Below are 72,089 nucleotides of genomic sequence, written 5' to 3'. Positions count from 1 at the left end.
TCACATAATTACTACATCAGAAATTTGTTTTCTAAATATTTTGCTAACTTTATTTCCCTATTTGATTTCCTTTGTAAGCCTGTATTTTTATACATTTAAAAACATTATTCTAAGAAGAAAATCCAAGGCTGTACTCCCCCACCAACCCACACACATTAAGCTATGCAATATAGAGAAATACCAGACACCTGACATCCACAGAAGATATTCCAAAGCTATTGTAATTATCTAAGTTTATAAATGCCGCTGAGTACAGCAGGTAGGAATCTCAGTACACAAACTCCAGTGAGCAAGAAGTTTAACTATTTTTCCATAACGTAATTCCTCCTAAGAGCCTCTTTCCATCATGAAACCCAGGATCAGTCAATTCAGGGTGCACCCCTCCTTTCGAGAGTGGTATCTGTGTTCCTGGGGGAGGGGTAGCGTAGCACCCAGGCTTTGTGGAACAGGCTTACCTGCTCCGTTTTCCTCTCCTCTGATACCCTCAGCCCCACCTGATCCCAGCCCCTCGGGCCCCAAGGGGCTGCTGGGTGGGCTTGTTCTTGGCCCGGGGCTTCTTTGATGTTGTCTCTATCTGATTGCTGAGCCCTGCCAGGTGTGTGGGGAATGTCCTGCTCTTCTCAAGCCACGCATAGAAGCCCTGCCCTTTTCTGTCCTGGGTCCATCTTCCTACAAGTACCATGTAGCTATTTCTTCTCGGGGGTCTCATCCTTTCCCGGAGCAAAACCAGAAGCAGGGCACAGCTCCTCTCTTCTCTTAGATCTCCCAAACCAAGCTGGATTTTTGTCAGCCACTCGTAGAATTTCATCCACCTGGGCATAGGTTGGCAGGGTGGGGTCGAAGGGGAAGAAAGATTAAAGGGCCATTTTTTTTTTTTCAGATATATCCTTGAGTCTAAGCTTCCCTACTTCACTCTCTTCCTCACCTGCTCTTAATTGGAGCAACTTTCTAGTCTGGAAGGCTAGGAAGCTTTGCTCCTAACTTCTCTATGCCCCCTCAGATCCTACAATCTGAAATGCAAACACACAGTTTTAAAAACTCAAAAGCCTTTGCTGTGTCTCCTCCTTCCTGAGGCAATCTCTCAGCTTGGTGGCCCAATTTAGGGAAGAGTCAAGGGATTCACAGGAAATACCAGTGAAAACACAGCAGGCAGTTCCAAATATTTTCCCACCACAAAAATATACAAATCTGCATCTCAAATACATGAACTACAGTGGAAAAAATTAACGTATCCATTCTCACCGTCAATGCGAAATTCTGTTAGCGAGCAGGAACTAACAACGACGTGATGAGACGTGGGTGCTGGGTGCTTGGACAGGCTCACTGATTGGCTAAATGACTTACTTCTGTGCAACGTGCTCTCAAGTTACGGGGGAGTCAAAATGGCGACTCCATAAAACAAAACTTGTTCCCTGTCATCCGGTACTAGGTGCTCTCTAAGCCTCAGGTTGTACGAGTTCGTCTCCCCTATAATGCTCTGGGTAAACATCCATCTTAACTCAGGGAAAATTATACAGAGTAAGGCGCTTAAGACTGAGCAGTGAGTAGGAAGGTTTTCCTGCCAAGCAGAGTCTAGGCTCTGTGGGGATGAGGGAGGGGAAAAGGAGTGGGTCTTCTACAGAAAAAGACAACAAACCTCCTCTGTCAGTGGCAGGAAAGCAGAGTCCCTGTGGTGCTGACTAGCTGCTTCCACCCCGGCTGTGGGCTGGGTCCACACTGGACTGGCTGCAGATGGGCAGCATCTGTCTCAGGAGTAGCGTCCAGCTGCCCCTGCTGCAGACCTGAGGGGCCAGGTTGGGGTTATGGCTCCCAGTCAGGCCTGTATTTCCAGTGGGCTAAGTGGCCAGGTCAGGGATGACACAGCTTACCACGTGACTATCTGGTAATCTTTTCCCCTCATGTGGCTGAGCTTGTAGAGGGCAGAAACCATGGCCTTTCAGCCTGCGCAGGGACCAGCCCACAGGAAATGCCCTGCAGTACTCGCTCCCCAGGGTTTGCTGAGCCCGCCCTTTGTGTGAGTTTCTGGGCTTACATTTGAAACGCCCTATCCTATTTCACCCTCACAAAGAGCCTCTGAGGTACAGACAGCAGCACCTCAGAGAAAACAAGCTTGTCACCTTGGGTCACACACCTGGTAAGCGACAGGGCCAAGGTCTGAATTGGGAGTGGCTGATCTCCAAGGCCTGGCCCCTAAAACATCTACAACACTGAAGAGACAGCTGGAGAAGCATTCTACAACATCCCCGTGCGTCAGGAGATGCTGTAAACGCAGGACCCTTTGGGGCCTTCCCGGGACAGACCCCTCCCCCACATCCTCTGCTTTAGCTCCTCTCTGAAGTACCTAGATAACGGAATCTGATACACATTTCCTGAGTTGTAACAGTGACCTCCGTGCATTGTTGCTTGGGGGTATCGACCACTGCAGCTTCTGAGGGAGAAATTTGGCCCAACTCAGTTAACTTAGTTTTACACAAACCGCACTCCCAGTGACTCAGTGTATACATGCCAGTGGATTTTTCTCCCAGGTCTACAAAAGGACTCATTTGGTGTTTTCATAGAAATACTGTCTCTAGTGGCAGGAATTTGGAGGTACCCATCACTGGGAGAGGGAAGGAGGAAAAGGTGCTAAGTCCACAGTCATTACGAGGAGGAGGAAAAACACTTTCCATGTAAACCTTGAAGTTTTGCAGTAACCGGAGTACATTTGGAAGATATAGGTCTGCAGTTTTAATGCGAGGCCCCGTGTGGAATTTATACAGTAAACTGCTCCTGGGGTACTGCTTTAAATGCTTCACAAATCAGTAGTCTGAACAGATGGAGGCTGGGTGGGTAAGTAGTAAGAGATCAAACTTTGGGATCTGATAAGCCTTGTCTTACAGTGCAGCCTCAGTCTGGTGCCTGCTGCCCAATAGCTACTCAATTACACCTGTGGGACAGATAAATGAATATGACACTTCTTTTAAAAACAGTTTTGAGGGCTTCCCTGGTGGCGCAGTGGTTAAGAATCCGCCTGCCAATGCAGGGGACACGGGTTCAAGCCCTGGTCTGGGAAGATCCCACATGTCACGGAGCAACGAAGCCTGTGCGCTGCGACTACTGAGCGGGCGCTCTAGAGCCCGTGAGCCACAACTACTGAGCCCACGCACCACAACTACTGAAGCCCGTGCGCCTAGAGCCCTTGCTCTGCAACAAGAGAAGCCACCGCAATGAGAAGCCCGCACACCACAACAAAGAGTAGCCCCTGCTCGCTGCAACTAGAGAAAGCCTACACGAAGCAATGAAGACCCAACGCAGCCATAAATAAATAAATGTTTAAAAAAAAAAAACAGTTTTGAATGAAAAGGGCATGATGCAATATGGCTGGTTATACCTCTGCTGTCTCTCTCTCTGTCTCTCTCTGTCTCTCTCTCATGCACACATACACACATGCACAGAAGCCAGAGCCGTCAAGAGAAGCAAAGTCTGGAAGTAAACAGAGGAAACATACGAAAACATTGACAGTGATTATATACATTATGTGGTGGGTCTGTGGGTGTATTTAAACTATATTTTTCTTTCTAATTTTCTGTATCTTCTAATACATAATATAGATATATATTTCTGTTATTTCTAATCTTCTGTCTTTTCATGTAATTTTCTTTAACATAAACGTTTTTTAAATCAAAAGAAGTCATGTACAAAGGGAAGAAAGGAATGCTTTTGATGGCTAATATATATATGACACATGGTTTTATATATTATACATAAATATAATGGTTATATAATATAGATATAGATAATCTCCTCAAAAGGCCTGCTTTTGGATCTGCAAAGAAAGACTGGGAGCATAGTCTAAGGTGGAGTTGAAAGCTGAAATTGTCCTACATAAGTAAACAATAAGATGTGTGGGTCTGCACCTGCATCTGGTGGAGAGAGACAAAGAAGAGAAGGGGAGGGTGGGGGAGGGGTGGGGGAGGGGTGGGGGAGGGGTGGGGAGGGGAGGGGAGGGGAGGGGAGGGGTGGGGGAGGGGTGGGGGAGGGGAGGGGTGGGGGAGGGGTGGGGGAGGGGAGGGGAGGGCCTGAATAAAGTGGCAGAGGCAGACCCAAGAAAATAAAATGACACTGAAAAATTTCTCATGATGGGGATTTTAGAAATCATTGAGAAAAGCAATGTTTGGGTTTCCATGTTAACTGCTAGTAACAGAGCATCTCCTGTGGGCCAGGCCACGTGCTTGGGGTGGGGCTCTGAAAATGAGAGAGACAAGACCTCTGTTTTTGTGCCTTTCATGTTCTAGAGAGGGGGCTAATCACAATAGCTAGTGTTTATATAGCACTTAATATGTGCCCAGCACCATGCTCAGTACTTTACACGTATTAACTCCTTCAATCCTCACAGCAATTCTCTGAGTTCCTTATTTTACTGATGCAAAACTTTTTTGAAAACAAAGTTACATAACTTGCATAAGACCCCTTAGCCAGCACATGATGGGGTTGGGATTAGAACTCATGCAGGCTGCCCCTAAGATTTGCAAATAAAGGCAATGACAGGTTATAGTGAATTGTAGGAAAGGCGTATGCAGAGGATTTGGGTGAGTAACTGGGAAGAATCCACTTTTGACAGATTGGTCCTGGAAGGCCTTAGGTGGTAATATTTAAATTGAAATCTAAATGAAGAATAGGAGACATTTCTAAATTGAGAAGAATTTTTCTTCATTATCCCCATACACGACAAGTTGGCCATACACAACAGCCTCGACAGTAATGGGGCTCTGAGGTTATGGCCAAAAGATCCTCCATAAAAAAGGGTGAGTAAAGTTGCTAGGGATAGAGAGAACACTGACCAGGACTAGACACCAGGCATGCTCGCTTTCCTCAAAAGCATTCTAGGGGAAAGTAATTTTCAAACCAGGAGACCAGGGATGGTATTCACAAGGACAAAATAGACAAGGGCAAACCAGGCAGTGGACACTCAATTACACAGTAGAGACAGGAGCTGAAAGAAAAAGGAAGAAGTTGCAATTCCTCCCTCCCCACCCACCGTCCTCAAAGTATCTTTTGCATTATATCTTCAGGTCAGTTTCCTAAGAGGCATTATTACAAACTGGCACAGTATAAAGTAGTACAGAATTAACCAGGTTTTGCTGTGTTCCAAATCCATGCTCACAGTATACAATTCACTTTTAGAAAGCAAGAAAATAGGCCTGTTTTTAACAGAGAAGCATGAATAGTAACACTGGCCATTCATGAATAGTTGTTGCTAAGTGGAAAATGATTCTAACACATTTTATTATTCATAAGGAATCAGGACTAAATAGCTGGTGAGATGAAGCTTCGGCTATTCAAATGAGATCCATTCCAAACTATTGCCTTGGACCTTGTGACTGCGAAAAAGGCTTTTGGTGGATTTGATGTGTTTGCAGATGCATTTCCCTTACCACCATCCACGCTGCTTCTGAATGAGTCCCTAAACTTGGTGAGTCATGCCTGGTGAAATCTTCTGCTGTGCTTTGCTGCTAGGGAGAAGATGCTCTTAGAGACCTCTGTCCTGCAGCCTACAGTCTCCTTCTCTTTCATGCCTCTCCTCTCCCCCTTCTTTATTCCTTCCCTTTGAGCATTCATAGCTCTTTGATGGCTTGAATTAGATTATACCAATGTGGCTATATGCTTTCAATTAAAATATTTTCTCGAATCTTTGCAATGATTCACTTGTATTCGCTATCTCTTGCGGCATTACAAATTACCCTGAGGCAGAGAGGCTTAAAATAACAAATATTTATTATCTCAGACTTTCTTTGGCCTTGGGGTCAGGAGTTCGGGGGGTGGCTTGGCTGAGCGGTTCTGGCTCAGGGTCTTTCATGAGGTTGCAGTCAAGATGTTGCCAGGGGCTTCAGTCATCTGAAGGCTTGACTGTGGCTGAAGGATCTACGTGCCACATGGCTCACTCATGTGGCCGGTGGGTAAAAACCTCAGTTCCTCACTGACTGACAGGAGACTTCAGTTCTTCATCACAGGGGCCTCTCCATGGAGCTGCCTGAGTGTCCTCATGAGGAATCCAAGAGAATGTATGGCAGAAGCTACAATGTCTTTTAGGACCTAGCCTCAGAAGTCATACAGCATTTCCACAATATCTCAGTGGTTACACAAGTCACCCCACTTCAACATGGGAGGGACTACCAAAGGCATGTAGAATCATGGAGAACATCTTGGAGACCAACTACCACACCAGGGAAGAGTATGTTATTAGTCTCTGACTTAAAGATACAGAAGCATAGAGAAACCCAACTGTCCGCCTGAAATGAAAAGCAGATAGCACACTCATTTCTATATAGTGGTATAATTCATTCAGTCTTACTTATCTGTGGATGAATTATCCACTTTGAAAATCATCAGGGTGGTTCTCAAGATTATTATGGTTAATAGTGTATTTATTTATAATGCCATTTATTGTGTTCTTACCATGTCTCAGACCTTGGCTAGGACTTTACCTACATTTTATCTTCACAATAATCCTATGAAGTTGGTATTATTAGCCCTACTTTACAGGTAAAGAAACAGACCTAGAAAGAGTCTCCAGCTTACAAATGATCTTAGACATCATGGAGTGTAAACACTTCATAGAAGGAACCTGCAGCCTGGAGAGTTTAATAGACTCTTCTGAAGCCCACAGTGAACCAGTGGCTGTGTTGAGACCAAAGCCCTGGCCTCCAGAGTCTGGACAAAGCTTTCTTTCAACTACATGGGGCAGCTTTCTTGTGATCTTTTCTCTTAAACAAAAGGTCAGAACTCCCACAAGACATTTAGCCTCTGTGAGCCTGTTAAAATGGGCATAACAATCAAACTTATCTCATAGAGGGTTGTAAAGATTACATAAGCAAAGGAAGGTAAAGTACCAAGTGCAGTGCTTGACACACACAAGGACTGATCCTATGGTAGCTGCTACTATTGTTGTTGTTGTTTGTTTTAGTCTATTTGGGCTGCTATAACAAAATACCACAGACTGGGTGGCTCATAAACAACAGAAATTTATTTCTCACAGTTCTGGAGGCTAGAAGTCTGAGGGTGCTGGCATGGTCTGGTTTGGGCCCTCTTCAGGTTGCAGACTTCTTACTGTGTCCTCACATGGTGAAAGGGGTGAACTCTTTTATAAGGTCACTAATCCCTTTCATGAGGGTTCCACCCTCATGCCCTAAGCACCTCCCAAAGGTCCCACATCCTAATACCATCACACTGGGCATTAGGATTTCAGCACATGAATTTTGAGGGAACACAAACATTCAGACCATAGCAATGTAACTAATTTATGAACAGGAAAACTAAACCAAGCTGTCACTGAGCACCTGGATGGTAGGAATCATGCCTTAAACTCAGCATTGTGCTGAACTCCCTATTGCCCTCCTTAATCAAATCAATCCAATGAGCTGGACTCATGGACTAGCCAGCCTCTTCTTTACTCCAATCTTTTAACCAAAAAGATTGCTTAAAAGATCTTTTAACCAAAAGATCCAATCTTTTAACCAAGGTGATGTGTGTATGCCCCTGGTTATATTTAAGATGATTCCAGAAGGAACACATTTTTATATTTTAATAGTTATGTACTTATTTTTAGTAAGTATTAGAAAAATATAACTAAGATAAAATCACTGATTTAATGGATAATCTTGCTTAGGACGAAGCTAAAATAGGTTGATTTAAAAGAATCTTAAGCTAATAATAGCAATGGCAGCATGCAATCAATTACAAGGAGAACTGTGAAGATGGAATGCAAATCAGTTTGGGGGAGCCCTAATTTAATATACCTTGAAGATTACAGGGGCTTGACAGTTCAGAATAGCTTTGCTTATTATTATTACCCTTTTTATTTTACCAGTATATTCTCTTCTGAGATAGCTCAGCCTGTCTCCTTTACACGAAACAATCCATGCCCCTCTTCGCACTCTAACTCTGGCTTAGAGATCCTTTTCCACTCTCTTTACTTGGGTAACTCCTGCCCATGCTTTAAATTTTGGATCACACAAGGCTTCATCTGAGAAAAAGTAATCTCTGTAATCTTTCCTCCAGCCTCGAAAAGCATCCTCTTTACACCTCTGTTCCTGTACTTAGCACTTTGTATGGGAATTAAAGGATTGTGTGTCTCTCTCCCCTACTTTTCTGGGGCTCCTCAAGGGCAGGGACCATGCCTTATTCATCTTTGCAACCCCAGCACTGACCACAGTGGTTGGCATAAAGAAGGCACTCAATTGTTTACCTGAAATAAGATCTTACTATAGGCTGCATAAGAAATTAAACCAATGTTTCTTCTTGTTGGACCCTTAAAATCGGCTGCCTGTCCAATCGATGGGGGCAGGCATGAAGAACTTTGTAGCTATTCTGTTTTACTTAAGAAGGCCATCACTATTAAATATTTCTTAGCTTGTCAAATGTGGGAAAGGAAAAAGGGAATATATTAAAGAAAGAGTAGCATGTCTTCAGGCTCTGAAATGTGGAAACTTCTTTTGGTTGGAACTGGTAACCTGGTTTGAACTTGTAACTTTTAATGGGGACAAAACCCTGGAAAAAAATATCTCCTGTATGCAAATGACTCCATCTGTGATCCTGTTAAACATTCGTTAGTTCAGTAGAACCTTGCCAAACTGCCACATTGTCTCTTCTTCATGACAATTAACATTTGACAATTAACTGAGAAATGGGGAAATAAACATAGACTGTGGACTCATTTTAAATAAAGTGAATATTAAATAAAACACAAACCTGCGAGTTCATTAAGGTCCTGAAGAACTTGCCAGGAATTGCTATTCCCTCCAGTGTGATGAATCACTAGACTATGAACTTTCCATCAGGACAGGGGGAAAAAAAGTACAGAGAAAGTGAAGAAATGTGCGTTCTAGCGCTAATTTTGCTTTGGGGTTGGGCTTTGGACAAGACAGCAAATTTCCTGAGATTTTAGTTTCTTCCTCTATAAATTAGGTTTTTGGACTAGGCTCTCCAAGAATCTTTCCAGATCAAATAAACTACCTTTAATTCATTCATCCACTTAATAAATATGTATTGAGTATCTACTGTGTGCTAGGCACTGTGTTAGGTCTTTATAGGTAATCGTTAACAAGATTAAATCTTTGTTCCATTGGAACTTTTAATCTGGTGGCAGAGGTAAGCATCACACAAATGATTATGCAAATAATGATTCAAGTGTGCTTACACTAAGTGTGATGAGGAAGGGCAGGGTAGTGTGAATATATCTACTTGGAAGGCATTAGAATAGTCCCAGAGATCAGGGAAGGCTTCCCAGAGGAAGTGATATATATATATATATATATATATTTTTTTTTTTTTTTTTTTTTTTTTTTTTTTTGCGGTACGCGGGCCTCTCACTGCTGTGGCCTCTCCCACTGCAGAGCATAGGCTCCGGACGCACAGGCTCAGTGGCCATGGCTCACGGGCCCAGCCGCTTCACGGCACGTGGGATCCTCCCGGACCGGGGCACGAACCCGCGTCCCCTGCATTGGCAGGGGGACCCCCCAACCACTGTGCCACCAGGGAAGCCCCGGAAGTGATATTTGATAGCTGGTATCTGAAAGATGAGTAGGAGTGGCCCAGGGGAAGAACTGTAGAAAGGCTGATCCAAGTACAGGAAAGAAGCCCAGTGTTTGAGAACTAAGAGTAACCAACGAGGGGCTGGGCAGTCACGTGAGCTGAGGTTAGAGAGGCCGGCTGCAGCCAGTCAAGCGGAACATCATAGGCCACGGAGAGGTCAGCCTCCTTCAGTGGCAAAGGGAAGCCATCCATAGGAGCAATCTAATTGGAGGTAAAAGATTCACAGTAATTCTTTTTTTTTTTTTTTTTTTTTCCCGGTACACGGGCCTCTCACTGTTGTGGCCTCTCCCGTTGCGGAGCACAGGCTCCGGACGCGCAGGCTCAGCGGCCATGGCTCACGGGCCCAGCCGCTCCACGGCACGTGGGATCCTCCCGGACCGGGGCTCAAACCCGTGTCCCCTGCATCGGCAGGCGGACTCTCAACCACTGCGCCACCAGGGAAGCCCAATTCACAGTAATTCTGATTAAGGGAACTTTCTTTTCTCTATCCTTACCTCCAAATTGTGACAGGCCCTAGTTGGCAAGGTCTTAACTTGGATCCTTCTGGATTAACAATTACAAAAGCAATATTATCATCTGAGGCTTCTCTAGGGTTCTTGACTAATTCCACATGGGCCCGTGAACGTCTCACACCTTGCAAAAGTTTTTTGCACATTATTGTGATATTTCAGCAAAGAACGTGCTGCCGGAACCTTTTGCAAACTTCACGAATGTGGTTACAACTCCAATGCTCTCAGGCAGTATCATCTTTTATAAGAAGAGCAGTAGACAATGATTTGAAGGAAGTCAGCACGTAGCCTACGATTTGGACTCCATATAGCCCAACTTCCCTATTTCTCTCCTTTTCTTTGTAAAGGATTAATAGATACCATTTAGAATTTGAGGTGAATTTAAATTGTGTGCTCCTTCTTCCAGGGGTATGGCATTCTAGATTTAACTCCTATTGTAGACTGAAAGGCTTCATATTCTAAGAGTCTCAGAAAGCAGTCAATAGGTGGGGAAGAAATTGTGGATGTTTTGGGGGGTGGAAGGTTGGGTTGGGTTGAGAATCTTTTCAAGTATGCTTGTATATACTTTGACCATGTGTCACACTAACCATGAAGGATGTAGGAGCCACTTGGATAATGGCTATGGCTATGATTCCCTAACAACAATCTAGGCATTTTTTCTTCTCTTCGACTCTAAACGAAAATATTATGTTATTTTTTTCTGTGTTAAAAAAATGCAATCCTTCCACAGTACACTGAAAAATGCTATGTACTGTTGGTGTCCTTGATGACTGGCCATAATAAGCCAAAGCAATTTTTGGACCTGAACTTTTCTCTGGGAGTGATTAGGGGTTCACAATCAACATTACTTGTCACTACACTGTTACTTTAACCATCTGATTTATAGCCAACTAAACAGCTCACATAAAAGAGGCTGGGAGAAAAATAGGCAATAGGAAGTCTAGGCCCCTTATTTCATAGAAGAGTCGTGGAGTTACAGAACTGGGTTACTAACTGATACTGCAGCAAAAAGTCCAGTGTGTCTGCTTCACCATGGAGGTCACCCAGTTAGTGATCAGTCAGGAAGCTCTGCTGGAGATGATGGTAGTGAAAAGCTGCATATTCAGGTAAACCAGTGAGAGTAGAGGTAACAGAATCACCAAATTCTGCTGTCTGGGGCCATATTGAAATAGTCTTTAAGAATTAGCAGTATAAGGAAGAGATGGTATAGTATAGTATAGTGTTAGTACATAGATTTTGGATTCTGGCTTGACCACATCATTGCTGCCTGGCCCTGCATTACCTGTCTATGCTTGAGTTCCCTTACCTGTCAAATAGGGATAATAACACTAGGGCTGTGGTGAGCTGTGCCAGGACATGGGCGAGGTGAGTGAGGCACTCGCCTTGGGCAAAATGGAATGGGGGGCCCACAAAACTCAGTAATAGAGATAAATGATATTTTAATGTGATACTTTCTTAAAAATCCAAATTTAAAAAAATTCAAATGTCAAAAATGCACGATGAACAAACTAGCAAAAGGGCTGTTTTGTGATTAAATACTCTGATCTTTTTGTCTTTCTGAGGTTTTAACAAAAGGTACAGTCACACATTCAGCCTTTTCTCTGTACCGCTGTTTGGGCAGCTGTTTCTGACTTTTAGTATCTTTTGCCATTTAGAGTGTCTGAGAGTTTTCAAAATCATCCAGTCTTGATATTGACTTACAATTTACTCACTGTATTTTGTTTTCCTTCTCCCACGAGAATTTAATCTCTGTGAAGGCATGGATTTTCTAAAAATGTTTATGTTGAAGTAATTTTAGATTCATAGAAAAGCTGCTAAGCTAGGATAGAGAATTCACATATACCCTTTACCCAACTTCCCCTAATCTTAACATCTTATGCAAAACCGTGGTACATTTATCAAAGCTAGGAAACTAACATCAGCATAATACTATTAACTAAACTACAGACTTTATTTAGATTTCCCGTTTTTCCATTAATGTCCTTTTTCTGTTTCAGAATCCACATTGCACTTAGTCATAATGGTTCTTAATCTCCCCCAGTTTGTGACAGTTTCTCTGTCTTTCCTTGTTTCTCATGACCTTAATAGGTTTGAAGGATACTGATAAGATATTTTGTAGAATGTCCCTCAATTGGGGTTTATCAGATATTTTCTCATGATTAAACTGAAGTTATGAATTTTGTGGAAGAATACCAGAGTTAATGAAAGCACTTTAAAAATTGTATTTTGATCATTAATGTTTCCTCAGCATCTAGAACAGCACCTGGCACACAGAGACAATAAAATATCTGTCAAATATTTGAGGTGGAATTTACTTGCATCTACCTGATGATGTGGCTAAATACAGACATACAAAGTTTTTCTAAAGAAAATATTTGTAAAATACTGATGGCTTCTAAAGAAAGTTAACTCCCCTGAGAAATCCACTTATCTCCCAAGGCAAGGTGGGAAATCCTGTTTCTAATCAGCTCTAGGTCATTGACTGGCAGAAAACAAACAGGTGACCCAAAAATGTAAGAAAGCCAGCTTTAAGTGCAAGGTACGACATTTGAAAAATACTAGTTTCTTTCCTAAATCATGTAATGTCTTAACCAAGAACTTGTAGAAAGGAGGCAGTTGGGTCCTGTTTTTGCTCTGTATCACTAGCATCCAGCATCTTACTTATAAAGTGGGTGCTTTATAAACATTTGCTTAAACCCAGTCTACATGATCAACAAACTATATAAGGAGATGCCTACTGGCCCTTGGTAGCTGCTCCTCCAAATGACAGAGCACCAATTTCACAAATTAATTTTGACTCAGACAAATATGCATTCAAATTCTAGCTCTAGTATATGGCAAATCTCGGGGGCTCTCTGAGCTCCATTTTCTTCTTGTAGAAAAATGAAAAAAGCCTTTTCACCTTTGTTGTCAAGCACTAAACAAAGTGACTTTTTTAAAGTGCCTAATGGGAGTCCTGACATGTAAGAGTCCTTCTTATCTTTCCTCCTGTATCTTGTCAGCATCTCACCTGCTCTGCTGGTGGCGACCGGAGGCTTCTATCACAATAGATCACTGCTCCTCAAAAGGCAGACACTGCTGATGGACAGAGCAGTAAAATATACTTGTTAATTTGCCACTTAGAAGCTGCATGATCTTGGATAGGTTATTAACCAAACTGTGCCTTCATTTTTTTTATTGTATGATTAAGATACCAGTAACTACCTCAAAGGGTCAGGATGAGGATTAAGTAGGAACATGTACCTAAAGTGCTTGGGACTCTGCCTGAAACATATAATAAATACTACTTGTTATAATGGGTTGTTGCATTTGGTGCACAGGGCAGGTGATGGTAAGACATATGTGAGGGAGAAGAGGGAAAATAAAACCTGATTTATTATGAAGGAAATAAAATGCAATGAATATATATATCATCAGAGAAATTTTGCCTGACTCAATAGCTAACCCTAAACCTTCCATGATTTTACCTAAATAGTTAAGGAATAGAGGGAGGGAAGAGGACCAGTGCTCAATTATTATAGCATTTCCAAAGGTTTAGAACATGGCTGTTATCCACACCTTTCCTGTAAAGGGCCACCAAGTAAATATTTCAGGCTTTATGGATCACATGCAGTGTCTGTCCATGTTCTTCTGCTTTTGTTTTATTTTGTCTTTTACAATTCTTTAAAAAATGTAAAAACCATTCTTTGGTCCAATGGCCCAAGATTTGCTGACCCGTGGTAAAATCAGTTACTATATTTTAGAGAAATTTGAAGAAAGATGTGACGAATAGCTGAAGTTAAAGGTGAGAGCATAACATATTTGCTGATAAGTGAGAGAGAGAATTGCGGAATGGGTGGTTAGACTCATCAAAACCACAGAAAAGTGGAAAACCCAGAGTCTAAATCCAAGACCCGGTGAAACCTTTCCACACATAGATGTCTTGGGACTTATTTATCATGAAAGCAGTAGGAAATTTGTTTGGCCAAAGCTGCTTATGACTATTGGAAGATAATTCCCTGTGGGCCTCTTGGGTTTCTGCACATCTTGCAAGCAAGGCCCTCACTGCCCCTTTGTTCCAGGCTGTCTTTTGAAGGATATTTGTATAGTGGACAGCCTTGTAAGACAGAGATAGTGTCTCCCTCAAGAGCAAAGAACATGCATGATTACCTCATATTATAAAAGATCTGGCTTCCCTAAACTCAAGGTTCTTCTCCTGTAACACACCCCGCTGCATGAGCAGGTATCCCTGACCCTCTTCTTGATGCGAACAAAGGCCATGAGTAAAAAACTGTCCTTCATCTCTTACCCGGCAGTCTCAAGTCACCTGTCAACATCCATGAAACTCTGGCAGGTTTACTTCTTAGCTTGCACATAGGGAAACATTTCAGAGTTTTTACAGTTTTTGACAGTGACAGAAATGGAATGCAAATGAGGAACAACAAACTAATCAAAGGAATCATTAGGTAAAAGTTACCCTTAAAAAAAGCATTTAACAAAATCTTAAAATGGTGTGATACACTGAAATGGGAAAGAAGGTGGAAAGAGATGGTAAACAGTGACTTAGTCTGTTTGGGTGATGTGGGGGAATGTGGCACATCTACCCTGGCTGTCTCTACTGAAATTCTACCATTCTTCAAAGTGTTTGCAAATACCACACTACCTGGAAGTGACCTCTTCGTCAAAGACCGGAAATGTACACTATCTCCATTAATACTAGTGATTTCACAGGCATAGTGTCTTATCTGAAATGACAAATCCACAGCTTCTAGCAGTGTGCTCAATAAATGTGTATGTTTCACTTATTTAGCTATGTATTATGGTTATTTTTGCAGTCTTATGTAGATTGTATGCTCAATGATAGCAATAATCCTTTTTTATTTGTCTTTGCATCCAAATTAGGTGCTTGTTATGGGCGGAATCGTATCCCCTTCAAATCCGTGTGTTGAAGCCCTAACTCCCAGTACCTCAGAATGTGACTGTATTTGAAGATAGGATTTTTAAAGCATGAATTATGAGGTCATTTGGGTGGGCCCCAATCCAATAAAACTGGTGTCCCTATAAAAAGAAGAAAAGTAGACACAGATAGGTACAGAGGGGAGACCACATGAAGACACAAGGAGAGGATGGCTGTCTACAAGCCAAGGAGAGAGGCCTCAGAAGAAACCAACCCTGCCAACACCTTTATCTCAGGCTTCTAGCCTCCAGACTGAGAGAAAATAAGCAAATAAAAAAGTAAATATCTAGCGTTTAAGCCAAAGTCTGTGGTACTTTGTTACGGCAGCTCCAGGAAATTAATATAGTGCTCAATTCTTAGTTTCTAAACAAATGAACTTCTTAAGGAAGCCATCCCTGCTTCTGGGTTAGCTATCTCTCCGATTGCCATAACAGCTTGTACTAACTTCTATCAGATCACTCACCTACCACATGGCATTGTAGTTATCTCTTTATTATTTATATTATTACAGATATTATATATCATTTATTACATCTGGTGCAAGTGACAGAAAATGTGATTCAAACAAGATGAAGCAAAGTGGAAATCTGCTGACACTTCAGTAGATCTAGCTTCAGGCATATTTTGATTCAAGGGCTCAAATGACATCATCAGGGCCCAATCTCTTTCTATCTCTTAACTCTGCTTTCTTCCACACTAGCTTCATTCTCAGAGTTCACGTGATGGAAAGGTGGCTGCCAACAGATTCAGGCTTACATACTCCCAGGTTCAAGACCAGGATAAAAGGAGATAAAGCTTGTTTCTCAATAGTCCCAGCAAAATTCCCCAGTTTGCATCTCTTTGGATCAGGTGATATGCTTGTCCCTGAACCAATCAGTGTCGGGGGGGGGGGGGGGGCGGATGCAGTGCTCAGGCCAGGAGGGAGTCAGATGCCCCACCAGGAAGTCAGAGGTGGAGTCAGATACCTGATACCCATGGGTGGAGGGAGGGAAGAGAGGTGCTCCCAGGGGAAGACTGAGATCCAAGCGAAGGGAGGATGGGTGTTGGGCAAGCAACTTGCTTGTTGCTCCTATATGACTGTTAAACTCTCAAGGACTAGATACCCCAGTATCTCTCTAGCTTCTGGACCCAGCAAGGTTCCCTGCATATAATGATAGGCACCAGTAAGTGTGTGTTAAATAAATGAATGCAGCAGATGTGGAGCCATCAGGTAAGGGAAATTTCCATTCCTGCTGCAACCAGGACAGAGTGCCTGGGAGTCCCACTCATCTTCACATGTAGAAAACAGCCTGCAGCCTCACAGCCCGAACCTGGCCTGGTGGAGGAAATGGCCCTCTTCTCTTCCCCAACAGAGCAGCCTAGTGAGATTGTGCATGCTGGCTTTGTGGTCAGATTCTCTTTGGACACAGAGGGGTGGGTGAAAATTAAGACAGAAACAAATGCGGAAGGCGTGGGGACAGGATTCTACCCTGTTTCCGTTCTTCACTTCAGCCAGCAAGTGGGAAACGCATCCGATAGGTTACAGAACCACCTAGTGGTCAAAGAGCATCGACACCAGTAGTGTAGACCTCAGATGGTGTGTGTTGCAGCGTAATGACCAGGATCCAGGCCTGGGGGTGGTGGTGAACTCTGTGGTCACTGAAGGGTCTCCTGAGTACCCTCCATGGCTTCCACTTTTCTCCTACTTTTGGGAATGCCACTGAGAGCAGAAATTTGGGATAAAATGAGCCAGCTATATCGGCTTTTCATTTCTACTTTTGTCCCGGAGGTATTTGGGAAAGGAAAGGTGTCACAATGACCAGGAAGACTGCAAAGCTGAGTGAAAATAGCAGTGCAGCACTCTCTCCTCATGCCTGGTAATCTGTGGGCGCAGAGGTCACACGAGGGACTTTCCATTTCTACCTCATATACTTTCGTACTACTTGCTTTATAACATCTACTGCTTCTGTAATAATCATCATAAAAGAGGACATATTTAAACATAAAGAAATGGATGTCATTTCATCAGGGAGGTTCTCCCTGACGTTCTAAGAGCAGAGTGTGGTCTACCCGCATTAATCTGTTTACAAATCTTCCGAACATGTTTTTCAGAAATACAGCTGGCGTTATGGGCACTGACAGTGGCTTCGGCACTAACTGGGGCTAACTTGTTCAACTGGGAAGTTGACGCATGGGCTTCGTTACCCTTGAGCACTCCAGTCTTCCCCAGAGTGTCTTGCTTCCGGCAGTATGAGGCTCTAAGCGCCTGCCCTCATCCCCTGCAGTGTCTGGGAGAAGTAAGGCTGGCAGATAAAGGCGAGATGGTCTTCCATTTTGCTAATGGACATGCAGCCATGATTCTAAATGCAGCTGGGTGGCTTATGATGCTCTACATGAAGATTCCTAAAGGTTTTAGCTCATAAAATATATAGAACAGACTTACTGATAGTTAAATCCATGATATTTAGAAAAATATTATCCAAGTTATATTTGGGAAGGTTAACTTGAGGACAAGTGGATTGGACAGGAAGAGACACTGGCTTCCAAGATACCAAGTAGGAGAGCGTTGTAAGGGGATAATTGCTATGATTATTGCCATGGCAGTTTCTCTCCTAACATCAAATCCTCAGTGTGCCTATTATAGTGCCTGGCAAGGCATAGGTGACTAATAACCACTGGTTGAGTAAATGCTTGTGTAAACCTGCATGATCAGTTACAGAATTGTAGTGAAAGGGGGCAGAGGAGAGGCATGAAAGAATGCAGAAGACTTATCTAGTACATAGATGTAAGAAGCTGGGGAGAGAGGAGATCAAATAATGACCGCAGTTTTGATCATTACTAGAACTGCTGTGAAAGAGAGAGGGATAGGTGAGGCAGAGACTGAGAGAGAGACAGAAAGAATTGTGGACTGTGGAGAGGCTGCCTATCAGAGCAGAGGGGAGAGGAAGGAAGATGAGTTCCATTCATTGTGCATATGTTCAGTTTGAGTTGACAACGGGACATCTTAAAGAAATGTCCAGGGCTTCCCTGGTGGTGCAATGGTTGGGAGTCCGCCTGCCGATGCAGGGGACACAGGCTTGTGCCCCGGTCCGGGAGGATCCCACGTGCTGCGGAGCGGCTGGGCCCGTGAGCCATGGCCGCTGAGCCTGCGCGTCCGGAGCCTGTACTCCGCAATGGGAGAGGCCACAGCAGTGAGAGGCCCGCGTACCGCAAAAAAAAAAAAAGAAATGTCCAGCAGGCAGCTGATGATAGGGATTTGAGCATGGGTGAGAGGTTAGTGTTTGGGATAAAGATCTGGGTAAGTCTAACATGGAGGCAAGAGCTGACTCTGTAAGAGCAAATGAACTGCCTTGGAGGGCAGGATGTAAAGATAGAAAATCAAGGGCCCAGATTTGAGTTCTGAGGAATGTTCCCTCTTTCAAAAAGTGTTGGGAATATTGAAGAAACTTGCAGATGATAAGCTTCTCCAATTGCCAATTGAATCCTTATTTACTAAAGGCCTGGTGAAATTACTTGACATTTTAAATGTAGACTACAGAGAGAGTCATTCAGAGTCGGATATGAAGCAGAAAATCCTTCTGAGACATACAGAGGGAAGAAACGATTTCCATTTCTCAGTTGTTCTCTGTTTTAAAATTCTCGAAAGCAACAAAAATCAAGATACTTCAGTTAAAAACTTTGAGCTAAAGTTTTCTCTCGTTCTAGCTCATTTGAGTGTACTTTTCCCCCTTCTATTTTTGCTTTGTCTCCACTTTGTAAAGAGGTTGTTTAAACCTGTGCATCAAATTCTCACCAAGCAACCCAGCCACTGAGGGAAAACCAAAAAGCAAGTACAGTGCATTTATAAGAGCTTTGCTAGGAATCAATGAGAGGGGAAACCAAAGGATGCTGTCCAGATCAGTGACCCCTGCACACTGGGAAAAGTTAATTGGCAAACAGCACAGGAACATAATGGGAGGACCAAGAGTGGCTCAGGCAACCTTTTTAGGATGAAAGGAGTATACCTTTGGCAGTGACCATTTTTCACTTCCTAGCTTCCCAGAGGCCTTCTTCTTATACATTAACAGAAACAGTACCTTTCCCGATATAATCAAACATGTAGCAACAAGAGAGAGACGGGATGGGGGAGCAGCTGAGGACAATCTTTGCCTTGGGTAATGCTGAGGCAACAAATAGCTTGTTGGAGGAAATGTTGAAATAAATATATGTTCTTTTACTGATGCCAGAGGGAACGGTTTCTCTATCAAGGATGCGTGTTTGTGTGTGTGCAGGCATGTGTGCGTTATGTGTGTTACCAGCATCGATTTGGGTGTGTAAATGGAAACACGTGATTATCCCATGGTGCTGCAAGAATGACGGAAACAATACACTTTTTAAATAAGCAGATATCGCATGGAGGCAGGACCCAGATGCTTCCTTTCTGAAGGAAACTCCCAACAATACACTGAAATCCACTATCAACAATGAAAACACATTGACAGAAGAGCCTAGAGATTCTCAAATCAAATTCTTTAAGGTTTATAACACTAGATTCAGCTTATTAAACTACTGAAAAGGGGAGAAATTAAAAAATAATCATTTTAATTATCGTGTTTGTATCAAGTTTAGCCAACTGCTACATTAATATCACTTAGCTTGTTCTACTGTAATTAATCCAATAAGTGTACAAGGCAAACAAATTAGAATTATTTATAGCACTGAAGCTAAGTGGAAATGAGATATTGCCCAAGTGCTATTACAATAAATATGGGTTGTTTCACACTCCTTCAAATTATGCTTTAGGACTTTCAACCATTCATGTTATTCTTCAACTGTATAAACCTCCACGACAAAAAGAAAATTCCAATAGTGAACCTCATCAAACTTATGTTCAGATGTGCATATCGAGTTGAGTAACCAGGCACTTGTTTTATTTGAGCCAAATTAAATATATCTCATTAAGGAAATGTTAACTAGTATGCAAACACTGAATGCATTTTTGAAAAAACAGTCTCTGTAATGAGGTACAAACATTATGTGACTTTGTGAATCTGTGCCACAGAGAAAAAACCATGGTCAAGATTCATATCATTTAAATGTCATAGATTCTCCCCAGGTCCAGTTAATAGTGAATTATATGTAAATGAAAGGAAATACAGATATGGCACAAAAGGAGAAAATCTGTATTAGAGATGACTGGTTTTTTTTTTTTTAAGTAATAACCCCTCACTCAGAAAAAAAAAAAAAAAAGAAAATTGTATGCAAGACCACTGTTCAGGCATAATACAAGCAAATTAGGTCCCAAGTAATTCCATTCACAAGTATAAGAAAAAAATTGTCCAAGTCCCCTCCTCATATTTCTGCATTACTGTTGCTGAGACTACTACTGACCATGGTAAAATATACTACCTACTACCTACTGCCTGCTTTCAGTTTACAAGGCACCAGATTAAGTCCTTAGCATTCTTTTGCCCAGTTATTCCACAGAGCTTCATGAGCAGATGCTGTAGTTATCCCTGTCCTGCAGATGAGAAGACCAAGGCCGAGAGGGGACATTTCCACAAGATTCTCAGATTACAAAGCCTGAGCTCTTAACCAATATATTTTCCCCTGACAAATAGGTTTTCAAATGTGGAGAAGAGTTTGTGAGGGTTTTTGGATACAGCTGAACTAGCCTACTCTTTGAATTAGTGTGAACAAGGCCCTACCCCTGCTTCAGTCGATCTGGCCTGGGCTCTGGTTTTCCCCCCGCCCACAGGATAACCAGCTCCTGAGCATACATCTACGTTTGTTCTCTAAAAAGTAGCGCCCTGCATGTGCATACCCCTTTGAACTCTGTAAAGCCATTTCACATAAACGGTCTCTTTTGATCTGCCAGTGAAGTGAGAAGAGAAACCATTTTTTAATCCCCATTTTAAAGGCAGTATAAAACAACTTTATTCAAAGTCATATCATGGGTTAGGAGCGGAGCCAGAGGTCGAATCTGATTTTTTGCCCTTCCCGCAAGTAGCTTCCTCTCCTGCTTGGCCCTCCATGTGAGGGAACATATATATGTAACTGCATATACAACCTAACTGCCAAGCCCAGAGGAATCCTCCAGGAGTCTGCTAAACAAAGTAACACGTAGTAGGGACAGAGCTTCATGTTCTCATATAATCTAGAATTTAGAACTAGAGGCAGACATCTCTAGCTCATTTCAGACCAAACCAAAAGTCACTAATCCAAACCTCAGAGAGAGAGCTCAGCTTCTGATTTGTTGCCAAAAAAAAGCCCTTTGGGAGAAGAGGCAAAACTTTAATTTAGTTATCAGTTCATACAATGCTGTGTATGTGATATATTTTTTCTAGTTTGTCCGTAGGATTGAATATTAATTATAAGGCAGCATGGATCTTTTTCAAATGTCACCATGTTTTCAAGTTTTCCTAACTACTCTCTAAGTCAAATCAGGACTATGCTCACTATTAGCTGTATAACAATTGGGCAAATACTTTGAAATTTTAAAATAATCTAAAACAGTGACAATAATAACACCTGCCTCATTGAATTGTTGTAATCTTTAAATGAGATATGCATGTGAAACATCTGGTGTGGTACTTGGCAAGTACATTTTATGCATGTGACAAGTACATTTTAGTTGTTGATTTCACTATGCAAAGCATTTTAAAATGCATCTTTGAAGCCAAATACACAAAGAGTAATTATGCTTTTGTCAAGTTGTTTTATCTTGAAGTTAATAAGACTTATCGCCTAATCAAATGCATCATTTAACTGACAATTTATATCATTGATTAATTTGCATGTTAATGAAGGATGTGAGGTGACCGCGACAGAGCTTACCAAGTCTCTCCCCTCCATGAGTTTACTTCGTCTTTCTCTTTACTCTTCAAGTTTGCTTTGATCGTTAGAATTTCACTGGCTTGTGAGCTCCTTGAAGGCAGAGGTAGGTGTTTTCATCTGCATTCTCTCACAGAATCCACCACATGGTTGCCACGCAGTAAACAACACTTGATGAACATTGATTTGATGCCGGGAAACTAAAAAATTCATCCATTAACAGAATTTATGTTTGCTTTGAGATTCCCACTGTGTTTGGTCAACAAGAGTACCCTGAGTTCTCTGGGATCTTAATTCTACTCTTGGGCAGGCACGGCTCTCTTCTATTCTGAGCAGCTCTTATAGCACACACAAAAAAGGGGAGGGAGACAAAAAGAGAAAAAATAAGGAAAGAAAAATGAAAGGGGGCTAGAAATTTATGTTATGTGCAGTGGTTAAGAATCCGCCTGCTAATGCAGGGGACACGGGTTCAAGCCCTGGTCCGGGAAGATCCCACATGCCGCGAAGCAACTAAGCCCATGTGCCACAATTACTGAGCCTGCGCTCTAGAGCCCGCAAGCCACAACTACTGAGCCCGGATGCCACAACTACTGTAGCCCACGTGCCTAGAGCCCGTGCTCTGCAACAACAGAAGCCACCGCAATGAGAACCCTGCGCACCGCAACGAAGAGTAGCCCACACACGCCGCAACTAGAGAAAGCCCACGTGCAGCAACAAAGACCCAATGCAGTCAAAAATAAATAAAATAAATACATTTATTTAATAAAAAGAAAAATGAAAGGGAAATAAGGAGAGAGCAAATAGGGGAGGAGAGGAAAAAAATGAATTAATGAATTTTACTTTTTACCTTTCCCCAAATACCCTTCTGTATTATATGATCTTTCCTTTTTAATCTCAATTTATCTTTTTTTAAAATTTAGGTATAGTTTATGTACAACACTGTGTTGTCTATTTATCTTTTATAATGAAAAAGAAAAATGTATACAGCTGTTAATTTCTATATTAAAATATTTCAATCAAAATGGTAACATAAATTGAGACCTGATTTGCTAATTACAGCTATTATCCATGTTTTGGAGGTTCCTGGAAGTTTTGAAGTTGCAGAGTAGACGGGAAGGAACATGATTTTGAAATTAGACAGACACAGCCCTACAGCAAAGTGTATCTCTTGTCCAAGTTACTCAACCTCTTTGCACTTCTATTTCTTCATCTTTAAAATTAATATGTAAATTACTTAATATTAATATAAATTCTTTATTAATATTAATACTTAATATTAATCCCCCTCTCAAAATTATATGAGGGTCAAGAGTACAAGCTCTGGAGTTAGGCTCAAATGATGGCTCCAACATTTGCTAACAGGGTAACCCGATATGAACTTCATTTTCCTTATAAATATAATACCGGTATTAATAATATCTACCTCATCAGGTTGTGAGGAGGAATAAATGAGATAATCAGGAATTCTACTCTGCACATTAGTAGACTTGCATAATCAAAATATATACTCAATTATTTTTATAATTTTGTTAATACAAATATTGTGGAATTTTATTTTCCCTCTTGGTGTGTATGTACATACCTATTTGTGTGTGTGTGTATATATATATATATACACACACATACATATATGTGTATATATATATATACACACATACATATATACGTATATATATATACACATACATATATATGTGTGTGTGTATATATACACACACACACACACACATATATGTAATATCCTTGATTTTGCCTGCCTCTTGGCTCACAAAGCCTAAATATCTATTATCCAGCACTTCACAGAAAAAGTAGTTTACTGACCTCTGGCTTAGAAGATAAGAAGTCATACCATCCCAAGGTACTGCTTCCACTAAGTCATATATTTTCTATTAATGAAGCCGATTCCATGTGGGTAAGAGCAGGGAGACATGAGGCTAGAGGAAGGAGGGAAATGTAGACAAATTTTAAAGAGAGATTCTTTTCTTTGTTGGGAAAAAAAGGAGGTTCTTTTTTCCCTTCCATTCTTTTTAAGTCTAAGTGAGAAGAATGCCTTATGGTTAGCTTACCAGTACCCTTCCTGGACACCTATTAAATAAACGGTGATGGAACAACTGGTGATGCATATGGAAAAAAAAAATCGGATCCCGACTTCATATACCAGGTGGATAAAAAAAAAAAATGTTTTAATGTGAAAAGCAAAACTTTAAAATCCTTAAAATATTGAGGATGCTGTTTTGGCTTTGGGATAAGACAGACACAAACCGTCAAGAAGATGTGGCACTTAAGCCTTATGTAGTCCTAGGAAGTCCCTTGCACACACGTATACAAGGAGACACACGCAGGATCGTTCACAGACTATTTGTAAAAGCAGGAAACCGGACACAAACTTAATGTCATCAGTAGAAAAAGGGATCAATACATTGTGATATGTTAATGGACTACTGCATGCTAGTAAACAGAGCCTCACAAAGTATTCACACAGGTGAATCTCGCAAACTTATGAGTGAAATAAGCAAGTTGAAGAATAAGTCAGTATTATGTCATTTATATAAAAGTCAAAAACATGCTGAACAATACTACATTGTTTTAGAATAGGCACACATGTAGTAAAAATACAAAGGAATGCTGAGAATGATAAGCCTAAAATTCAGAATATTAGTAACTTCTGCTGGGAAGACATGGGCTACCATTAGAATATACACAGTGTATTTCAACTATACTTAATGTTTTTACATTTCAACCTAGAAGTACAGTACATAGGTATTTATTATATTATACCTTTAAGTCTTACTACATATATCATGCATCTTATAGCTTATTGCATTACAGTAAGTATAAAAATCAAATTATTAAGAAAGAAGCCCTAAAACACCCTTTCCTCCATAGGCATTACCTTTTTAGAGAGCCATGCTGGTTTTTCCTGTATTTCCTACGTTGCTGAAATGGACATAATTGCTTTCCTCAAGAGTATCACAGCTTATATTTTGTCCAAGACATATTACTTATTGAACTAAGGAAATGGCCACTGGACTTTTTGAGAAAAGTCATGTAATACCCCGGGAGGCCAGTAATAATACAGATAAAAGTCCTTGGTACCTTGAATTAGGTTATTTTTATAAGATTGAGAGGATCCCTGATGAACCAGAAAAAAAAAGGAACTACTCTAATGTTAGAATATCAAACGTGCCTGCTTAATAATATTTTCCAATGCACTTAGATTAGAAGGACAAAATATTTAAAAGCCAAGATTACATTAAGAGTTATTGGGGCAAAATCATATTTTCTTTCTAAGGTATAGTTAAAAATTCCAAGCAATTCAAGAGGTCTGGAAAAGAGCATCTAGTTATCAATTCTCTCAGTTAAATGAAATATTTGTGCCAGGTGACAAATGTGTGTGTGTGCTATGCTTATTTTTTAACAAAGAAATCACTCCATATATACTTTCACATAGCCTGATAAAACTAGAATATATATAGGCAACACTTTCATATATATATGTATACACATATATAGATGACTATATATATTCTTCTGAAATATAATTGAGATTTTATTACTTCAAAAACTACATGTATATTTATATATTTTATATATTAATACATAACATTATATATAATATATACAATATAAATTAAGTGTTGTGTGTAAAAGTTATATATATGTTTCAGAATTGAAATGTGTCAAGAATCTAATATAACTTTATTTTATAGAGAGAAAACTAAAGCTCAAAAATGACAATCAAGGTTTCATCAAATTATTAGCAAGGCTAATGCTATGTATTTTTCATTCTTAGTTCTCAGTTCAAAATTGTGCAAGAAACATGTCATTCTTAGCCACACAAAAAGTAGTAAATGTGGGTCACTGTTATTTACTTGTCATCAGATACATGAAACATGAACGTCCCGATCCGGGCTACACAATGAAAGAAAGATGTGAAGAATCTGGAAGGGATCTAGAGAAGAGTGCAAGGGCAATCAGAACATCAGTTGAGAGAAAAGCATTAAGGCAGAGAAAACTCAGCTTGTAAGGAGGAAGCCAAAGAAGGATTTTGCTCACAGTAGGCACTTAATGGCTTGGGACTGCATTCAGTGGGGAAAGCTCATTGAACAAGGGTGGGAAACATTCCCCCAGTTATTGAACCAGAAAAACCTCAAAGCAAGGGCCTATTCCTCCCCACATCCCTTGCAAAAAGATATCCAAAATATTTTCCCCATCACTTAGAGATGAAATATTCAGTTCATTTATTTTGTTAAAGAACTGAGAATAGGCAACATAAAACTTTGATATGCACAAAATGCTAAATACATCTCATTTCCATTTCTATATTAGAGTCAGTTAAAGTTTGAATAAACATAAACTGAAGACTGGGTGAGATGACAAAAGGATAGAGGCAGAGTGGTAAGGATAGAAGCTATACCCTGGGCAGTAGCTATATTGTTCCTCTTTAAAATGCTGATAAAACTGTCTACTTTCTATAGCTTTTTAATTGTCTGGATTCACAGGTTCTGCTCTGAATCAGAATATTATAATTGCCAATGTGGACAAAATAATTTTTGGAGCAGTACCAGCAGCCAGAGCATGCTCAGCCCGGGGAAGAAAGGAAATGAAGCCCATTAGAATGGTCTCTCTTCCACGGATACTCTCTTCCAGATCTTGATCAGGGACCACAGCTCCCCAGCTCTAGTCTCAAAGGATGGTGACCTGATCCCATCTCCCATGAAGAGACAATAAGAAGACCCAAGCTCTAATTGCAGCATGAGCAATTTAAATCAGTGGCTAGAAAAATTCCCTAACCTTAAGGCTGAAATGGATTTCTGAGAGGTTTTGCAAACTATTGAATATCACCAGAATTACCTTGTGTTACAAGGTAACACAAGGTAATTTAAAAACTGCTTTAGAATTGAGTTTCATTATAAAATTGATTTAAAGAATTAACATACCTTTCCACTGTTTACCTTTTTTGGTACTCACTTTTTTTTTTTTTTTGCTTTTATTATTTTGGTTTACTGATATATATATATTTAACATCCTTATTGCAGTATAATTACTTTACAATGGTGCGTTAGTTTCTGCTTTAGAACAAAGTGAATCAGCCATACATATACATTGATCCCCACATACCCTCCCTCTTGCATCTCCCTCCCTCCCACCCTCCCTATCTCACCCCTCTAGGTGGTCACAAAGCACCGAGCTGATCTCCCTGTGCCATGCGGCTGCTTCCCACTAGCTATCTATCTTACATGTGGTAGTACTCACTGCTTTTTACACCATGTAAGAAGGCTTTATTTTGATACACTAAAAATTTCATATTGATGTCTATATGACATAGTATAAGTATTAAAACAAATTCCCTAGCACAAACTCTCCAACCTTTCCCCTGCTGATTCTCTTAAGGCTCCAGACTCCCCTCTATCAACTTCAGTTCAGTCTTGACTTTCATACTCTCAATTCCCATTCTGCCTCTAGCTGGGTCCTGGTTAAGACAGAGGTTCCGTGGTTTGTTCATAAATGATTATCTCTTATTTTTGTGATATAATAAAATAAAAAACAGGAAATCAGTGTGACTCAGGTCAAATATTAAATTCTCAGCTCGGTGCTTTGTGACCGCCTGGAGGGGAGGGATAGGGAGGGTGGGAGGGAGGGAGATGCAAGAGGGAAGAGATATGGCAACATATGTATATGTATAACTGATTCACTTTGTTATAAAGCAGAAACTAACACACCATTGTAAAGCAATTATACTCTAATAAAAATGTAAAAAATAAATAAATAAATTCTAATTTTGGTTCAAAGTAGATGATCAAAGATAGCCACATTTAAATGCCATTCACCTCATTGGAGATGCAGTTCAATCTTTTATTAAACCATAGAAATGACTGAATCTTTTACAGAAAAAGCCAAAGCCATGTTATCCCACTAGGAAGACTGTGACCTAGACCAGTATCAGAATAGAATATGATCTGAAGAGATGATAAAAATTGAGTCTGGTTAAGCATGACCTTGTGACAGACATAAACATCCAAGGAGTATCTGAACTGGCATTTAAGCTAGGGTATGTTGGTCAATATGAATGCTCATGTAGTGATTAAAATGTAACACATTTAAACAGGACAGAAACAGTGTTTTTTAAAAAGTGCATTATTACAGGCATGGAACATTATAAATAGAATGCCAAAGCAAACAAATACCCTCAAACACAAAGACAAAAAAAAAAAGCAGAAGGAATGCATTTTAAATCATTTTATTAAGAAATTCAACACTTAAAGCTCAAAAAAAATTTATGTAACTGATTTCTGCAGATATCTGAATTGGAGATGTTGATTTCAGGCTTCTTTTTAACTGCTGCTGTGATAAAATTTAATTCTTGAGAATTTAAATAGGAACACATTAGGTAACAAGGCCTAATTTGAGCCACTGTCAGATCATACTATACATTTGCTCTTATCTCAAGGGATGAATATTGAAAAAATTTAAAGCACAGCAGAGTTAAATGTTCAAGGATGTCCTGAAATGACTAAATTTTATAGGCATACAGACCCACTCAAGGTGAAATTTTAAATGGGTACATTTCAAACATTTTTTTTTAAAGCTATATAAAAACACTGACCTAAAAATGCTGTTGGAATGACTCTTCTAAATAGGCAAGGAAAAAAAAGCATCTCACTTTGAATGAAGTCTTCCATTCTAATGCAGAAATAATTTGAGGTGTGGGTATGACATCATACTTTTAGCAGTATTCATATTCCACTGCTTAAGAGCAGAATAAAAATGTTGAGATAATTGAGAACCAAAGAGCCATGCCTGTACAAACGACTTGCATGTTCCAACAAATCACAGAAAACTATATTCACATTAAACAAAACTGTTAGGGAATAAAATTATTGAAATTCTCAGAATTTAAACTCTGAGTTTAAATAATGATCAACCTCAGCACTGTTAGAAGCAAATGTGACACTCCAATGATGAAAGATGCCAATATAAATGCAACACTACTTACAATTTTTAAAAGAAGGTACAAAGATCCCAATTGTTCAACAGTAGGGAACTGGTGAAGTAAATTTAACCACTCAAATAATGATATTCAGCTATTAAAAAGAATGAAATTTCAATGTTCAACATACATAATGATGCCTATAATAGATTGCTTAAAAAAAAGAAGTTGACTTTGAAAACAATATGCAAAGTGAAAGATGCCAGAAGCAAAAGGCCACATTCTATGCTTCTCCTTGTATGAAATGTCCAGAATAAGCAAATCCAGAGATGGAAAACAGATAGCAGTTGCCAGGGTCTGGGAGGTGGGGAATTGAGAGGTATAGGGTTTCTTCTAGGGGTGATGGAAATATTCTGAAATTAGATAGTAATGACACTTGTACAACATTGTGAATATACTAAAGCAACTGAACTGTACACTTTATAAATTTGTTAAAATAAATTTTATGTTTTATGAATTTTAATTCTAAAACAAGGCACATGTATGTGTGTATTCGTATGTATAGGAGCCACTGGGGGAAAGGGGGAGGGGAAGAGGGAACCTGTGTGCATGGTCTGATAAAATGCACACCAATCTATTTGAAGGGACTTATGTGGGGAGGGAAATCTGAGGCGAGGGCAGTTTTACTTCATTTTGTTTTCTCTGGGCAAAAGTACTATATTGTTTTTCCCTCTATTAAAGTCCATCCTAAAACTCTTCTCTTGAACTCTAAAAATACAGATGTTCCAGCAGTTTGCTCTTTCTCCCATTCTCTCCCCATGCTTTAAAAGAATTTATTGACATAATTTACATATCATGAAATCTACGCATTTTAAGTGTACACTTTAATGATTTTAATAAATGTACAGTTGCACGACCATCAGCACTCAAGAAGTTCCATCCTGCCCATTTGCAGTGAATCCCCACTTCACCTCCAGGCAATTACTGATTTATCTCTAGAGATTTGTCTTTCCCAGAAATTCATATAAATGGAATCATATGATATGTGGTCTTTCACAACTGGCTTTTTTACTTAGCATCTTTTCAAGGGTCATCCACGTTGAAACACCTTATCAATAATACATTCCTATTTACTGCTGAAGAGAAATATTACTTTTTACTATAATGATATGTAATCATAAAAGGAAATAAAAACATTCCCATTTTGAAAATTAAAATATATAAAATAGGCCTTTTATATTTTTTAACATCTTTATTGGAGTATAATTGCTTTACAGTGGTGTGTTAGTTTCTGCGGTATAACAAAATGAGTCAGCTATACATATGCATATATCCCCATATCTCCTCCCTCTTGCATCTGCCTCCCACCCTCCCTATCCCACCCCTCTAGGTGGACACAAAGCACCGAGCTGATCTCCCTGTGCTATGTGGCTGCTTCCCACTAGCTATCTATTTTACATTTGGTAGTGTATGTATGTCCATGCCACTCTCTCACTTCATCCCAGCTTACCCTTCCCCCTCCCTGTGTCAAGTCCATTCTCTATGTCTGCATCTTCATTCCTGTCCTGCCCCTAGGTTCTTCAAAACCATTTTTTTTTTTTTAGATTCCATATATATGTGTTAGTATACGGTATTTGCTTTTCTTTTTCTTACTTCACTCTGTATAACAGACTCTAGGTCCATCCACCTCACTACAAATAACTCAATTTTGTTTCTTTTTATGACTGAGTAATATTCCATTGTATATATGTGCCACATCTTCTTTATCCATTCATCTGTCGATGGACACTTAGGTTGCTTCCAGGTGCTAGCTATTGTAAATAGAGCTGCAATGAACATTGTGGTATATGACTCTTTTTGAATTATGGTTTTCTCAGGGTATATGCCCAGTAGTGGGATTGCTGGGTCGTATGGTAGTTCTATTTTTAGTTTTTTAAGGAACCTCCATATTGTTCTCCATACTGGCTGTATCAATTTACATTCCCACCAACAGTGCAAGAGGGTTCCCTTTTCTCCACACCCTCTCCAGCATTTATTGTTTGTAGATTTTTTGATGATGGCCATTCTGACCGGTGTGAGGTGATACCTCATTGTAGTTTTGATTTGCATTTCTCTAATGATTAGTGGTATTGAGCATCCTTTCATGTGTTTGTTGGCAATCTGTATATCTTCTTTGGAGAAATGTCTATTTAGGTCTTCTGCCCAGTTTTGGAGTGGGTTGTTTGTTTTTTTGATACTGAGCTGCATGAGCTGCTTGTAAATTTTGGAGATTAATCCTTTGTCAGTTGCTTCATTTGCAAATATTTTCTCCCATTCTGAGGGTTGTCTTTGGTCTTGTTTATGGTTTCCTTTGCTGTGCAAAGGCTTTTAAGTTTCATTAGGTCCCATTTGTTTATTTTGTTTTTATTTCCATTTCTCTAGGAGGTGGGTCAAAAAGGATCTTGCTGTGATTTATGTCACAGAGTGTTCTGCCTATGTTTTCCTCTAAGAGTTTTGTAGTGTCTGGCCTTACATTTAGGTCTTAAAAATACGGAACGCTTCACGAATTTGTGTGTCATCCTTGTGCAGGGGCCACGGTAATCTCTGTATCGCTCCAATTTTAGTATATGTGCTGCCGAAGCAAGCACTAAAATAATAGGGCTTTTAGGATCATTGACTGCCTAGAGAAAAGACGCTACCAAGTCCTATAATATCAAAAATCACAAAACTGAAACCTACAAGCAAATGTGTCATTAAATTTTACAGAGACATTCATTTGAACTGTAATTACCTGGGGAAAAAAATGAAATAACCATGTTGTTTTCTCTATTTTTAAGAGAATCAGAGTAGGCCAACTAGGTATAAATTTACAAGCATCTTAAATGTTTATGAGTACTTCCTTTGTTTTCTCATATTTAAAATTTCTTTTGTGCTGCAAGTGTTGAAAAGCGATTATAACGCCTTAATACGTAATTCATCACCCTACAAGCTATCACCATATTTAGTGGTAGTTTCAGAAAAAAAAAAAAATTATATATGCACGGTAAGCCTAATAAAACTCATGAAAAATGTAATATCCGATTTTTAGAACCTAATGTGCTCAAGGAAGTATTTGTGCTTTTAAATTAGGAGAACTCTGTATTTAATTAGTCCTCATTTGCGTACGTAATCTTTTTAATTTATTTGCACAAACACAGGACATTGTGCTCCATCAGCAGGTAATGTTCTTTATTAACTAGACTAGGAACTTCATGCACAGGAAGAAATATTCCTATCTGTGATGCAAAAGTCAGAACTACACACTGTCTTGACTTCGTTCTTCAGGTTTTATGGTCACCATTCCAAGATAATAGAATAGAATAATATAAAACACTTGACTAGGTAATCTGCCAATCTCTAGAAATCAGTAATTTAATATTTAATGTTTGTTTTTACGTACTGCCCAGTTACAAACTGGGTATTTATTCATGAACAAAGTAACTTATTGAAATTCAAGTACTACTAATAATGCACTAAAATTCAAACTTCAATAATTTGGATGGTGGCAGAAGTAGAACTGATTAAAAGTCAGTGATTTCTTCATTGGTGGTGTCAACTAATAACAGCCTAGATTGTGGAGAAAGTGGTGAGGACAGGCTTTAAGATGTTTGAAAGTCAACACTGTATGCTTGACAAGCTAATGACAGATCATACTTATCTACTCATTAAAGCACATGAACCAATTTTTCCTTAGGGCATTTCCAATAGACCCTGATAATCTTGTTCTTGCCACTCCTTCCCCCAAATCCTAAATACATCCTAAAAAGAAAACAAGAAACTCTCATTAACTACTGTGACTAAAAAAGTACTTGTGTTTTTGCCTACTTCTAAATGCTTCATTCTTAAAGTTACTTTGAAAACAAGCATATTATTAAGATACAAATACATTGCTTGAGGAATAACTTAAGCTTTCATTTCCAAATAAATTGAGATTTACAAATAATTGAGTTCATTTGGTGATTTGGAATTTGACACTACAGGATGAATCAGTGGATACTTTGCGAGGACAGATTTCACTTGGGGCTACTGTTTGGGTAGGAAGCTTGCTCTAGCTAAAGTCTTGAAGGAAGGCCCAGTGCTGTTCTTTGGTAAGTACTCTTCATGTGATGATCTACGCCAAGTTACGTTTTTTTGGAAAACTTTTGGCACAACTTTACAACAGGCTAAGCACTGTGTCATATATAATTTTTTCTCCCACACGGCAGGTTAAGCAAATTGTTCAAGTCATTACATTAGATATGCTCTATATGACAACAGGCAGATCTCCAAATATCATCTTGATTTCCCATAATTCTTCATGACTGGGTCTGAGTATCCTATAACATTACAGAGATAACTGTCCTCACTTAGTTTTGGAATATATTTGAGTTGAGCAATGCCTATTATAGTTGCAAAATGTCATATGCATAGTACTTAGATCCCACCCCAAGTCAAATCATTAGATACATTTTAAAAAATTCTCTTTGATTGGATGACCAGTATGTAAGGACAGTGTTTAAAGATTTACAGAATTTTTCATTATCTGCATAACTTTATCTGGCAAAAGAATGCCTATTTCTATAAGCTTTCTTATACAGCTCTTGAAAACACCCATTGGTAAACGTATTACAGCAAAGTTGTAAAATATACGTTTATACTATATGTAAAATCAACTGCATGTCTTTGGCATACATGCTTGCATAAACACACTCGCTTGAGTGAGTGAACCTGAAAAATCCACTCACAAAGAGTTTTACTCAGAGACAGTCACTGGGTTAAGCTTTTAGTGATGCTGAGAGCATATCCAGTACTTAAAGGTACATCCATGGTTTGGGTATAAAATGGACCTAAAAGCAAACCATATGCTCTTCCTGGTACTTAGCTGAAGCAGCAGAAAGCTATTCCGATGCTAGAGAAAAACATTACCACATCGTATTTCTGAGACACAGTTATGTCCGTTTTTAAAGTATGCACAAATATGGCTACATATACTGTATTTTTGATGAGAGAGTTTTATAAAAGGGAAATTTTGGTCACGCATGACTCTTCATGTAAACAAGCAAACTTGAGAACTCTTATATCAAAAGCAATTCCACTGTATACCTATTCTGACAGAATATAAAATAGTTTTGCAACTAATCATTTTGGGGTTAAATAAAAGACAACTAACAACAAAAATCTCTACATTATTGATTTAAACTAAAAATTATTTTGTTGGGGGTGGAGGCAAAAAAATAAGAAAACAGTTTGATCCATTTGGGGAATTTAGCTGAAGATTAATGGTCTTAAGTCTAACTAACCGAGGGAGATTTTAATTCCCAAAGCATTATCTACCCTTTTCATTAGGAAGAACTGGATATTAACAGAAGGCACCCATTACATTTACCTTAGGAAGAACTGTTTACACTTATAAAATGAATTGAAAAAGGCAAAAAAGATACTATCCAAGGATTATAATAAAAAATATTCTAAAACAATTTGGTAAGTTTAAAAACCCAGCCAATAGCTAATTACTAGTGAGTACGTTCCTCCAGAAGATTAAATATTAATGAAGGAAAACAAATTTATGTAATTCCAGAGATCAGAAATCATGATCTTCTTGTAAGAAGTATGTTTTATTATTTTAACCTTTTATGGTTGAACACTAGCTCTAAAAAAGAACCATGAATATGTCAGCGTGGCATTTCTTTTTATTTAGTCTGAAAGCCTCCTCTTAAAAAAAAAAAAAAAAGAGCAACATTTTCCCTCCCAGTATGGCATCTTTCTCATAACTGAGCTTTGTCCAAAATCAGAATCTGGCTCCAGAAAAAGCCAATCATCAAGATATGGTATTTTCTTACAGACTTTCTGACAAGAGAACATGACAATATTAACCAAATAAATTCAACACAAGGAAATAATGTAACTCAAAGCAAACTACTTTTTGTTTAATCTCATTTTTTGATTCTATACTAGATGACCACTATTCTTAAAGCTTAAAATAAATTGGGAATACAAGTCAAAACCAGACCCTAGTTAAAGAAAATGGAACACCGAGAACAGTGGGTTAGCAAAAGTAAACTCAACAACACACTTTAAATCAACTGGGAAAATTTTAATTAATAAGCATCAAATGTACTTTACATTGAAACTGCAATACTGAAACTGTGACATTTTAAATATTCTTCGCAAAAAAGGTTAGTGATTTTCTTTTTCCTGGGAAACATGGAGATCAAATTATGAGCATTAATGCAGAGTCTAGGTCACTGTGGTTTAGTTAATGCTAGTATCTGAAGAGATGTTCACATTTCACATCTACAATAAGGTAGACTGTGAACTACTTGTATCGCTGAATTTAGCTAAAATTCCATGAGATAATTTAGAGGACTGTCAAACTTTTGAAGTGCAAACTCATAAAACTTTACATTGGGATCACTTTTTTGCTTCAACTGCACCTGACTTGAGAATACAGGTAATTTTTATTTCCTAACTCCTTGGAAAATATTTCTCCAATAAGTCTTAGTTCCCACAGTTGATAAAAATCCATCAAAAACATTATGTTAGCAAGGAGAAGAGCTGTTTTTCTAAGGCTGCAGGAACACGAAAGAAATAGCACTTCTTATTTGTATTAGCACAAACATTTAAACCTAGTCATACTGCAGGTAAATCCAATATAGTATTCAAAAGTTCTATAAAAATGAACAAAAGATACGTATTTACTTCCATTGCTCCAAGAGTCAAACATCAGATCTGCACGAGAGTTGTACTGTAGCACTTTGCTGGTCCAACTTAAGAGTTCAAAGTCCTTTTTGCTATTTGGCCCAATGATGTCCACATCCGAGATAAATTCAGTTCAAAAAACAGAAATTAGGGCAAAGATTCCGTATAGCAAAGCACAAGGATATGCTACTAGAAGTTGCTGTCCTTCCATGGCTAATGCAGAAATAAAAATTTTGGAAGCAGAAAAACTACACCATCCAATAATTCCAGCAGTGAGAATGATTCCTACCATTCCTCTGTAGCCGACAAGGAAAAACAGGGCGAGGGGAGAGAAACAGTAGATGAGATTAGTTACATAAGTTTTAAAAAAGCACTTAAAAATCCACATGTAGATATCCGCAGAAATAATCAAGATGTTTTTCAAATACTGAAATGTACCTCACAGTGAATTCCATTATTTCATGTGATAAAAAGCTCATCTGTAACACATCTTGCTCCTTAATCAAGCACAATTTCTCAGCCTTGGCAGCACTGACATTTGGGGTGGATGCGCTTTTGCTGTGGGGGTGTATCTGTCCATCGTTAGGAAGTTACGCAGCATCCTGGCCTCCAGCCATAAAATACCAGGAGCATCCATGCCTCCCACAGTTTTTCACAACTGAAATTGTCTCCAGACATTGCCAAGTGTCCCCCGGTTGCAAAACTAACTCCGGTGGGAAAACGCTGTTTCAGTAGAAAATACTGTGTGTAAAATTTGAATGTAAATGTATCGATCTTAACAAATGAGAAGAGTGAAGCAGGGACACTGTGAGGCCATCATCCTGCCAAATCTCTACTACCAAATAGGTGATATATACTCTTCTCCTAAACTTTCATTTTCAAAGTGTAACAAAGCTCAATCTTTGGTCGTCCAGCACTAGCCACAAAGAGGAGCTTGAACTGTTGAGAGAGCATCTGTGCACTGGCCATGAGAAGTAATTTTATTAGCTGTACTTATACCTTTATTTTTAATTTTATTTTTAAGTTTTTTTTATTTTTTTCGGTACGCAGGCCTCCCACCATTGTGGCCTCTCCCACTGCGGAGCACAGGCTCCAGACGCGCAGGCTCAGCGGCCATGGCTCACGGGCCCAGCCGCTCCGCGGCATGTGAGATCTTCCTGGACTGGGGCACGAGCCCGCGTCCCCTGCGTCGGCAGGCGGACTCCCAACCACGGCACCACCAGGGAAGCCCTACCTTTATTTTTAACCTTACCTAAAATATTATTTTAAAATAACACATATTTAAAGCTGTGTACATCTGAGAACACGGTAGGCTTGTAACAGCCTCTTCCATAAAAAGAATGCTCCATTTTTAGTTAAAAAGCTGCTAAAGAGAGAATATGTGTTTATTATTCATCCACTTAGCATATGCCCGGTATCTTTTTTTTTTTTTTTTTTTGTGGTACACAGGCCTCTCACTGTTTGTGGCCTCTCCCTTTGCGGAGCACAGGCTCCGGATGCACAGGCTCAGCGGCCATGGCTCACAGGCCCAGCCGCTCCGCAGCATGTGGCATCTTCCCGGACTGGGGCACGAACCCGTGTCCCCTGCATCGGCAGGCGGACTCTCAACCACTGCGCCACCAGGGAAGCCCTGCCCGATATCTTTAAGAAGTCAGATATGGTATAAAAAATATCAAAGAGAGGGTAAGTATAATTCTAAACAACTTGACCTTTTCCATGCAGTATTTAAGTTAACAATCACCACTGTTCAATTTGTTTATGGACACTGCTAAGTACACAAAAAACTAAATTCTTTATCATAGGTAAAAGAGATGGTATAAAAGATTTTTAAACTTATTCTCACTTCCATTATTCATCACTGAGAAATATAAAACACAGTCCTCACATATAAGAGGCACTATCTAATATGTTGTTGAATCAGTGATTTATCTCAAACTGATGGTGAGGTAAATCCTATTACACAGAATTAGTCAATCAACCCCCAAAATAAAAACCAGCACTTACTGCAAAGAAAATATCACTGCAAAGCTGGAAAGCAGGATCATGGGAAGAAGACAATATCCAAGGACACTTGCCACACAACCGAAGGAAACACCAGTCATACTCATTAAGTTTAATAAACAAAACATTCCTAGGCATCCAATTGCACTGATCCCATATACATAGCCAAACTGGATTTTGCCAGCCTATGGGTAAAGAAAAGATTACAGGTTAAGGGCAAAATAGTTATTTTTGGCTTCTTTCACCTGCAATGGCACTCACAGATGATATACAACTTGTGAGCATTAAAATCCACAAAGGTACCTATTCTTTATACGGAGAAGTAAAACAGTGAGCAGACTGGCTTTTATATCCTTCTTAAGAAGTTTAAAATATCCACCTCCCAACACACAGATATTGTTTTTCATTTTCTAGTTACCATTTGAGCTTGGCATAGAATTCAACAAAGATATAAAATCATGGTATGATCACCTAAAGTAGTAGATTTCTAAAAATAAATCTGGCTGATTTTAAGCAAATAAACTACAGAGACAAGATGGAAAGCCATTCAGATGTTTGGATAGTAACTAGTATCACTTGAAAGTACCCAAATTCCATCAAAATTGCCCTGAAGCAATTTATTCTCATTGGCAGATGTAGCTATAATCTTTTTCACAGCAGAAATAATCTCATTATTCACTTTACATGGGTGTTAGAGGAATTAGGAGAAAGGAAGCCAAGATAAGCAGGAAGCCAGGGTTCTGTGAGGAGGGGAGGAGAAAAGAAAAGTGGTTAATAACTGGGCAAGAGGAATATAATGGAATATATTTTCTTCTTTGTTTTTCCAAATTGTTGGTTGCTTTATACAGTTCTCTGACAAACAAACAAACAAACACAAACCTTAAAGATTCTGCTCTTATAAAAGACAGCACTGAACAGTCTTAGGGCAGTGAATGTTAGCTTAATTGTAGTTAGTATTCTTAGTCCAGCTATGTGAACAAACATTGTATTCAGGGTATGCTATCACTAAAATCAGTCCACAGAGAAGCCTTTAAAAAGTTCCTGGTTTGTCAGATGTTTGACATATAAAACTCAATTGGGAGAATGTCTCCACAGATTACATTAAATAGCAAAATCCTTGGAATTTTTGTTAGAATCAGTATTTGTTTGTAAATACTTGAGTAAGAGTGTAGAAGTTTAAAAGGGCTCAGCTGAGTTCACTAATGCACTTATATAGTAATAATAAAACCTTATACTTATACAGTGCTTTAAACTTTTCAAAGTGTCCTCACATAACCTGTCTTGCTTAATCTCCAAAACAAACTTGTTAGGTGGGAAGCATAGTATTATCTATGAGAGGGAGGTGAAGGATGAAATGACTTTGCTCAAGGGTAGAGTAGGAGCACTGAGTTCACACCCAGTTTTTCTGACTAAAAAGTCCATCTTCGATCCATTATGTCATTTACCTCTTCTAATTCAGAAACGACATAAAATAAAACAAACAGTAATAATTATCTTTACAACTTTTCATTTTCAATATGCTTTAACATTCTTAGGGAGATGGGAGATAGGGACTAAAACCTGTTGCCTTTAATATTTCAATTCATTCAATGTTAAAATAGTATATAGAAGACCAGCATTGCTACAACAAAACACCACCCAATGATGAAATTTTAAAAAATAGCAATAAGCTAAAAGTTTTGTCAGTGTTTGAAAGGAAGGAATTTTGATGAGAGACTAAAGCCATACGATATTTATTAATATTTTTTCCCTAATAACTGAAGCACTTAGTGAAACAAGAAATGATTTCTAAATACACTATATCTATTATCAGTGGAGAAGTAATGAACAGGTACAAATTCAAACAACTCAATACTATTTAAGACACATCAAAGACTTGACTGTATAAGCAGAGTCTCAATAAAGGCTCTTGGTGGAACATGTAATTTCACACTGAGAGTTGCGACTAACATCTTACCAGTAACAATGTGGCTCCAAAAGCAAGGCAAAAAACCATTGGTCCTGCCAAGTCAGTCTCATTCATGATGCTGCCATCTGCTACTTTTAATGGGTGTAACACTGTGAGTGTTTTTTGCCAGATGTGATCAAAATTGATACCTAATTCTAAAGAAAAAGAAAATAAGGAAGTCAATCAGGATTTGTGATATACTTTTAGTTTACCAGAATCTATGTTGTAACAGGAGAAAAAATGAAACCACCAATATCAAAAGAGTGATCTAGTAATATCAGATGATATTATTTTGGTGAGTCCTCAATATCAGTCTTTACTGATTATGGTGTTTATTCCACAAATATCCAATTTCTGGTCTGATGTTAGAAACAGGTATGGACATGATGAAACAGACACTCTGCTATGTCTGCATAGCAAAGAATATATGGACAGTGTTAACAGTAAGGGACTCTATACCTGAGGCTTCAGGAACACTGGAGTCCCTGTGAAAATGTATACAAAACTATGTCTCTCTGCATGTGTGTGCCTTTTTCTGAGGAGAGTATGCATAGCTTTCACTAGACTTTCAAAGCGTATCTGATCAAAAAACAAGAAACACTTTAGAACTACTGCTTTTTGTGTTTCGGGATACAATTTGAAAAACACCATACTTTTCAGTGATGTTACTAGCTCTGTCAGCTTATTTCCATGCAGAATAATCAATACCACACTATTTCCTCTCATTTCTTCCACTGATAGAATTTCAATAATAATCTGAAGTAAAAGTTACTCTGCTCATATACTGACATACTTTATTATCACTTTATAAAGATCTATTAAAAATCTGGTCCTCCTGGCTCAATGTGGTTTCATATACACTCTGTTCAAAATGAGTCACTTTAGTAGAAAACTGTTTTCTACAGTATTATTCTTTTAAAGAAAAGGGTAACATTTCACCATTTGTATGGAGACACAAAAGACCCCGAATAGCCAAAGCAATCTTGAGAACGAAAGAAGGAACTGGAGGAATCAGGCTCCCAGACTTCAGACTATACTACAAAGCTACAGTTATCAAGACGGTATGGTACTGGCACAAAAACAGAAAGATAGATCAATGGAACAGGATAGAAAGCCCAGAGATAAACCCACGCACATATGGTCACCTTATCTTTGACAAAGGAGGCAGAAATGTACAGTGGAGAAAGGACAGCCTATTCAATAAGTGGTGCTGGGAAAACTGGACAGCTACATGTAAAAGTATGAGATTAGATCACTCCCTAACACCATACACAAAAATAAGCTCAAAATGGATTAAAGACCTAAATGTAAGGCCAGAAACTATCAAACTCTTAGAGGAAAACATAGGCAGAACACTCTATGACATAAATCACAGCAAGGTCCTTTTTGACCCACCTCCTAGAGAAATGGAAATAAAAACAAAAGTAAACAAATGGGACCTAATGAAACTTAAAAGCTTTTGCGCAGCAAAGGAAACCATAAAGAAGACCAAAAGACAACCCTCAGAATGGGAGAAAATATTTGCAAATGAAGCAACTGACAAAGGATTAATCTCCAAAATTTATAAGCAGCTCATGCAGCTTAATAACAAAAGAACAAACAACCCAATCCAAAAATGGGCAGAAGACCTAAATAGACATTTCTCCAAAGAAGACATACAGAGTGCCAACAAACACATGAAAGAATGCTCAACATCACTAATCATTAGAGAAATGCAAATCAAAACTACAATGAGATATCATCTCACACCAGTCAGAATGGCCATCATCAAAAAATCTAGAAACAATAAATGCTGGAGAGGGTGTGGAGAAAAGGGAACCCTCTTACACTGTTGGTGGGAATGTAAATTGATACAGCCACTGTGGAGAACAGTATGGAGGTTCCTTAAAAAGCTACAAATAGAACTACCATATGACCCAGCAATCCCACTACTGGGCATATACCCTGAGAAAACCATAATTCAAAAAGAGTCATGTACCAAAATGTTCATTGCAGCTCTATTTACAATAGCCCAGAGATGGAAACAACCTAAGTGTCCATCATCGGATGAATGGATAAAGAAGATGTGGCACATATATACAATGGAATATTACTCAGCCATAAAAAGAGACGAAATTGAGCTATTTGTAATGAGGTGGATAGACCTAGAGTCTGTCATACAGAGTGAAGTAAGTCAGAAAGAGAGAGACAAATACCGTATGCTAACACATATATATGGAATTTAAAAAAAAAAAATGTCATGAAAAACCTAGGGGTGAAACAGGAATAAAGACACAGACTTACTAGAGAATGGACTTGAGGCTATGGGGAGGGGGAAGGGTAAACTGTGACAAAGCGATAAAGAGGCATGGACATATATGCACTACCAAACGTAAGGCAGTTAGCTAGTGGGAAGCAGCCGCATAGCACAGGGAGATCAGCTCGGTGCTCTGTGACCGCCTGGAGGGGTGGGATAGGGAGGGTGGGAGGGAGGGAGACGCAAGCGGGAAGAGATATGGGAATATATGTGTATATATAACTGATTCATTTTGTTGTGAAGCTGAAACTAACATACCATTGTAAAGCAATTATACTCCAATAAAGATGTTAAAAAAAAAAAAAAAGAAAGAAAAGGGTAACTTCTCCAAACTAAGATGTATTTTCACTGACCAGCTGGGTACTATAGAGTACTATCAAGTGTTGCAACCAATCGTACCTTCTAATAAAGGTGGCTCATCCTCAAAGTTGTTTCCATATAATGGCTGAGGCGTAGTTGGAGTATACGCCTGAGCTGGCTGGAAAATCTGCCCGGTGTACGGCTGTTGTGGCTGCACCATGTCTGGAGGGACAAACCGGCCTTGGTGCGAGTAGTCATAGCCAGCATACTGTCTACAATAAAAGTAAGTTACATTTCTCAGAATTATGTCAACGCCCCAAACTGATACTCCCAACAGGCAGAAAATCTTAGTCATGCAATTCCCAGGATATCTCTTTGCCAGTTTTTATAAACGGTGGTTGAAATTAATTAGTAAGATCAAGCTGATTATCTACAATAATTTGTCTGTATTTTATAGAGAATTTTCCTGATGATGTTAAAACTCACTTATGCAGTGCTTAAGCATTTCACAAACTATTAAGTTTTTAAACATCAGGAGGTCAACAAATGAAAACGTAAACGTTTTCTTGTACTTTCCCCTTTAGTGAGCATACATAAAGATAGCTGTGAAATAAAATTTATGCCCAAGACTATGAATAAAAACTCAGGATGACAGACTTTGTACTGCATGTTACGTTAATTTTCCACTGTAACTCAGATCTCTCCGTGAGAATGAATGAGTATAAAATCATTCTTCTTTCTTCTCTGTAGTATGTTATTTTTTGCAAGTGGGTAAATCTCTTTAAGAACAACCATCAATTTCAAAAAGTGGAAAAAAATCAAGCTTCTTTTTTGTGAAAGCTTTCTGAATATACAAACCTTATTAGCACACCTTGCATCTAAATAGTGCTTTTAATTTTTCAAAGTAATTGTATACCTATTGTCTCCTTTGCTATGTACTATAACAAATCTTGCATTTTAGAAGGAAACCTTACCATGGCTTTTTTAGTGATGAAAACAACAGGGAACAGAAGGATATTGAAGCAATATCTTTTAAAGACCTGTTTTACTATGTTCCAGAAAAATATGACTTAGCTATCAATGGTAAGAAATAAAGAAGTAAAGTAACTATTGTAAAAGTAAGTTACTTTAAAAATGAGAGCTGAGAAGCCTTAGAGATCTTTTAGTCTAATTATCTTTAAAAATTTTTAATTCCCTTTTGAAAAATATAAAAAATCTAATGACCTCATTATTGAGATTTTAAAATTAAATCTAATTTTTAAATTAACTGAACATCTTGATTAAAAGCAAATCAAAGGTGAAGGTTCAACTACACATAGCTCTCATTCTCATGACTTACCACGCTAGTCCAATACATGCTTAAAAAAATACTATTTTTCTAGCTATAAAATATAGAATTCGCTACAGCATTATTTTAATAGCAAAAAGCAGAAACCAAAACAAAATATAAACAGCTATCAGTAACTACACTGTGATATAGGTACAGACTACTCTGCACCTTTTTAAAGGTGTGAGGCAGTTTTGTCTGTACTCATAAGAAATGATAATCAAGAAATATTCAGTGGGGAAGAAAAAATCTAATATTCAGAATAGTATATACCATATGCACCCACCGTGACTATGCTTTTTAGAATATGTATGCATATCTATGTGCATGTGTGTATATATATATACACGTACATTATATACACCATTATATAGGTAAAGGGACCCAGAGACAGGAGAAGTAAAAGACTTAATTTTCAGGTTATAAACTTTTGTACCTTTGCACCTTTAAAAACCCTGTATATTTATTATTTGTTGAAATTCATTAATTCTAAAATGTCATATGTAATACATGGGTATATATTAACTACTGAAAATTTCCAAAAACATAAATAATAGCCTTTTGAATATTACCGTGTAAAACACTGTTTTAAGTCTTTAATGTGAATTATCTCACATTATTCTCTCTACAATTCTTTAGGAGGTCAATTTTATCATCCTCTCCATTACAAAAATGTGGAAACATATTTGGGTTAAAATGATTTGTCCATGGTGGTGCCAGGATTCAAAACTAGACTTTTTAATTCCAATAGCCAGCTCTTATAACAACTGTAGTAAAAAATTACCCTCAAATCCTACCTGACAGAGACAGCCATAATATCTTTTTCTATACATGCATTTCCCCAGTCATTCTGGTATGCAAGGATCTTGATTACTATTCTCTCTCTCTCTCTCTCTCTCTCTCTCTCTCTCTCTCTCTCTCTCTCTCTCTCTCACACACACACACACACACACACACACACACACGGAGTTTCCACAGGGCTAGCTGGTTGAATTAGGACAAGAACTCACATTTTCTGATTTAGTAAAATATGCTATTGTGTTGATCTCTGTTAGGATGCATCATAAACCCACCTTGGAGTTTATGAAAGAGCTAGAAAAGCTCCATATGGAGGTTTCTACAATCTGCATAAACAAATTGCATTTTATACTCTCTCTCTCCAAAGAGAGCAAGAGAGAGAATATCAATGTGTATGCAACAGAAAAAACAAGAATGACATAAACCTGTGGTTCTCAAAGTCTTTGATCTTAGAACCCATTATACTCTTAAAATTTATTATTGAGAACTCCTAAAATTTTTTATGTGGGTGATATCTATCAATATTTATTATTTTAGAAATTAAAACAGAAATGTTTCAATACTTATTAATTCATTTAAAGTAACAATAAATCCATTACATGTTAGCATAAACATTTTTATGAAAAAATTATTTAAAAAAATTACTGAGAAAAGTGGCACTGTATTCTATTTTTGACAATCTCATTAATGTCTGGCTTCATATAAGACAGCTGCAAATTCTTATATCTGCTTCTGCACTCATTCTGTTGTGATATACTGTTTTAGTTGAAGTATTTGAAGAAAATCTAGTGTTGCAGACCTGTAGTTGGAAAAGAGTATTTTAATAACCTTTCCAGATTATCATGAATATTCTTTTTTTTTACCTTAGTTGTATTTTTGTAATTTCCCCAGTTTATTTGAAAACAATCTTTTCTGACATATATTCATGTGAATTTTAGATCACCTATCTCCAAGTGCACAGAAATTACCTATATTTGCCTATAAACTAAGCACTGATAAAAGAATACTTAACATATCAATATTTAAGCATTCCAACATACAAGGACTTTTTCCCTCTTATTATTTTTTTCCCACCTAAGCTGATCTAAATTTGACATTCAGGTTAATTACATGCATGTAAAAGCAGACGCCATCCCCAAACTGACCCTAAGGTAAACCAGCACACAAGTGTCCTTCTTCCCGGACATAATTACATTTCCAGAGGCAAAGTGGTTCAAACGGGAACACTTAAGCTGACTTCCGTATGAAATCAACTAGACAGACACAAACTAAGGAGTGAAGGTGCTGAAGATTAATCCCACAAATCTTCTTCCTTCCTCTCCTGTAAATGCACAAGTGTGCACCCTGCGCATATATGAACACTTCTTGCCAACATCACTGGACACCAGGCCCTGACATCAAGAGGGAGTGCAGGGCAGGGGCCCCATCCACACAGAGGGAAGAGGTAGTGCAGATTCTTGAAGTGCCAATGGGCTCAGATGCTGATAGGCCTTACAGTGATGTTTTACTTCATTATGCTCTATTTTGCTGCTCTACTATTTTGTTTGTTCCACTATTTCTGTAACTGGGGCAAAGTGGGAGGTTCAACTAGTCTAAGAACACTTACCCCATAAACTGTCTAAATCAAAAATTTTTATTTATTCTTCCGCCAAATACAACAACCGATTTCCATCTACAATTATTTTTTAAGGTAAGAAACAGTGAGTTAACTGAAGAAAGGGCTGCAGCCTTGGCTAGGGAATGGTGACACTGTGACACCTGACTGAGAATGCGGGCCTGTGGGATGAGCCTGGGCCACAGCAGGACTGGACCCAGGTCAGCAAACCTTCTCCAGGAAGGCTCTGCAGCACCGCACACACTGCTGGTAGACAGTCTCAAAGTCAGTGTCATTACCATAATAAGGATCTTCAATCATGAGTTGTTTCTGTGGATTGTAGCTCCCAAGTAGTTCAATTTTCACTCTGCAGTTTTCAACTTGATTACTTTTCCTATTCAAATCTCTCAGGTTGTTTTCACCCATACATAGTATATAATCAAAAGTGGCAAAGTCTTCTTTGGTAACCTGTCTTGCTTTATGCGCTGTGTTAATGCCATGATTTGTTAGGCAGCTCACAGCTCTTGGATCTGGTGACCGGCCCACGTCCCAGTCAGAAACAGCGCCACTGTCAATGACCCAAGTATCTGAAATGTTTTGATCTGTTACAAGTTTCCTGAAAACTGCTTCTGCAATGATGATTGACAGATGTTACCCAGACACATGAACAGCACTGACTTGGTCACCTGTTCGGCCATCTTCATCTTCCCACGTGCATAGAGCGAATATTCTTTTTGATACATCAAAATGCAAAGCAAAGTGGTAGTTTTTTAAATTTAACTTGCAACATGGAGATAGAAACAATGCTAATGAACTCTGTTGTATTAGAATAAATTGATCTGTCTTATACTTTAATTGGATCCTTTATTATTCATGTATGATTTTGTAACACCATGCATTGCTCATTTAGAAAATATTAGTATGAATTATGCAGCTCTTCCAAATATTGACACACTTAATATAAAATATATATATAAATTTTTAAAAATCAGCTTTGTTAATATCACCACTGATCTCATCAGAAAATGGTTAATTATTGGGAAGCTGACAAGTTCACAATGATGGATACAAGTTTTCCAAAATCCTCATTTTTGCCTGAAAACTTGAAATTGATTTTTGGCCACACATACTGTCAATTGTTTTCCTTGAAGTAACAGGTCACTTCACTCATTTTTGAGAAATTTTTCAAGTCTGAATAACCATAGTTTGTCTGTCAGATGTTCTTTCCAATAAAAATGGTTTCCACAAAAAAGTGGCTGAATCAACTTGTGACTCAAATTGTACACGGGCTTTTCCTAGAGATAATCATTGTACTTCAGTATGAAGCAGAAGTGCTTGAGGACTGTTTCCCACTTTGTCACACAGACTTTTCTAAAAATGTGTGTTGTCAAGATCAGCATTTAATAAAACAATAATTCTTGCAGCTTCATCAAGGGCATCCTTAAGTGAAAATGATTCCCCTCACCCCCCCCCAACAAGTGTGTGATGAAGAATACAACGATTACTAGAAAAATTTGATGCCATTGTCTTGCCTCATATTTGGGTAACAGCAGTTCTACCAGTCATTACTTCTGCAACATCAGTGCCAATCTCAACACACTTAAAAAGATATATAACATCTTAGAATTTTTACAAAAATAGTTTTGACCTTAACGTCTTCCTGAAAGGTCTCAAGAACCCTCTGGGTCTGCAGGCCACACTTCAGAAACACTGATGCAGGCCCATAAATTTCATGTAAGGAAAAGAAACACCGCAAACAAATAAGAGCTTTAAAGGTGGCACCATCATTCCTTCTTCAGGATATAAGGTGACAAAGACAACACCGTGGAATTTTACAATTTTTCTTTTCTGGCAGGATCTGCTCAGGAAAATTCGTGACTCACTCCTGTTGGTTTTAAACTAAAACACCGCATGGTAGACATGACCTTTATAGTCTAAATCAACACTTTTACAGCAGGAAAAGCAGCAGATGTAAACCAATACTCTGAGAAGCACTCAGTATCAACAACAAAGACAAAAAGCGTCTTAATATACTGGGTTGACTACTTAAGTTCATCAAAATCCTTACATAGTCCATAAAAGTGTTATTAGCTATTTCGGAAGATGAAAAAATACTAGCTTTCAAGACTTTAAAAAATATGTAATTGGTATTACTAAATATTTTATAGGTATATCTAGAATACAATGTGGAACCTGTCCAATATGACAGATTGAGATCAAACGACCTTTTACTATTTGGGTTTATTTTTTGTTGTATGAATGTATAAATGTACAGTACCCAGAGTGGAAATTATGGAAAATGTTAAAGCTGACTTCATAGGGCAAATGTAGAACTAGGGACTAATAATAAGTCAAGTCAAATCTGAAGACAATCCAAGTCAGATGCTATGTGAACCTAGATTTTCATCAATAGAGAGATAAAAGTTAGCTGATCCTTGTTACCAAGTTGGCGTAACAAACAAAATGTTATTTGATAAACTGACACAGACATAAAAATGTCATTAGGGTGCAGAAACAATACATATAGGTACATATAGAGGAGTTCAATTTTTTTTTTTTATAAAGTTCAGAAACCCAGTCATTACTGCTAACACATTAGGCTTCTTATTTTCCTAAGCATCATCTATAAACTCACATTCATTAACTGGCAGTAATGTTTATATAAGCACCTGGAATGAAACTTTTTCACTAGTACAGAAGCAATGCTTAGTGGTACATGATTTGGTTGGAACGGAATTGTGAGAATAGTTAGCAAGAGAATATCTTTAGATATTCTGCTCTGTGGAGAACTGAAGTGAGATGCTAAGTGTAAAGAAAAGATAAGTCACACCTTTAAGAGATGCAAACATGGACAGAAAGAAAGAAACATAGGAAAGAAAGGCAGAGACAGATAAAGCTAGGAGGCTGCAATCTAAATGGAATAATTCTGTTGAGTCCAAACATCAATATCATTTGGTTAAAAACAGGCCCACATACAGAGACAGGTTTTCCAAACCCCTGTTGCAGCACCCTGACCAATCTTATATTCATCTGCCCTGTCATACACTGAACAATCACAAGAAACACATATTTAGGTAAATAAATGAGTGGAAATTTCTCAACATGACTTTTCCAATTCTGCCCGATTAACTGATAAAAGAGATAAATCTTCAATGGCATGTAATTGAGAATTTAAAAGAAAGAAAAAAGTGGTTCACAGACAGCATTATTTACATGTTCACTCCCATTGTCCAACGTGTTGAATTTTAAAGGGGGGGGGAAGCTTTAGAATGTATCAAAAAATAAGCAGATTCAAGGAGTTTTGTTTTGTAAAAAGTATAGCCTATACAAGACAAATGATACTGTGGGGCTGAATTTGATTTTTGCTTTTTTAAATTCTTGGGCACTTTCATTCAGATTTATTAATTCAAACACATTCTAGTACTAATGTTTCTCTCAGACTGGATACGCACCCTTTCCATGCCCTCAACCTGGGACAATCTTCATTAGGTTTTTAATTCAGAGTCCATACATGGACATCTAACACACGAACTGTCTGGACATTACATGCACATTACTGTGGGTGTTTGCATGCATATATTTCTCAGAAATAGGCCCACAGTTTTCCTAAGATTCTCAAAGTGGTCCTGGACCGTCTAAAAAAGGTTAAGTAGGCCTGGTATAGGAAACACCTTCACTGGATGGCAGGCTGAAAAGATTAACTTTAAGGACCTAAGAAACTAAGAATATGATGTCCTAGAGGAGATTGGTAAAAAGCTTTAAGTGTTTTGCCACAAACATCATGGACTATAAAAAGAACAGAGTTTTGGTTTTGTTTTTTCAACAGTTCGTGGATGAAAGGTTTTGAGTCCCCCTCACTTCAGTCTGTAACCGGTAATTTGTGTGTACTGACTGATCATAAAGTTTTGGTGTGTGGAGTAATAAAAGTGATTATCAGCCGCTTTATGAAAACCACCTGATGATTCATAGTATGGAGCTTACACTGTTCAATAGTGTCACTCAGTGCTTTCAGTTAACAGTTGATAAAGTCTGAAAGTTGGACTGATTTAGCTACTAAACAAGCTGTCAAAAGATTTTAATTTTTAACTCATCTTGTGGCCTAAACAGCCTATCTTCTAGGTACTTAAAACTTCTATCCATATCTTAAATGATGTACAAATACTGTCACTAGAAAAAGGTTCTTCTAGAATCTATTTTTCCACTCATGGCGCACCTGAAAATTGTGCGTAAGATACCAAACCCTAAATAGGGCAATCCCTTCCAACCCAAACAAGTGTCACAGATCTCTCCGGAGGTATAAAGATTATGAAAAGTCACGTTCCTGATACGGAACACGTTCACACATTCACTCTTAGGCAGAACCAAACATTCGGGGTACATGCTTTCAATGCAATCTCAACTACGTAAACGGGCAAAGTTGAAAAGTTACTTGCTATAAGGTCCTCCACTTCCTCCATAATCGTAGGACTGCTGTGATTGGTCATCGATGCTGTAACTTGTCTGGTAGAAATCTGTGTTTAAGTTGTCAAAGCCTGACATTGCAAATGATCTGCAATAAAAAGAAACAGCAAAGACTGCTTATGCCCAAGATCCTCCCTGAATTCGGTCCTGATACTTTACTTAAGCAAATACCCTCAGAAGGCAGTAAATAACTTCTAAAATTTTGGGGGGCAGCATTTGGAAGATGGGTCGGGGGTGGGGTGTGCTGAAGAAATGTCTAGACTCTAAGTCGAGGCCCGAGAAGACACCTCCACTTCAAGGAGCTGATATGCCTTGGGTTCGGGGCAGGGACGTGGGAGGAGGGGTTTCGTGGGGTCTAAAATATCAACAACAACAAAGATGATTCCTCACCTCTGGACAGCTGACAACACGACAGCCTCCTGCAAAATAAGGCCTGGGCCGGCCAGGAAAGCGCAGACTCCTGCACGGGCCTCGTCAAAGCAAGGCCCGAAAGGGAGGGAAGGTCTGAGCGAAAGGACCGGGGCGCGGTGCCGAGAAGCGGCAACAAGCCGCGCTGCCCAGGTGCGGGGAAAAACCAAACAGTGAGCCACGGAACTGGGCACTCACCAAACGCGGAGGCGGAGGCGGAAGCGGAGGAGGAGGCGGCGGCTGCGGAGGCGGCGGCTGCGGAGGCGGTGGCGGCGGTAGCTCCGGCAGCTCCGGCAGCCTCCAGTAACCCCCCAAACTCAACTAAGGACCCTGTACTAGCCCCGTTGCTACGTGTCAGCAGGTTAAAGAACTGCTTCCGGGGCACGCCCGCTCGCGCAGGCGTGTTAGCGACTTTGCGCCCGGGGCGTACAATGAAGAGAGTTGGGGGGCGGGGGAAAAAGGGTAAGATATGGAGCATGCGCAGTATCGACGAACTAGTCCAGCAGCGGGCCAATGGGAAGAGGGAAAAGCTTCCGACGGTTTAGTTAGCGGTGGAGGCAGAAATGCGCAGGCGCAGCAATTGTTAGTTGCTGTTTGAGAGCGAGAGTTACTTAGTAGACCGAGTGCCTGGGTGAAAGCGTGCAAGAGCGTCTCAGCACACACACACACATACAAACACCCCCCCCAATGAAACAAACAAGTAAAAATAAAATAAACAGATAACAAGAAACACACTTGCCTTCAAACAAAAATAACAGTAGCAAAAGGACATAAACCAAAAAACCAAGGAGTGTACGCTAGAGAGGAACAGGCAGCTACCCTTTGAGGTTTTCTACTCCATCAAAGAATTCCTGAAATTACTCATGCAACTATCTAACTTACCACCTTTTACAAATAATTTTAGAATTTATTGATGTAGGTACAATCTGCAGAATTCTAGGTGGAATGACTATATCCTGATTTGGTGGGGACAGCCCCATTGTCCTATGTTATGCCTGTTTTTTCCAACATAATTACTAATTTTGTCCCCTTTTCATTTTCAAAAATATTCCAGTTTGGCTGATAAATTATATGGTTGTACTTTCTTTAAGCTTCATTATCTAGGAAGCGGAGTTTCTAGTTACCAAAAATATGCAATAACCTATCGCTTCATCTACTTAGTGATCTTACTGAAAAAATTCTAGTCTCTCGTTTCTTCTGATGTTTCCCTTTTTTCCTGTCCAAAAGAGATATTACTCTCAAATTTGAATAGAATACAAGAATATGAGCATTAAAAATTACTTGCTTAGGAATGAATTGTTAGATAAATATATTACTCAAATTCTGCTTCTGTCCCTGAAAGCAATTACTGTGTTTACTGGATTTTCTTTCCTCTCCAACCCCTGCCCCAAATGAGAAGCCAAGCAAGAAAATTGTTACATGATTAAATTTTCCTTATTGTTTGTCTGGTATCCTGCAGAAGCCGCTTGGGGATTTTGAGAATATCAGTCAATTTCATGGCTAGTCAGGTAGGCTTTTCTTTTTGGAAACTTTTTTTTTTTTTTTTGGTGTCATACCCGCCACCACGCCCCCGCCCCCCCACCCCATGATAGGCTCCAGAGAAGTATATTAAAGGAAACTGAGTACTTGTTAAATGTGCTGACCTCTGTTAAAGTCATTGAGCTGGCTTTATTAGGAGTAGAAAGCCTCAACCAGGTCAAGGGATAATAGAACATAAAGTGGGTTTGGAGCAGCTGCCCAGTCCTTCCCTGGGACCTAGTATGTCAGTTACTAAACTTGGAACAAAAAAGGGAAGAACATTCTAATCATGAGCAATATCTCTTAATAGTTAATCTCTTAATCATGCTAGTCTACACACTAACACTTTTACATTCTTCACAAAGGTACAAGAAAACTCTCCTTTTATGATGGCAGTGAAATTGTGCTTTGATATCTTGGAGCTGTCTTCTTTCCCTTCTGTTCTATGCTAAAATATGTCATAGGGAATTGTGCCAGGAAATTATGGTTTGAGCATAGGTACTTTTCCCCTACTTTCAGCTATATCCACAAGCACCAAATGAGTGGGGGTTTGGCAGTGGTGTGCTTATCGTGTCAAGTTACGCATAATAACTATGAAACCTGATAACTATGGTAAAAACAATGTAAGTGCCCAAGATCTGTTTTCACTATCCTTGAATATTAATTATATAACCCAAATATGACAATTATATTTCCCCCAAATTATCCTTTATCCCTTAGAAAAGAGTTTCCTCATCAAATTCTGCAACTGTTATTTCAATTATTTTACTTTGAACAATAAATTATTGTTTTGTGAAGACATTTACCTGTAACAACACTGGATGCTTTTGGAAAGAACTGATTTTCAAAAGGCAATGAAATTGAACCCTAATGTAATATTTATTCTTGGGACTTTGACTTCAATATGCAAGTGCCTCATGGTGCTTTATTAAAAAAAGTCTTCTAAAGATAATTTTTAAAGCAACACTGTAAGTATTTCCATCGTAGAGCTCACACATACCTTCTTTTTTTAAAAAAATTATTTATTTTGGCTGCGTTGGGTCTTTTTTGTTGCTGCGCACAGGCTTTCCCTAGTTGCGGAGAGCAGGGGCTACTCTTCACTGCAGTGCACGGGCTTCTCATTGCGATGGCTTCTCTTGTTGTGGAGCACAGGCTCTAGGCACATGGGCTTCAGTAGTTGTGGCATGTGGGCTCAGTAGTTGTGGCACGCAGGCTTCAGTAGTTTTGGCACGTGGGCTCGGTAATTGTGGCTCGTGGGCTCTAGAGCGCAGGCTCGGTAGTTGTGGCGCACAGGCTTAGTTGCTACGCGGCATGTGGGATCTTCCTGGACCAGGGCTTGAATCTGTGTCCCCTGCACTGGCAGGCGGATTCTTAACTACTGCACCACCAGGGAAGCCCCCACACATACTCCCTTAAATAGCATTTCTAATGTTAGGTGAATGGATGTTGTGGTCTGGAATGAGAATTTCAGTGATAATAGTAGAAGTTCTATATCTCAATTACCTTAGACAGAAGGGGAAATAATGTAAAAAACAGCATCAGAGGACTGGGCTCTAGTGATGGCAGAGCCCCTCCTGCCAAAGGTGCATTTGAAAAATGTAACAGCTACCACCTAGGTATAGTTACTATGTGCCAGGCACTGCTCCAAGCACTTCATACCTTTGAACTCAATTGCTTTTCCTAACAACCTGATGAGATAGCTACTCTCTATTTTTCCCTTGGTAAAACTGAGAACAGGGTGGTAAATAACTTGCAGACCTGAGATTTGAACCCAGACTGTCTGGGTCCTGAGTCCTTGTGCTAAACCACTAGACTGTATTGTCATTGTGTTACAAGTATGAATAGGGAGAAAGGCAATATTTCTAATGAATATACTACTTTGCCTAATGTGTGATTTTATATATATATATAATATGCTAAAATTGCAGTTAGAAAAAAAAATTGCAGTTAGACAGTTGATAATTATATCTATATCCCCAAATGTGTATATGTTCAAATTGATAAAAAAATTTTTTTTGTAGTCTTATTGGGCACATGACAAATCACCTAGTGTTCAAGTTTACCTTATATTAGTCATGTAATTTAGTTAATAATGTATAGTGGTAAACGATGCATTTTCTGGAAACAGACTGCCTAGATTTACATCCTCTACCACTTACTAGCCATGAACCTTTAAGTTAAAGGCTTTGTGCCTCATATTTCTCATGTGTAAGAGCAAGATAATAAGAGTATTTGTTGTATGTGGTTGCTAGGAGGATTGTATGAGATAATGCACGTAAGTATCAATGCCTAAGAACTAAATACTCAGTGAATGTTTGCAGTTATTATCATTGCTGAAACTATATAGCTACAGAAGCAATAAGACTTTGTCAGCAACCAAAATGGACTTTTTTAAAAGCTATAATGATTAGGCTTGAACCAACTATGTATCTCTGAGATCAGTTACACACATTCATCCTGATGCCTCCCTACAGATTCTGTATTATTTTATAATTGGCCTTTTGATATTGCGGAATGTATTAAAAATATGCTTTCTTCACCTTCTGCCTCGGATTCTCCAAATTAGGCTTGTCTGCATTGTAAATTTTAGTCTCACAAATATCTTTTGAGGTCAGACACTATTGGTTTAAGAACCACTCATACATTAGAGCAGTTGTGCTTGAAAATTGTACTGTGCTATCCATATTTGATTTTCTTGATGTGTTTCATGGTATTTCAAACACTAAAGAAAATGTGTTCATCTTTCTGCTTTATATGCCTTTTTCTCTTCTCTTTCCTCAATACATGGAATTTAATTTATAAGGAGACAGTGCATAAGATGGCTAATGCTGCAGAAAATATGTTTATTTACCAAGAAAGAAAATGGCAGTGTCCTAGCCAAGTAAAACAACTGCCATGAACATTTTAATATATGTTTTTTAAAAACATGAAGGGATCAGGTTTTGTTATACTCAATGAGAGAAAAGTCCAGAAATTACTGCAAGTGTAATATATTACACTTCCTTAGGCAGTCCACTTTTTATATTTTTCTGTTACGATTCTTCCTGACCCTCTCAGTTATAGACACTTCAAGCTACCATGTTTATCATTACAGTTTAACTCTGCTGTTATAACGAATGTCGTATTCAACTCTATTTTATTATAAGACGGTATTTCCAGGGCTAGATATTGGTGCTCTGAATGCTTTAAGCCAGATAAATTTAAATATAAATTTAAAATATTCTTGTTTTAACTTTGTACCTTGCCTTTTGGAGTATACATGCCCAAGCTACAAAATACTGATTTTTCATTTTTATCTGATTTTCACCTTAATGTCTTGATAATAGCAGTCTCTCGCCTGAGTATGAGATAAATCACTGGGCACTAGACAGGTAGCCAGGTGGGAGAGCCTCCTGTCTTGAAGCCTGTGTGAAGCAGCATATGCTTTTTCCCATTATTCTTACTTTCTTCAATTTTTTTCTAAATGTCAGAGAATGCATATTCCTTGAGCAAAGAATGGTTACTATTATGGTCGCTAGAGAGAGCAGTTTACTGTATCTTTACCATATTGTTTTCATGTACTTAGGTACGATGTTTTGTTCTTAAGACTTCTAATTATAATGCTAATTAAACTCTTTTCCTTAAATGAAGATAATTTCATTTTAAAACAATCAGAGGCACGTGAAATCAAACTTATGATTTTCATTAAATTCTGCAAATTTAGATCTGGAAGTCAAACACATTTTTGCCTTTTGATTTTACATTAAGCCATCAAGATGTTTTGACTCTTCCCCTGCAGTCCTAAATCTGCAGAAATTAATGAATATCACAAATCCCCTCCTGTCTGAGATAATGAATTTTTCCCTCTGGAAGAAAATATAAATAGTTATTGTCTCTTGCTAAGATTTTATTTTAGAAAGATAAACATCATTTAAAAGAATTTTTGATTTTAGGTTTTTAAATATCTTTTCTTTCCTGGACTGTCTAAAAGCTCTTCCTGTCAATTCCAAAACTGACTTCTGTACTAAATGTTGTAATATACCCCTCTTCCCATTCCCTGGAAATTAAATGTCTCAGCTTCACATGAAAATTTTGAGAGGAGCCTGGGAGATTAGCCTGAATTCACTGAGATATCCCTAAAATGAACGAAAATAGACTGGTCTTTGCAGACAATCAGGAAAGCAAGTGCCTCAGAAAATGACCAAAACACCTCTGGTTTGACTGGCTTCCCATAATGAGAATTAAAACGAACAGGAACCTTGGTATCATTTGTTCTCTACCCTCTGATTTTACAAGTGAGAATCTGAGGCCAAGAGAAGTGAAGAGATGTATTGTAAGACCTAAGTTTCATCTCATGCCTTGACATTTCTGTCCCTGATTGGGCTCCAACAGCCTGGCCATGAGTTCCTCTGGCCTTGCTAGTTATGCCTTATACCCAGCAGGAAAGGTTTCACACCTGGCTAGGTCTTCTACCAGCCACACCAGCTAAACCCCACCTGGTCCTCAACCTAATTGGTCTTACCTTCCTACAAGTTGATGAAATTATTCAAACAAACTAAGCGTATCCCCCCATGGGAACCAGGGATCACCTCACCCTCTTAATACTACAAAGTCTGCCTTCTACAGCCCCTGTGGGCTCACTCTATTCTGAGTGCAATGTCCACATGGACCTGCATGGGTTATGGTGTCCCTACAGGGACTGTGAGTGTATGTGATTAATAAACTGATCTTGTCTGTCCAGTGTCAATCGTCAAAGGAGGGATTACTCCTTTGCCAACAGGGTGAATAGAAGGTGATAAGAACAAGGGATTTGATCAATTCTGGTAACATGGTTAGTGTCAGGTCCATCATTGTATCCTTTCTGTGACTTTCAGATGATAGATGACAAATAAAGATGAGATGGTAAATAAGTGAGTAATTGTAACCATCTAATTACATCAGAAGCTCTGTTAGGGTAGAGGTCATATTAAATTTACTTTGGATCCCAACACTAGGGCATAGAATCGTGCTGTGTTTTGGCTATGTATATATTTATTTGACAAGTATGTATTGAGAATCTACCATGTACCAGTCACTATAAACAACAGACCCTGTGTTTGCCTCTTGGTGTTTTAAGCTTGAAAGAGTCCTGTCCTCCCATCTCGCCTGCAGGTTAGCTGCAAGCTAGGCCTCCTCAGTCGTCTGCCTTCAGAAATGCTACTGTTCCCCAGTACTTCCGGCTTGATGAAGTCACTACTGAGTTTCCATCCAGCTGAGCTTGCCATTCCTTATTTGTGAACTGAAAGGTCCATGCCAGGAAAAGTCTCTCATCTGTAGACCTGCTGCCTGGGGGAAAGTTTATAGGAACCTGCCGATGGATGTCAGTGAGAACGACACCCCTAACTGAGAAGTCTTTATCTCCAAGACTCTCTAGTTCTGAGCATTAGTGCGCATGGGGTTAGAAACCAAGGGATTGCATATCTTGAGAACCTTTTTCTGTTTTTTTCTTTTCAGGTCAGGGTTGAGTAGATCCATACCAATGGGAATCCATAGAAGCACTAATCTAATCCCTTGGCAATTGATTTCCTTAAATTCTGTCATATTCCCAAAGACAATTGTCCTGTGTTCTGGTTATCTATTGTTTTATATATATATTAGACTCCAACTTTTGGTAGAAGACTGTCAAAGATTTTTTTATATGTTTTAAAACTACCACTTCCAATGGCAGGCAAGTGGAAAAAACAATAGCATATGTTTTCTTTTTTAATCAGAGGGACTGGTACATATGAGTAGCAATGAAGAAATGAAGTGAAAGAGAATGAAAGAATTCTAAACATGTATTAGATCCTGACATGTGCTTAAAGGGCTGCTTCAAGACTGAATATATGGGTTGGTGTCTTGGTTCTGTAGACATGGTCTCATTATGTGCATTTAGCAATGCCGTTCAGTTACTAATGAAGTATTCTGCTTCCATGTCATCATTCCTCAGAAAAACAGGGTCTCTAAATCAATACTGTATTCATAGAATAAAGCACATTTGGATAACTATTCTTTAGAGCTCTTTCTCTGCCTACAATGATATACAACATTTGCTGTTTATTTTTTTCATGATGCAAACAGGGATGTTTCCTTTTTGTTTCTAGAATTTCACATCAGCAGTATTTATGCTATGCTCATTTTGCCCCCTAGTGGCTTCTTATGTCCTCATTCCATATTTATGTTTAATTTTCACATCTTTTGAAACATAAGGAGGGAAAGTATCCGTCTGTCCCCTCCACCACATGCATCTCATTTTACAGATGAGGAAATTAAGACCCACACAACTTGTGGGACTTGTCTGGTGTCACATCCAGCTAGAACTGGAATTCAATATTGCTGTCTCATCCAAGTAGGAATAAGACCCATGAGGGCATAGCAGTCTTGTTCATTGAGGAACAGGAATGGTGCCAGGCAAATGGGAGGTGCCCAGTAAAAATCTGATAAACGATAAAAATAAATTAATTAATCAATCAAAATTAGGACCAATATCTTTCGATTCCATGCTTTATACTGTTTACTATGTGGTCTGTCTTTTCATCCTCAACATAAATCTTTCTCATAGCACTTGATACTTGATTTTATTTTACTCCACAAACATTTCAACTCCTTGAACTACCTTACCCATCATGCATTTTGTCATTAGGTTTATTACATTATCATTCACTTATTCATTCAATTTCAGTGAGTACCAGCTGCATCAGGCACTGTGCTACCGATAGGGCTGCAACAAATTACTTACATTTTTTCATTTAAAAAATTAAAATTATAGTAGAATATATGTAACATAAAATTCATCATCTTAACCTTTTTTTTTTTTTTTTTTTTTTTTTCGGTACGCGGGCCTCTCACTGTTGTGACCTCTCCCGTTGCGGAGCACAGGCTCCGGACGCGCAGGCTCAGCGGCCATGGCTCACGGGCCCAGCCGCTCCGCGACATGTGGGATCTTCGCAGACCGGGGCACGAACCCGTGTCCCCTGCATCGGCAGGCGGACTCCCAACCACTGCACCACCAGGAAAGCCCATCTTAACCATTTTTAAGTATGCAGTTCAATTGTGTTAAATATATTCACGTTGTGTGCAACCAATCTCCAGAACTTTTTTACCTTGAAAAACTGAAACTCTGCGTCCATTAAACAACTCCCCACTCCCCCTTCCACCAGCCCCAGCCAGCACCATTCTACTTTCTATTTCTGTACATTTGACTACTTTAGATGCCTCATATAAGTGGGATCATACACCATTTACCTTTGTGTGACTAGTTCATATCACTTGGCATAACATCGTCCATGTTGTAAAATATGTCAGAGTTTCCTTCCTTTTTAAGGCTGAGTAATATTCCATTACATGTATATACCACATTTTGTTTAACCAGTCACCCATTGGCGGACACTTGAGTTGTTTCCACCTTTTAGCTATTGTGAATAATGCTGCTATGACCACGTATCTGTCTGAGACCCTGATTTTATTTTTTCGGATATATACAAAGACATGGAATTGCTGGATCTTACAGTAATTCTATTTTTAATTTTTTGAGAAAGGGCCATACCTTTTTCCACAGTGGATACATTTTATATTCCCACCAACAGTGTACAAGTGTTCCAATTTCTCCGCAACCTTGCCAATGCTTGTTATTTTGTTTATTTGATGGTAGCAATTGTCATAGGTGTGATGATATCTCATTGTGGTTTTGATTTGGATTTCCCTAGTGATTAGTGATATTCAGCATGTTTTAATATACTTGTTGGCCATTAGTATAATTAAAAGAGGCTCTTTTAAATCATTAGTTGCTTCTTCTGTATACAGAAAAATCTCCTGATAACAGCCATTCTCCCCCTTTTTTTCTTTGAAATACTATATCACCATTTACTTAAGATCTGAAGAATAATGATAAAATAATAACTAAAACTTGCATTACATCTGCACCTGTTACATGCTAGGCATTGCTCTAAGTGTCTTACATATATTAATTTATTTAATCCTCAAAACAGCCCTACAAGGTGGAAACTATTACTATTCTCAGTTTACAGAGGATGACATAGAGGCACAAGGAGGTATATGCCTTGTCCAAAGTCACACGGGTGCTAAACAGTAGAAAGAGGATTTGTACCTGGGAAGTTGGCTTCAGAGCCTGTGCACTTAACCAGAACATTATTTTGCCTCTCTGATACCCACTCAATCCCTTTTATAACACCTTTTTAAATATCACCTACATCTTTTTTGTGATATCTTCCTGGACACCTCTTCTGTATAAGTTTGTATGAGTTTGGATTGCAGATTTAAAAAATTAAGTGCAAACTAATTGCATTGTAAGAAAGAATTCATTACCTCCATGGATGGCAAGTCTAGGGTACAGCTAGCTTCAGATATGTTTGAATCCAGGGGCTCAAACAATTTTATATCTCCCAATCATATAAAATCCTCAACCAACATCTCTTTGGCTCTGATTGAGCCCCATGCTTGTCGCTGAAATAACCATGGTGGCAGGGAGCACAAAATGCTCTGAGTGATCTGCCCAAGTGAGTCATATGCCCACACTTGGAACAAAGTTGGCATCAATACCGCCAAAACCACAGAAACTTGGAGCTGTGGTGAGGGGTGGTCCCCATGCCCATTCACATTTATTTTTTTTTTTTTTGAAGGGAGAGTGGGAGGCTGTGTTTCTCCCTCTAGGAACAAATATGTAAGTGAAATTATTATTTTTAAAAACCTTTTGCTTATAATGGTTTGAATAATTTAAAAAGCTAACATTAATTTAGTGACTGTACAAAACACTGTGCTGAGAATTTTACATATATGCTCAATGAATCCTTACAATTGCTGATGAAAAAACTGAGGTGCAGAAGTGCTTGGGTGTACATGGAACAGAACGCAATAACTGGTCTTCAGAGACGCAGTTTGTAAGTAGTGCAGCCAAGATTCTCACCCAGCTGGGCCAGCTCCAGAACCTCTTCTCCAATTGCATCATAAGGGAGAGTGCTTGTCATATATAGAAACTGAAACCCACAAAAGAAACAGAAGAATTCATCCCTTATGTCAATGCCTGATGCTCACTCTCAGGAAAGACATGTTTGGCCAACCTAGCTTATGCTTAATAATTAGGACTTACACTAGCACCTAAGTGTATAGATATATAAGAAAAAATATAAATATGTAGTTTCTTGTATCAAGTTTGTGTTAGACACTGATTTTTTTAAAAAAAAGAATGGCCAATGGTCCCTGTTCAGAGTCTAAGAGAATACGATTAAAAATTTAGAAAAGATTATCCATGCTGTCAGAGCTATTCATCATCATAAGCATTGACTATTTTATTTGTAAGAACTTTAGTAACATTCTAGTTTTGCAGTGGAAAAAAAACACAGCTGCTAAGTCTCTCTGAAAATGTTTTATCTCAAAAAACATCAAAAGAGGTTTTTAACCAGTTTGCTTAAGCAAGTACCAAGCTCTCTTCCAAGTGTCCACATTTTCTCTTCAAGGCACTCCCAATAAACGGCCAAAGCATCAAAGGCAATATATCAAGCGTACGTTAAATTTTTAGTATCTTGGAAAAAGTGATTAAGGTAAGAGTTTTTTTATATTTTCTTTTAGAACTGCCATACTTTAATGTAGTGATGAAAAAAAATTGCACAAACTGGCAACTCTCATTAATGAGTTGGAAAGAGGAAGAATCATTCCAGAGCCAATTTTTCCACTAGATGTGTGATATTCAGCTATTTTTTTGGCCCCAATTTCCTCAACTGAAAAATACAGGAAAAAAACTGTAATGGTGAGACATCAGTTCATCCATTCATTCTGTGAGTCTTTGTTGGACACCCCTTATGTGCCAGGCACTGTGCCAATGCTGGGCATGCGCTATAGTGCTGATCAAAAGCAGATGTGATTACTGCCCTTGTGGAGCATATAGTGTCATTGGGCAAGACAAACCTGGTTCAAATAATCACTCATCAAATAGGCAAAGGACTCCTTAAGACTTTTCAGTTCCTAAGTTCCATGTACACATAAACATGAAAGAATAAAACACAAATCATCATATGTGTTTATTGGAGAAATCTGATGAAACTTCTTTTGTTTTAAACTCATTTTCCCCCCAGACTGTCAGCTACTGATATTACAAATCATTCATGACAATTTTCTACCTGTCAATGACATAATGCATTGACCTGGCTTATTATTGTAATAATAGTTATATGCATATTGAATGCATAATTTCAGATAATATTTCAGTCTTCATTTTCATCTCATTCTTGGAACTAACTTTTTTTCCTAACAGGGAGAGATTGAAAAATAGTAGATCTTAATCCTGAAGTCTGTTGTGATATCATTTTTTTTCTTCAAATAAAATGTTGAGTTTCAAAGGTAAGAACTAAAGAAAGAGACAGGTGGGTTGTTTATTCTTATAGCTATAATAAAACATTCCTTGGGTTCCCCCTTTCGTTCAGATCTCAGTTTTGTTGATAGAACACAGATAAAGATGTGAAATGAGATGTGTTTACTGAATCATGAATGACCAGAGGCTAGTGAGAGGTAGACTTTTTAATTACTTATTTGTTTATTACAATTCCTCTTTGGCAATTCTTCTCTGAATTACTTCATAATTAACAACCTCAGGTCAGGTTGTCAATTAAATCTTTTGTAAAGGTTTTGGTTTTACATGTAAAAACTATCCTTTAGGTTCCATATATCTGTAAGTTGGACTAAATGGGTGAGAGAAGGAGGGTATATATTGAGCACCAACCAGTAGCCCTGTTTAGAATATACTTGCCAGCAGTTCTTCTACCTCAGGCTGTGATTTCATGAAAAGATATATGTACGAGTCATTGCTTCCGTAACCACCCCTCCGGACCCACCGGAAGGGGCTGTGGTTGGCTTAGTAAGTGGCACTTTTCCCTCTGAGTCTAGCTTATGCATGTAGCTGGGCTGAAAGCTGATGTATCTGGAGTTGTTTTTCACTAGGGTAGACAAGAGGCTCTGATAATCAGCAGTCATTATAAGTTGCTGGCTCCTTGTCACAGCAGCGAGGCTGCTTCGATGTAGAAGTTAGGCATATGTTTTGATTGCTAATGAACATGTCCAAATATTAAGATTTCTTCTGGGTTTCACTGTTGATGTGATCCTTCTCTGCAAATTTTCATTTGGTACTTCCAAAAGAAAAGCTAATAAATATTTGCCTTGTGTCACTCTTAGATTTACTGTTACTAGCAGGAGGGAATCATCGAGGTCAAATTCTCATGTTAGATTTTCTTTTTTCTTGTGCCTCTCAATAGAAGGTCCATGAGAATATCGTTAAAGCTGGTTTTAATGATTCATTTTTCTGGTAGAGTTATGCATCTGGAGGTGAGCTTTTTAACCTGAAACTTTCTTAACCCCTAAAGGAGACTTAACCAAAAGTGGCTGGGCTGATGGTTAGTAGGTAGGACATTTCCACCTCTGGCAATTTTGTCATTGGGCAGCATCAGTAAAGGATGGAATAGGGGTAAGCGGTGGAGAAGGGGCAGGTGGGAGATCATGTAGCTTGAAAACATCAGTTGGGTGATGTGATACTGTTCTTTTCTATCAGATATTCTTCCCCCCTCCCGCCCCCCGGTCATACACACAAAGGTTGAAGATCAGTACTGAATTAAAACCTCGAAGAGCTAATCCTGCTACACAGAAATGCCAAAAGGAAGGTAAAAGGGCAGCTATGTACAACATAATCAAAGGCAAGCTCTGAGGTCTTGTTAAAGCCTTATACTCATATGTGGTGATCTGATGGCAGCACACTTTTGCAAGCATTTCTATAAATATAACGAATACCAATGGCCTAAAAGCATTCACTTAGACTTTTAGGAGACTTTCAATGATGCCAGACACTAGTTATACTTGAATCTATTGGAGTAACAGTTCTGAAAGTATTTAGTGCATGGTTCTTAACCTGCTTGGGGAACACATACTATTTTGAAATTTGCATGAGCTCTCTGGCATCTCTAGAAAATGCGCAACAGATATATAGAGTTTTATACACAACCTCATGGGATTCATGAAATTTGTGAAATCTATGCATGGACCTAGGTTAAAAACTCAGTGTTTGAAAGCAAATTGTGCTAGGTAAAGAGGACTTCATGGACTAAAGTTTTCCTGTCTGAGTGATGACGCTGTCAGCCACCTGCACGATGCCCAGTGGTCTTCGGGGTTTTCTTGTGGGCTGCCAGCATTCTCTCCTGTTTTTCTTCCATTCTAATATGGCAGTGGTCTTCTCATTTTAATTCACCTGCTTGTCAAGTTCCTCACTCTTTTTTGAGGTTAAATAGATTGCTATCTTATTTGTCTTCCTTCTCCAGAATGGGTCTAAAGACTGTACACGGCCCTGTGTCAGAGCTACTTACTGCACGCAGGATGAGGCTGAGAAACCACAACCCGTGAAGAGAGAGGGGGAAATCCACCGGAAAGAGGCTTTGGAAGGAACTGCAGGTTCGTTGCGGGTAACCAGGCCCACAGAGCGCCATGAATTACATAAACACAAATGAATATGCACACATTTTGATGACCCCCACCCACCCACAGTCACGCACTTAGTCACTCTTTCCCCTGCGTCTCCTTAACTCTATAATGCCTTGATTACAACTGCTACCATTGCACTGGAATTATTTGTTTATGAGTTTGTCTCTCTTACTAGACTATGAGCAATTCCAAGACAGAGTCCCTGACTTATTTATTTCTGTATCCCAATCCAGTGTCTGGGTTAAGAGTGCAGGCTTTGGAGTCAGACTGTCTGCATTCAAATCCATGCTCTGTACCTAGGAGGAGGAACATCTGGGCAAGCTACTTAACTTGTCTGAGCCTTGGTTTCTTTTTCTTTCTTTCTTTCTTTCTTTTTTTCTTTCTTTCCTTCATTCCTTCTTCTTTCCTCAATTCCTTTGCACCTAAGAGTATCACATTAATAAGTTGTACTGGTTTATTGTGAAGAGTAAAAGAAATATTGCTTATTACAGTGACAGTCACTATAGACAATAATAGATGGTATCTATTATTACATACATTATTATTACTATTGATTATTGAGTCAATAATCAATTCCCTACTATAGTTCACCTGCCAGGAAAAAGCCTTTTAAGCTTAAACTACTAAAGAACACACTTTTCTCTCACCTCTTTCCTCGTCCCCTCTGCCCCCTTTGCTACTAACACCCCTCCTCTGCAACACGGTAGTTGGTATCTTCCTCACCCTACTTTATTTTTCACCATCCATTACACTTCTCATCATCTGACATCTGATATGCTTATTGTCTAAAATGCTAGCTCCATGAAGGAAGGGGCTTTTGCTATTTGGGGTCGACTTCCTATCCCTAATGTCTAGAGTGGTGCCTGGTGCATCACCGTATTTTTTTTAACTAATTTTTATTGGCGTATAGTTGCTTTACAACGTTGTGTTAGTTTCTACTATACAGCAAAATGAATCAGCTCTATATATACATATATCCCCTCCTTTTTGGATATTTCCTTCTCATTTAGGTCACCACAGAGCATCGAGTAGAGTTCCCTGTGCTATACAGTAGGTTCTCATTAGTTATCTATTTTATACATAGTACCAACAGTGTATATATGTCAATCCCAATCTCCTAATTCCTCCCACCCACCCCCCTTTCCCCCTTGGTATCCATACATTTGTTCTCTACGTCTCTGTCTCTACTTCTGCTTTGAAAATAAGATCATTAACCATATTTGTTGAAGGAATGAAGGAGTAGACACACACGCACACTCCACAACACACAGAAAGCATCTTTACTCTCTGCTGTAGGTGAGCCTCACTGATTGTCTCTCAATGGGTACATTAAACATGTGCATTTCCTCACTTTTGCCAAATAATCATAGAACACCTTTTCCCTTAATTTCTCTTTCTTCCATAGTTGGTGTAGGGAGGGAAATATTTTCTAAAAGTATTGTAAAAACTGAATGATTAGAACTTCAATGTCAAAGCCATACCCTACAGTGGGGCTATTGATGGGGATCATTGAGTGGTAGGTCCCAGCTAAGAGAGGTGAGAAAGGTGACAGTGGGGAGGAGGGTAGATGAGCTCTTTAGAACCTTGTAGAAGTTGCTGTTGTTGAGAACCTTGTTTCTGTCATTCCTGCTCAAAAAGTCTCAATGACGATGCATTGTTTACAGATTTATATCCTAACTCCTCAGAGACTTTCCCACTCTGCTTCTCCACAGGTGTCTTTTGCTCCAGCCAAATTGGATCATTCACTGTTCTCTTCCCAATGCCTACACTCCTCCTTACCCACACACGCACACACATATATACTTTTTGAACTGATTTTTTCCTTCTGCCTAGTACCTTTAGCTTCTGTTTTTCTAGATCTACTGTCCTTTAAGGTGCGATGACAACATTGTCTAGTCAGGATATTTCCTCTAATTCCTCTCCTGTTCCCTCGCCTTAAACTCTGATGACAGTCAGCTGAATTCTTCCTCAGTTTCCTTTAAGAATTTTTACCTCTCTTTTGGGGGGCCCTTGCCAGCCTTTCCCTGCGTAGAGCTGTCTCTAGACTTGTCTGCTAAATTGTCTCAAAGTTTGGAATGCTCTCCTTTCTGGTTTTCTACCTATACCAGGCTTTCAGTGAATGTTTTTGAGTAAGTCTCTGGGTATATAGCTGCAAGTTGCATATCTCTATTTTCCTAGAAGTGCAAAAAATCTTTTGGGTCTGTCTGATGCTAGCATGTTAAATGCAGAGTATTTTTATCCTATGGTCAATGCAGATGAAGTTCTTTTACCATCCATTCTGTAAAAGGCAAAATCATTCATAACTACTGTAAAGATAGAGCTGGGCTCGTATTTCTTGAGACCTCAGAGAGAAGTGGTCATTTTCTGCCAAGAAGGTTTGGCAGGACCTGGAGAAGTGGTAGACCAAGGTGTGGGCCTCATTGCTAACTTGGTTTGGGGCCTTGAGACTTAGCAAGTGGAAAGAAACAAGCAACTGAAACTGAGACTCTTTGGGATCCTGGGTATGAGCAGGGTTACTCAGAGCAACTTTCATTTTCTCTTCTTCAAGGCCTCACGTTGGTGCAGGCGTCTGGTAACACTGCCCCCTTCTGTTTCTCTGAATTGTCAATACTGTGGCTTCTCAATTCTGGTTTGAAGATCCTGACGTGAATTTTCAATTTCCAAGAAATACTTGCTTAAGGCAGAGAGGAAAGGAAATCATATATTTAACATGAAGCATGATAACTTGACCGTTCGATTTTGTTGTGAGGTATTCCTTCAATCGATTGTAGTTGGGTATTATATTTCAGGGGAATGGGTGAAGTCAAGGTTCATAACAAAATCAATTAATTAATTAATTTATTTGTGTTCTAAGGGGCTACTAAATTTCTTCTAGTTCTTAAAACTTCCCTATTTCTTCCCTTGGAAGCTAAATCACAACCACTGGTTGACGCATCGTGGCCCTTCCATTTAGGACAGATCCTCTCAGATTAAGAGAAGTTAAAGAGTTGTGAATGCTGGTTCTTCACACATCAAAAGCTAGCACCACTCTCTGTGAATAGCACTGTTTGTGAAGGACTTTTGAACTGCTCTGGGACTGTTTTATCCTTTCCTTCCAAGTCCCCCTGTATATCTCTCTAAAGTAGTTAGGGCCGAATAGCATAGAACTTTGAATCTATACCAACGACTTTGGACTTTATTTTATAAACAGTGGGGAGCCAATTGAGATATCTCGGCAAAGGATGGTATCTTTAGAAGCATGACACTGTCAGCTTTGTGTTGAATGAACTGAGATGAAAAAGCTTGGAAGGAGGGAGAACATTAGCAGATGTGTGTAATAGTACTGCCTCCAGCATCTCGATGATGTGTCCAAAATCCTCACCAGTTTTTCCTCCTTTATCCTCCCTCCACCCTAGTTCAGGCCACTGTGTCTATTGCTTGGATTCCTGCAATACCGTCTTTATTCTGCCCTATAGCCAATCTTGCTTCCCTACAATTCATTATCTCCAGAGCAGCCAACCCTCAACTCTAAAAAACAAGTAAACCAGAAACATCGCTTCTAACTTTAAACCTATCAATGACTTCCCATCCTACTTAAAATGAAATCTACATGCTTACTGCAGTACATGATCCCCAGAACATTTGACCCCTGTGTGCTTCTCAGACCTACGCTCTCACTTCTGCTGCAACTCACTGGCTTTCTTGGTTCCTCGAACATGCCAAGCTCAGTCTGACTTCAGACATGTGAGCCTTTGTTCTTGCCATTCCATCCACCTAGAATATGCTATTCCGAGAATTTCACACGGCTGGCTTCTTGCCCTAGCTCATGTATCATCTACGCAGAGTCCCATCCTCTTCTCTTTGTCTTCCCAACCCCACCCCGACCCAAGACATTTTTTTTCATATCACCACATTCTAAGTTATTCATAACATATCACTATTTGAAATGATTTTGCTTATTTATTTACTTGTTTAAGGTGTGAACTGCTTGCGTAGAATGAAGGCTCCATGAGGGCAAGGGCCATGTTTACCTGTTCATCTCTGGGTCCCCAACACATACAGCTTACAGCTGAATGCTGCATCTGGCCAACGGTAAATCTCAGTAATTATTTGTTGAACAAATGAATTTGGGTAAAAGGTAAAGAACAGGGGTCGAACAGATGGGGATGGAAAAGAAAAGATACCTGGAAGATTTATAGTAGAGATACAGTGGATAGATTTGCCTATTGGGTATCAGGAGCTAATGGAAAGGGAGGAATCAGGTAATGGGTTTTCACTTAGAAAGTAGAGGAAGGCCATTGATGCCATTAACTCAGAGAATGTGGTAGAATGTAACGAATGGGAGTGGCAAACAGATATTTAGCTTTGGACTTGAATGTGAGGTTCTGGTAGGTCTATGTGAAGATGCCCATTCGGTATATAGAAGCTGGAAACCAAACATTCAGATTTTGAATCATTTGCACAGTGGTGACAGTCCACTGAGACTGAATCAAGTCAACAAGCGGGAGGATATAGGGGGGAAAAAAGAGAACTTAAAAAATGTGCAGATTTCTGCCCAAACATCCTGTGTACCGGAAACCATGCTGGGACAACTGACCCGTAATAAATGAGGAGTAAGGGCTAGAGCTTCAAGGGGCCAGGGATGGTGAAACTGATAATTTGGCAAGTAGAGAGTTATTATTCAGGCAAATAACATTATGACACTGCCATATGGTGCCTTTTGACCCACCCCAAACATCTCTGAGTGAGGCTCTGCACCCCCAGAGGAGATCTGTGTAACTGCCCTGATTCCTTCCCTCCCAATCTGTAAGGGGCACAGAATGAGGACTGGCCAACATTAACGATGTGCCTCTACCCTCTGCTCTAGGGAGATAATCTAAAACAGTTTTGGGAAAAAAATGCATGAAAAAGCTCCAAAGTTACATTTGTTGAACACTAACTATGAGCTGGTGATGTACTAAGTACTCAATAGGCGTTCTCTTACTTGGTTCTCACAAAATCTCCACAAGGAACTACAATTCTTTCCCATTTTACAGATGTGAAAATCATGACTAGAAAATTAATGTAACTTTCTCAGCTGGTAAATGATGGAGCTGGGAGTTGGTTCCAGAACTGCCTGATCCCAAAGCCCCCACTTTTAACCATAATGCATGAATGCTTCCCTCCGTAGGAAAAAATCATTTTTATTACTTAAGTTTTGTTTTAGTATTTCTTTGTAGATTTCTTTCCCTTCCCATCCCCAAATTGTGAATGTTAGGTTAATAAACCAGGCAACTTTTCTTTGCAGTAATGCAAGGTGACCAAAATTACTCATAAGGTTGTCCTTTTGTGCTGAACAAAAGTTACTCATGTTCTTGGGCTTCCCTGGTGGCGCAGTGGTTGAGAATCTGCCTGCCAATACAGGGGACACGGGTTCGAGCCCTGGTCTGGGTGGATCCCACATGCCACGGAGCAACTAAGCTCGTGCGCCACAACTACTGAGCCTGCGCGTCTGGAGCCCGTGCTCCGCAACAAGAGAGGCCGCGACAGTGAGAGGCCTGCGCACCGCGATGAAGAGTGGCCCTGGCTCGCTGCAACTAGAGAAAGCCCTCGCACAGAAACAAAGACCCAACACAGCCAAAAGTAAATAAATAAATAAAATTAAAAAAAAAAAAGTTACTGGGCTTCCCTGGTGGCGCAGTTGTTGGGAGTCCGCCTGCCGATGCAGGGGACACGGGTTCGTGCCCCGGTCCGGGAGGATCCCGAGTGCCGCGGAGCGGCTGGACCCGTGATGGCCGCTGGGCCTGCGCGTCCGGAGCCTGTGCTCCGCGGCGGGAGGGGCCGCAGCAGTGAGAGGCCCGCGTACCGCAAAAAAAAAAAAAAAAAAAAGTAACTCATGTTCTTTTATTAGATCTCCTCTGTATTACACAATTGCCTTAAAGAATTGCTATTGTTTACAGAAAGTCAACCTCCCCAAGCCCTCAGGACATCCTTAATTACAGGGCTCCTGGGGTATCTGAAATAGAAATAGTGTTTTGTATTGTCCTCCACTTCCACCCCCCCAGCCTGAAACTATAGGCATACCCCATTTATTGTGGGAATCTGTTCCCGGATATAATTATGTTAACTAAATGGGTGCTCTATGGGATTATTGCAACGTCCTTGGGGATGTGCTACTGATGTCATACTTTGACAATTGTTCTTCTTTCCCCTGAAGTCTCCTGAATTTGTGATACGCCCCTGGCCATAGATTTCTTCTATTTATGCTTCATACTGTTATTGGGCAATCTTTCTAGGCTGCATTGAGGCTTACACTGTCCTTCAAAATGTCAAAGGATTTCTACCAGGCAACAATTGTGTGTTAATCTGGGTTTCTTAGACTATCTCCTTGAAGGCATTTGGAGCTGTTGGCGGTGAAGCCTGCTTTCTACCATCCGGTATCTTCCTTGGTCTTTGGTGGAATCGTCAGCACCATCACTTGTATTCCTTTGGTCAGCCATCTTGAACCCACGTGTTCACTGCCACACAAGTAACGGCAGAAAGAGGGATCTGGTGGAATAAATAAATGACTGTGGAGGACCACACAAATGGCTCTTAGCCCTTGTTGGCTGAGAACCAAATACAAATGAGCTGTACAGACTAGTGCTGTCATGGGCTTACAAAAATATTTCTGAGAGCATCAGGACTCTAATGAATCAGCACAGTTTGGGGCAGTTCTAAATGAATTCTAAACGAGTGCCTCCGACTTCATGCCCAGTAAATGTGTAGGGATGCAAGGTAGCACTTTCTTTAGCCCATCAATAATTTATTAATGGGCACTTTGTGCTAACATGATGTTCCTCAGAGTTTCAAAAAATGACTTCCTTTTGGTTAGCTCTGTGCCTGTCTCATAGAACTTTCTCCATTTCTTTTAAGAGCAACCATCACTCTCTGTGCATCAGTTACCTATCTCCAATTTGAACACAGAATAAGTTGTTCTGTCCTACTGTATTATCAGATTATTGAGGGCAACTCTCTTGTCTGATTAATTGTTGCATCCTCTACAGTGTCTAACATAGTTCTTTGTACAAATAGACGTGTAAAAATTTCAGTAAATGAATGATGATAAGCAGAAGTGGGATTTCAAAAGCTTTTTTTTGTTGGACTTCAACAAACTTAGTTGTCATTAACTAATGGGGTTTCTGGGGAAGGACTCTATCTGGACTCTGATTAGCCAGTGCCTCTGCAGGTGAACTTTTTTGGGAATGGGGGGTTATTATTGTGAAGCCCAAAGTGGATGTTCTCAAAGTGGACTCCATCCCATCGGTCGCTTTCATTGGACAGTTACTTTCTCTTTCTTTCTTTAGACTTATAGGCACAAATGTCCTTGGGCAAAATGGCAATAAGAGAAATGCATTTGCTTACAGTCTTTGGTGCAAATTAGAAATCCAACTCCTTTTCCATCCCTAGCCCTTTCTCTAATTTTCCATCTTAATTTAAGATTTTATTTAATATCCTATCTAGGGATAACGTTAGCCTCTGTGTTCAATATGATGGTACTTCAACAACATAGCTGTATGAACTACTCTCAAAATC

At 39.1% G+C, this 72,089-nt stretch overlaps 1 protein-coding gene, 1 non-coding gene and 1 pseudogene across 4 annotated transcripts; all 3 read right to left on the bottom strand.

The window, feature by feature from the left end:
• Positions 1 to 31,261: 31,261 nt before the first annotated feature.
• On the bottom strand, positions 31,262 to 31,365 carry LOC117196790 (U6 spliceosomal RNA). The gene has a single exon (XR_004477157.1). It is a non-coding gene; the product is annotated as a U6 spliceosomal RNA (small nuclear RNA).
• A 3,449-nt stretch (positions 31,366 to 34,814) lies between these two features.
• YIPF5 (Yip1 domain family member 5) lies at positions 34,815 to 50,958 on the bottom strand. 3 transcript variants are annotated; one of them, XM_004280215.4, is made up of 6 exons: positions 50,766 to 50,958; positions 50,128 to 50,247; positions 42,079 to 42,251; positions 39,393 to 39,538; positions 37,439 to 37,620; positions 34,815 to 35,730 (listed from the first exon to the last, which is right to left on the bottom strand). In XM_004280215.4, the coding sequence occupies exons 2-6, from the start codon at positions 50,235 to 50,237 to the stop codon at positions 35,568 to 35,570; spliced, it is 774 nt and encodes a 257-aa protein (XP_004280263.1). In that variant the 5' UTR covers positions 50,238 to 50,247; positions 50,766 to 50,958; the 3' UTR covers positions 34,815 to 35,567. The 3 variants fall into 3 exon arrangements, with proteins under 3 accessions (XP_004280263.1, XP_033262424.1, XP_049564015.1); XM_033406533.2 differs by lacking the exon at positions 50,766 to 50,958 and adding an exon at positions 50,550 to 50,718; XM_049708058.1 differs by lacking the exon at positions 50,766 to 50,958 and having other exon boundaries at positions 42,079 to 42,247.
• LOC125964008 (low molecular weight phosphotyrosine protein phosphatase-like) lies at positions 42,258 to 46,411 on the bottom strand (annotated as a pseudogene).
• Positions 50,959 to 72,089: the final 21,131 nt, after the last annotated feature.

The sequence above is a fragment of the Orcinus orca genome, chromosome 3 (genome assembly GCF_937001465.1).
Source record: "Orcinus orca chromosome 3, mOrcOrc1.1, whole genome shotgun sequence".
Classification (NCBI taxonomy): domain Eukaryota; kingdom Metazoa; phylum Chordata; class Mammalia; order Artiodactyla; family Delphinidae; genus Orcinus; species Orcinus orca.
This window is presented reverse-complemented; position numbering and strand designations above follow the sequence as displayed.

Excerpts from the sequence above, each read along its gene's own strand:
- YIPF5 (XM_004280215.4), bottom strand. The coding sequence starts at position 50,237 with ATGTCAGGCTTTGACAACTTAAACACAGATTTCTACCAGACAAGTTAC. Across the intron at positions 39,539-42,078 it reads TGAGCCACCTTTATTAGAAG|AATTAGGTATCAATTTTGAT; the intron begins GTACGATTGGTT and ends CTTTTTCTTTAG. Across the intron at positions 37,621-39,392 it reads TTGGAGCCACATTGTTACTG|GCTGGCAAAATCCAGTTTGG; the intron begins GTAAGATGTTAG and ends CTTTACCCATAG.